This window comes from Rhipicephalus microplus, unplaced genomic scaffold (genome assembly GCF_043290135.1).
Source record: "Rhipicephalus microplus isolate Deutch F79 unplaced genomic scaffold, USDA_Rmic scaffold_15, whole genome shotgun sequence".
NCBI classification, from domain to species: Eukaryota; Metazoa; Arthropoda; class Arachnida; order Ixodida; family Ixodidae; genus Rhipicephalus; species Rhipicephalus microplus.
The window spans coordinates 15,544,287-15,616,375 of NW_027464588.1; the positions used below are offsets into that span (position 1 = coordinate 15,544,287).

Consider the following 72,089-nt stretch of genomic DNA (forward strand, 5'->3'; position numbering starts at 1 on the left):
ATAAACCGAAAGCAAGGAATCTTCAGCGAACAATGACATGACCCAAGAATGGGCAAGCTGGTGCTATGAAAAGTTCTCGGCATGTTTCCTGATTAGTTTATTAAGCATATATCGTACAAAAAATTCCAGAGATATACTGAAGTTAGCGCCCACAGATGTTTCATCATGAAGGTGCTTCAAATGCATCGGGCGAAATATATTGTTGCCGTAAGGAGATGTATATGCCGCTTCTGGCCGAATGAATGTTTCCCAAAAGAATCTCTTAGACAGCCACGATTGCAGCGTGTAGGTAAAATTCGACTGAAAATTTGTTTGAGTCCGGGTTTATAGCACGAACACAGCTGACACAAAGAAATGATCGTCATGTCCCTGTTCTTCCTGATGTGGTTGGCTGTCCCAGTGGGTCCGAATCACACGTCATTTCTGGTTATGAAATATAGTATTGACTTACTAAAAGGTATGGCTACAGTGAAACAAAACAACAATGGCAATGTACTATGACTGTATTGATCAGCACAGTTTTTGTGAAGGAAATGCCAAAATTATCAGTATGTCTTCAATAGACCAATAAATTGTGCGATTTGGTGGCTTCGCATAGTTCGTTTACATACTCTGTGCTTATAAACAAAAAAAGTTTTTCAAGGTGCAAGTATAGCGACAGCACGCAACTTTTGCGCATCATCCGCTGACATTGTGTGATTGACCAGCTTTCATTTCCTAGTGTGCACCTTTTTCACATCATGTCTTTTAACATCTTCCAGCATTTCACCTGCCACTTCTTTGGTGCACGATTGGAATTGGACTGTCTGGAACATTTTACACTGTAATGGTAAGAAAAACATACGTTGAGCTTACGCTGTGAGAATTCAAATATATTTTTAACAATTTCCAATATATGGCTCTGCCATACGAGTTTTACCTTATAAAATGTGCAGAATTCACGCAATCTGCCTGTTGTTGCAAATTTAGCGAAGCAAAAAAAATCACAGCATATCCACGGAGTGTATGATGATGAGTGGGGCGAAGCGTTAGTCCATCCATTCGTTCTTGCTTCCGCCCACCCGTGCGTCTGTCTGTGCGACCGTCAGTGAATCCGTTGGTCTGTCCGTGCGTCCCTTCATGCGTCCATCCGTACGTTCGTGCTTCCGTACGTGCATCCGTCTCTGCGTCCGTCCGTGCGTTTGTCCATTCACGTGTCCATCCATTCGTCCATCCAACCATGCGTCAGTCCATGCATCCGTCTGTCTGTCCGCCCGTGCATCCCTCTGTTCATCTAGTTAACATTCCAAGTACCGCCATCTGGCATATTTTCATCATATATTCAGATGGATTTATAGACTGATATGGCTGTACCCTTTAGATCTGGCAGTGGCTAACGCCACCAAGCTGCAATACTTAGTGAACCGAAAACTAGATTTTTTTTGTTAAATAGTGATGTTGAGGACTGGTACTTTGCAGTGAAGGGTTTAATTTTCACTCGTGCATTGACTTTAGCCACCAATCAGATAACCTCTTTCTAGTTGATTCTACCCACTTAAAGTCTACTTTGCTCTCCCTGTCCCTAAGCCCCAGTGCTTGAAAAACTCTGCGCCATGATCCTAAACTATAGGGTGAAGCCATTTACCGAACATTATGAAGTGTTAAGCAGTTTCCTCCTCCTCTTCACACGCACTGCATACCGTCTCTACCCCTTCGTGTTTGGCCCGATATGTCTTGGTTCGCAATACTCCCGTCCTGGCCTCAAACAGTAGAGAAATACCCTGAGTATTATCATAGGTTCTTTCCTTGGCAATTTCCTGCTTAAAAGTTCGATAGATCTCTAGTGCTGACTTTTTAATAATGCTAATTCTCCACATATTAGTCTCAGCTTCCTTAATGTTCTTCTTAACCGATAATTCTTTTTAGTTTGGCCCCCTGCTGCTTTCCCAGTATTTACCAGTCAATCTTCTGGTTCGCTTCCTCCATTTTGTATCGACATTCTTCATGTACAAGTACCTGAATACCTTTATAGCCCAACGCTCCTCCCACATTTCTCTCAACCGCTTCTGAAATCTTATCTTGCTGCTGGCTTCCCTGCCCTCAAATGATGTCAATCTCATATCACCTTGTACTCCCTGATTTGGTGTATTCCCGTGAGCTCCTAAGGCAAGCCTACCTATTCCAGGTTGCTTAATTTCAAATCTTGTTTGAACTTCTGATCTTATGCACAAGACCGCATTGCCAAACGTCAGACCAGGAACCATGACCCCTTTTCATAATCCTCTGACAACATCATACTTATTGTAATTCTACAGTGCCCTGTTTTTCATTACTGCTGCATTCCTGTTACTTTAGTCGTCGCGTATATTTCGTGTTCCCTCAGGTACTCGGTCCCCTCGCTTACCCAAACGCTCAGATATATGTATTTATCTGTTATCTCTAGTGTGACCTCCTGTATTCTAAACTTACTACCTTCATTATTATTAAAATATATGGCTGCTGATTTTTCCTTACTGAATCTGAAATCTAACCTATCTTCCTCATCACCGTAGATGTACATCAATCTCTGCAAATGTTGTTTGTTGTCGGCTATCATTACTATATCATCAGCGTACATCAATGCAGGTAGTGCCTGTTCAATGAGTTTTCCTCTTTTGACAAAAGAGGGGTTAAACCCCAGACCACTTCCCTCTAATTTGACCTCTAATCCTTGTAGGTACACCATAAAAAACAAAGGTGACAGAGGACACCCCTGCATAAGCCCCCGTTTTACTTCTGCTGGCTTGGATACCTGTTTTTCCCACTTTATAACTACTTTGTTACCTTTATAGATATCCTTTAAAAGATTACTGACTCCAACTTCTACACCTAGTGTGTACAGTATTCCCCACAAGTCCTCGTGAACCACGCTATCGTGTGCCCTCTTGATATCTAAAAATGCTAGCCATAGGGGCCTGTGTTCTTTTAGGGGAGAAGCTTCTTGTAGCGGCACCCGTTCGGCCCCCTCAATATAAAAGAAGTATAACATTTTGACCTCCAAGGTGGTGCCGGTGGGAGACTTCTTCTGTGCGTTGTTGAAGAATAAAAAATAGTGCTTAATGTACATGTCAATGGCTGCTAATAGGAAATGACAGACAGGAGCATTTGGCTTTTAGTTAACGCACAGGCTGCGATCACCATTAGCAGCCATTGGCATGTACATTGAGCACTATCTGACAAGAAAGGGTTGCTACGTTATACTCGCTGGGTGTAAGCTCCTTAGCTTTAGAAAGGTTTAGCGAGCGTTGAGTCGTAGTGCCATGAATACAATGAACTTGTATATACCATGAATGAACTCGAGGTGGTTAAAAATGGGAAGTAGATACGAAGCGCAAGCCGTAAAAAAGTAAAAGCCGAATTCTCCGCCTCTCATTTCCCATTAGCAGCCAATGGCATGTACAAAGAGCACTCTCTGACTGAAAAAGTTTGCTACGTCATACTCGCTGGGCGTAACCTCCTTGGTTTTCGAAAAGTTTAGCGAGCGTTCGGCCGCAGTGCCATGATTACAGTGAACTAGTATATACCATGAACTCGAGGTGATTAAAGGTGGGAAGTAGACCCGAAGCGCAAGCCGTAAGAAAGTGTGCGTGTGCCACCTGTCATTTAGTCCTTGGAATGTCTGCTAGATGGCGGTGCTTCTATATGGTGAATATATGATGAAAAGATGCGAGACGGTGGTACTTGGAGTAGTGAATAGATGGACGAACGAACACATAGACAGATGCATGGATGGACGCATGAACGGACGCAGGGGCGGCTGCATGGATGAACGCAGGGACGGACGCACGAACAGACGCACGCACGGACGGGCTGATGGGCGCATGGATGGTCACACTCACGGACGCATGGACGGATGGAAGCAAGAACGAATGGAGGGACGAATTCTTCGCCCCACTCTCCATCATTCACTCCGTGGATATGCTGCCATTTTTTTTCTGCTATTTCGATGCACTGCGTCAGTCAGAACACATCGTCTTCCAGCCTCCGTTGTTTCTGAAACCTATTTTGCAGTTCCCCCAGCACCCTCAAATTCTCTATCCATGCCTGAAGTTTTTACTTTATAATCTGCATCACAAGCCTGTAGACCACTGTTGTCACTGTTATAGGACGATAGTTGTTTATGTCAGCTTTGTCCCCCTTTTTTTATAGATCATACTCATCCTGCTAAGTTTCCATCCATCGGGGACTTCACCATCGATTATTATTTTGCTCACTGCCTCTCTCAAAGCCTGTCTTGACTTCGGACCCAATGTCTTCATCAGCATAACTGTAATGCTATCTGGGCCTGTTGATGTACTTCGTCCCCTTCTAGCCTTGCACCATGAGCTGTAGTTATAAACCTCTGCTAATGGCTCGTCTGATATCTTAGGGAGTTTAGATGGTTCCTAAATTTTGCAGCTGCATTTCTATCCTTTGTATGTACTTCTGCCAGCCACTGAGCCCCCTTTCTTCTCATCTTTTTATTGATCACAAGGGAGCTTCCCTTCGACAGCTTAGACAGATTTTTCATTTTCTTTCAACATCATCTGTCGGTTCACCCCGCTGCTTAGCATGTCTGTGTTCCCTAGAGGCTTCCTGACGTTTTGCTATGGCTCTCTTAACTTCCTCATCCCACCAATTCTTGGTGTTTGTCTTCTTTTCCGGGGCGACTTGTCATTTGCCTTAGCAAGCTCTAGCTCAAACAGTTTATTGGATTGGTGTATGTCCACACTACTTTATTATCCTCAGTGATTACTTTCTTAATTTGTTTAGTAGTTATTTCTATTTGCTTTTCTGGATAAAAATTTCCGGTAGTTGCTCATCGTGTCTTCTTCCCACTTTCACTGCTCTTCCAAAACTTAGCTTGATACGTTTGTGATCACTACACAGACTTCTGGAGCCACATTCATCTGTATGCATTCCCCTGACCCTATCATACATCCTACGTGACATCAGTGCGTAATCTATCGTCGACTGCAGCGTTCCTATCTCCCATCTTATTTGCCCTTCACACTTCTCAGTACTGTTGCAAATGATCAAATAATGCTTTCACACATATCCATGATCATTTTGCCTGTTGGGTCTTCTTAAAGAAGCATATAGAAGCATATATTCAGCATATAGAAGAACCGCCATTCAGCGGACATTCAAAGGACTAAACGAGAGGTGGCACTCGCGCACTTTCATACGGCCTGCACTTCGCGCCTACTTCCCACCTTTCACCACCTCTAGTTAATAGCTATATACTAGTACACTATATTCATGGCACTGCGCGCAATCCTCGATAACCTTGCTAAAAGCAAGAAGGTGACGCCCAGCGATTTTTAATGTGGCAACCCTTTCTGTTCATATAGTGCTCAAAGTGGGTCCTTCTGATACTAGTTTATTTGTAGTAAGCATCAAAATCGAGGGAAATGTTATTGAAGATTAAGTCACCAATACTCATCTCAGTAAGTTATTTCACCAGAAAGAACTATCTTTTAATTATGATTATTGTGTGCGGGTTTCCTCAGCAATTGGAAAGTGTGCGTGTGTGCCGCTTCTATAGTCTTGCCGTGGACGTGGCTACCTACTACTACGACGACGACTACTACTATAATACTCAGCGACAGCTTTTCTTTACATTGGAGCGAAGGCTACGGAGGCGGGGCCTCCGCACATTTGTGTTACTACGCAAGTAGTCTGGCAGCTTGCAGCCGATTTCGGTTCCAGTTTCAGTTTTCGCTTGCTCGCTGTGGTAGTGTGTTTATTACAGCAAAATGTATGCATGCAAAATGGGAACGTCAGAGTTAAACTTTGATGAGAGTGCATACATACAGCTAGTTACTGTGCTGTTTATATACTGGTACATATAAAATTTTCCGCTGTTCAGAACGTTTTCCCAGCATTATTCAGCCTTTATAACAGCGAAGTTTAGGTTCCGTGTTCTGCCCAGTTTATACGGGTACGCGCCACACGTGATCGAATGTTAACGTTTACGGTATTGAGCCCTGGTACAGGCAAAATGGAAGGCCGGTTGCGGCACGATCCGGCCACGGGCCTGTCTTGTTTCAGTTTTGCTGTATTCGGTTTACGCCCTCAAAGGCTGTCAGCAATGATCGGCGCAGGCTGCGCCTCAGTGTTCGAGAAGCCTCACAATTGTTGTAGATCGTTGTTAAGATCGCGCGCAAGACGCGAACAGTGAAGCTTATTTCAGAGCTTGCGCGGCCACCAGTGATAAGGCTGGAAAGTTCGATGCGTAATGTGTGAAAGACGGCGCGTCCCAACAATGAGCAGCTTTTCCACGGCCGATGCTGTGCTCGCCGCTACAAGAGCAAGCAGCAGACGCAGCCGGCGTGCGGAAAACGTGGTGCCGTCCAAGAAAAAAAAAAGAAAAAAAAACTAGGGTGCACGATAACTTCTTTTCCATGAACAGCGTCCCATACTTGTTCTATCCTTATAATGAAGAAAGTTTTATTTATTCGGGCCAAATAGCTATTAGAATCAGAAAATAAAATAGGTACTATTTCCTGGCGCGCGCGCATGCAGGTGGTTTGGCTCTATAGCTTCCACAGTGCTGTCAAGAAAAGCTGTCGCCGAGTATACTACTACATACATCGCAGACGCATGACCCACGGCTTAGGGAGCTTCGCTCCCCCAAAAATCCGCCTGCATCTTCTCACGCGGTGAGCTTGAAAATGCGTCGCATAGTGGTGGGCGGTATCGAGTAAATGTTGTGTGATTGAGTATGATATAGGAATGCTAATTGTTATTTCATCTTTATTATTCCTATTTAGTTTCATCTTTATTATTCCTATCTATATGTGGTGGGACGTTGATGTTGAATTGTGCTCCTCTACTGGTTGAATGTACTGTTGCTTTCATCACATCTACTTCAGTCGGGCAAAGTATTAAGTCAAGCGAGAGTCAAGTATACAGACGCCCTTGCTTGAATTCCGAACACGTGGGGTGGCCAGTGAACGATTGTGCAGCGCGAGCGGTCGGTGTTTTACTAGCAGACGCTGCCTGCGTCGGCCTTGCGAGGCGAGAGAGAGGCAGGGGAGTGTCAGTTGGCCCGAGACGCGAGTATGTATAGGGGGGGGGGGGGTGTGGATGGCGCCGCTGACACCGAATCCTCGACCTCGTGCGACTAAGAAACGCTCCGCATTTAAACGCCATTGTGTTTGTTATACCAGTTCTATGTGAATGGAAAACGAGTCATCATCAAGAACTTCTCGTCGAACTAATTAGGTCGGCTTGGAATAGGACACTCGCACTTCTAACTACTCATTGAGCGAAATGAACACCACTCTAAGTGGTAAACGGCATGGATTATTACTAGCTACTACAATAACAATTGCGGATTTTGGTTGCGAAAGACGGCCAAAGGCGCTTCAGCATTCTGCATAAACTACACAAACCGCTTCGCCCTATGTTACCTTCAGGAAATGGTTCATTGTTGTTTCTGACAGGCGTGGTCAGTTTTTCGTATGCGTAATATTTTTCAAATAGTATTGAAGTATTGCAAGGTGCTCTCCATTCATGAACCATAAGTTTACCTCCATTTGAAAGCAACGTCTGTGCCAGTACATAACTCGAAATTTAAGATTTATTACCTATAAAACAACTTGCTGTATTTATTGAAGTAAATTACATATGAAGTTAAAAAAATGTAGGCCAGTACAAGTAAGTGAAAGCACTTGAAAGAAGCCTAAGCTAGGGTCGTATGCTGATACCGGGTGCTATCATTCTGAGCCAATGTGCAGAGAAGCTTTGAGATTGCTTGGAACATTACAGAAGTCGCTAAAATCACTCTGGTTTGTTTCGAAAAATGATACTCCCACTTTCACATTATTGAATTATAATGAGCAGTTTTGAAGTTATTGAAGATACCCGCTAGTCTTTTATGTACATTGCGCCCACCTGTGAGAACCCATGTGCGAAACCAAATTTTGCCTCCTGGACTGTTTCTTCTCTTGTCTCTACTAGGGAGGACTACGTGGTGTTGTTTGGACAGACTGCATGCAATTCGTATTTATAATCGTGGCCCAGGTCACGGTTATTACTAATATTGTAATCGGCTCATCCTCCCGAAGTTCTACGATCAACTTGCTTCGTGACATAGATTTGAGGACATACATTGGCAAGTAAGTTGAGCTTAAATTCTTTTGCTATGTTTGAGCGTTCGCATTGATTTATGTACTTTATTCAGCAGCACAGATTTCGCTTTCTCCCCGTTGAATGAAATAAGAAAATTTTAAAGGCTCGTTTTTGTGTTTGATACAGCCGATAAAAAAGAACAGATAATGAAACTAAGGAAGGTAGAGGAGGAGTTGATTGTACGGTCTTTAAGTTTATATATTTTTGCAAATATGATAGCTGCGTGCAAAAAGTAAAGTGTATAAAAAGGAATTGAGCCAGCAACCTTGATATAAAGCGTCCGATGCTCATTCTATTGATCTGGTGTTGTGGCTGCCTTATTTCTATTTTTATCGAGTATATATATGCGCTCGGAAACCTGAGAGTTTTAACCAAAGCCCCTCGTACCGACAAGGACAAGTGTGGAACATTGCTTTTTTAGCCAGCTGGCGTCACATTGCTCGTGTTCTTCTTAGGGAGTGGACAGCTGACCATTAGGTAATCGCATGCTAGCGGAATGCCTCAAGCCTGCTGAAATAAAACCCTCGCCATAAATGAATGAGAGAAGAAAATTTCGAAAGCTGGTTTTACAATGACCCTGGTGGTAACTATATCGGCACCCATGGAGATATTGTGGAAAAGTGCTTTGTTGAATTGTGTGCCCTGTATACAGAAGAACGTCCCATTCGTTTGAAAACTAGATGCGGGGTTGACTCGCCCACAAACGTACCCTTCAGGAAAGACACATGGCCTCCGCCGTGTGTCAGCGTGCGTGAACACATTTTCTGACGACGTCCCCACGCCTAGAAAATTTATGAATTAGCGAGCGTCAAGGACATTGCATTTGAAACATTTGGAGTAATATATCTAAAACGGTACACTATTTTTCTCCTTTTGAATAATAATGTAATAAGGGTTATCTGAATATTCGTCATAATCCATGACTCAAACACACAGCTATTTTGTACATCCATGCATTAACCCAGCTGGAGCCTTGACATTAAGCAACATTTAAATTTACGGACGTTAGACATCTCATAGAATTCTCGTTATTGGCAGCAAGTTGATGTAAAAAGTTTTTTAACAATAAAATTCTCGTAAAATTTCTGGTTCTAGTTTTTGACAGCATGACCACAAACTTAGCTTAGAAGTGTAGAAAGCTGAGCTAGGTTGTTCGTATTCAAGGTAAAGAGACAAGGTGTTCCAAGTATCAGTTGTTAGCTGATTTTTGTGGTGTCCTGACCTCTTCATTCTGTCCGAATTTGCCCGCCCTTCCTCTTTACTGTGAATATTTGCACAACCTTTACTTTCAATACGAATATACCTATAGATTACAATAAGGTTGATAACTGGGCTAGTTGGTAATTCATCATTTTACAGTAAGGTACACTAGCGCATTTTTTTGCTGGACAAAAGAAACAAGAAGGACACAACACTCGCTAGCGTGTCCTTTTTATCCCTCTTGTCCATGTAAAAATTGCGCTACTGAACCTTACTCTAATATAGATTACAAGAATTGGTAATAAGGAGTACAGGAAGAAACGCGTGCATCGCACGTTATCCACATCGTAACGGTAAAGAAATACGTAAGTGTTTGTACTGCATCTTTCACTCACAGGTGCGATTGATGTTAACAGAAGTGACCTATGAAGCACATGAGGAAGCAGAGACCCCTCCCATCCTTCCCTGCTTAGCTTCCAGTGCTTTCGTCCGGACGTGAGAAGAGAGAAATGATAGCAACTTCGCTCATCCCAGGCTTGTTTTTCTAGAGTTGAGGTACTTTAATATTATGTACCATCTAGGAATCACACATCTAGCCTTTCTAAATGCCCCTGCGCTACCAAGTGCAATGTTACGGGTTCAATTTTTTGACGCCGCTGCTGCATAGAGGTGAAGGTAAAAAAATACAGGTTCAACAGTTACTTCTGGTCCAAATTAACCTAAAGTCTACCACAACAGCTTCTCCCGTGATAGTGTCATGACTATGGCGGCTTCTTTTTGTGTTTACGTGTTTATGCAGAAAAACTCATTCAGACAAACTGCACTTTGTTTCTTTCGTCAGCTTCAGTTTTGACTTCACAAGTGATGAAAACGTGTGGTCTTGCCTTGTGGGTTCCTCTGCAATAGTGATCTACAGATTGTGTCTCGATCAGGTTGTTACTCAACGACTGCTGGCATCGCGAACACTGAACGAGGCAAAAAGGTAACACAAATGTTTTGGTCGCTCAACTTCCATAAAACATCATGTTTCTTAGCAAATCGGAACGATCAGTGTCTCATACCCATTTCATAAAACAAAAAGTTCATGAAAATGTCTTCTCTCTCAAGGCCAGAGATAGGAATACAATATTTGCGCATGTGTGTGCATACGATAGTGGGAGTATTTTTCAGAATGCATGGTAGTTTACTTTCGGTAAGAACTTTATAATTTAAAGAAGCATCACAATAAATCCACAATATTACACTTTGAAAAACGTTACGAAAGACGTTAATAATGTCACACGGTCGTCATGACAAAGGCAGTAGTCGGCAAGTTTGAGACGAATCTCACTATTTTGGAAAAACCTGTGCAGCAGAAAATAAAAGTCAAACTAACGATAAGCACAGTACGTTGATAGCGGCGGACATTGCGGCGGCCGTCTATAATATTATCGGTGGTGAAGTGATTCAATATGTATACATGCGGCGTCAAACATTCTAGCCTTATCTCTGATGCACGCTTAATGTTTCGAATAAACATGAATATTTGTGTCTTTCGTTCAAGGCAAGCCACACGTAACGCTAGCACACGTTAAGGCACTTGGCCTATTTTTATTGATGGCCAGTGACAACACCATTTACCATGAGCTTGCTTCCGCCGAGCGTGCGCTGGGCTTGCACGCCTGCATCAAGGCAGTCCCACACTGCCATTGCAGGAAACTTCACGTTCGCCCTCTGCTGCAGTTCCCCTTTGTTTGGCAGCCATAGCGCTACTGGCAAGCGTACTTGACCGAACTTGTAGAGGTACCGTAACGATCTTTAATTGCTTGATTGTCACACTGTGCTTCATCTTGGGTCTAGTTTTGTTGACGAACTGCTGCGAGTGCATTTTTTGCACCATGTCGCAGAGTCGACGGACCCGGCGGTAGCGTCTTTGTGCGCTATATGTGGCAGGGGAGCACGTCGCGTCCTTCTTGGTTGTGCTCGTAAGGTAAGCCGCTGGCAGACCTATCTCCACACAAGTGGTTCCCAACTCAATTTCTCCATGGCTTCAAAGCAGACCCCCTCAAGGCACTCGTTGTGGTTCGATTGAGTGGCGGCGTACTTGAGCTCGTTCGATGGGGTCGAAGCTGGCCACCCGAGATACGGAACTTTTGGCGGCAAGTTGATTTTTGTCCTCGGGAAAGTTCTCTTCGCTTGGGCCACCTACGGTGATGCTAGAGACTACAGCCTAAGTCAAGGCAGTTGTGGGTTCACTTAGCTGTTCAAAATGCACGCGGAACAAGTACTTACGGGGCCTTCCGATGAGTCGTCTCCGCTCGCTGGCCTTTCCTTGTCAACAGGGTTGATTGTCCGAACCGCAGCACAAAAGCCTCATTTCCTAGTCGTGCATAGAGTAGCCCAAGCGCAGTTGCACCACGAAATTCGCTCGAATAGGCCAGTAAGACGTTCGCTTTAATGTCGTCAGGAGAGAGGATAATACCCAGGGCGTCGCGTGGCAAATCACCTCAATTCACGAGGGGGTCGCTATATCGAGCTGGTCAAAAGTTACCGTTGCAGCGCCTGTGCGCCGAGTTTACTTGCGAACAGCAAATGGAGACCGCGTCGCCATCTGTGCGGCTACAGCAAACATGAGCAAATCTTGTAAGCCAACCTTTTTAAATTGCTAATCGACAGTATATTTTTAAAATGGAGCTACTTTACCCGCGGTATATGGCTGAAGCATCATTGATCAGCTCTAAATGAAGTACAATCCAGAAGCACGAGAATATGTGCCACAAATACAAGTCTTGTTCGCAAATGAATTAGCGAAATAATGCTAGCAAACGACTTTAAAGATTCAAAGTGATCCATCCTCACTTCAACTGGCGCTGCCATCTTTTCCTACGTAAGATATACCTTGAGTACATTAACGTTGAATGCCATGTTCCGAAAATAGTGAAGGCACGTAAGAGCTCGGACTATATTTTAGTTCTGCGTAGGCACTGTTGGGAGATCGCAACGCTCACGCTCAAGCGTTGTATTTGGTGTTTTCTGCTATATATGGTAATTGTTCTTGCTAACGCGAGACGTGAGAAGACGGCAGCGTGATCCTTTATAATGAAATAGAGGTGCTGGACGTGAAAGAAATGTGTGCATAGATGCAATAACGTGAACCTGTCTTGAATCGCTCACACATGACACAATGCGATACCTCCTCTATACAATAGCATGCCTGCCTCGCTCCCAGGCTGCTGGCAAGCCGAGCAGATACTCTCAAACCCAGACCCACACTGACACCGGATTGCCACGGTTGACACCGGGAGTGCCATGTAAACAAGGCAAGCTGCATCTCCGAGGCTTCAAACTGCGAACAAGTGCCCGCTCACTCCGGTTTCGCGTATAAGAGCTCGTTAGAGTCTGCGTTGTCTTTGGCTGCCAGAACAAACAGCGGAGCAGGACTTAGGGCTGCCTGCGTAGATGACGGCGTTCCTCGGGAATTGTGGTGGTGCGGTGCTTTCGACGACATTGCGAGCGGATACTTGTAATTCAAAGGTAAAAAAACTCGGCAGATCCCACATATGGTGGCAATCCATAGTATGCGAAGCACGAATGAGAAAGGTTAATGTGTCATTTTAAAATCAGCACAACGTTACAAGGTGGAGGTAAATGATGCATACATGACTTCCGTGTCATAATTATCATCTTTGTATCTGTCGTTTACCTTCGTCATCTATTCTCTTCGTCAAATTTGGCATCATTATCTTCGTCGTCTATTCTATCGTCGTCAAATTTGGCATCACGTGACGTGATGCCAAATTTAGTGTATGGGGAGCTAGCAAAACGGCTGCGAGCACGCTATGAGCGTGGTATGTTGTCAAGTTCTTACAAGACCCGCGTGTCAGTATTATTGTGTTTGCACAAGTCATATATTTCGTTATTAATTTACGTCACGTAATGCCGTATTTGGTGTATGTGGAACCAGCGAAATGGCCAAGAGCGCATCATGAAGGCCCCAATATACTCCAATGTAGCGTTGACACGCTGGGCACAGCGACGCTACGTTAACAAAACGTGAGCACTCTTTAGTCTGACGCCAGGCGCGACCAGCGTCGGTCGACCCGGCCCGACGGCGACCTACGCGAACTGCGACATGCTGAATTTCGTGCCGATGCGTTACCCAGACAACACTGCGTCTCCCTCTTTTCGTGACGGAGGAACGCCGAACACGCTGAAACGCGCATGCGTCAAAGCAACGCAGCGCGGCACGTGCCTGTGAGTATGTGGCAGTATGTGGCCTGTGAGTATGTGCCCTGGCGTGGCAACACTGCCCTGACGTGAGGAAATAAATGAACGCCGGCGAGCACGCACACCGCATCACGTCGAAATGTATTGGCGCCTTGACTGTGGCATGTAGTCATGTTCCCACATGACACGCATCTCATCATTATCGTGTTTGCGCCAGTCATATACCTTCGTCATCCATTGGCGTCACGTAACACCAAATTTGTCATATGTGAAGCTAGCGAAACGGCCGCGAGCGCATCATCAGTGTGACCTGTGGTCATGTTGTTACATGACATGCATGTCGTGATTACTATGTCTGGATGTGTCATTTACCTATGTCGTCCATTCGCGTCTCGTAATACCTAGTTTGGTACATGTGAGGCTAGCAAAACGTCCGCCAGCGCATCTTGAGCGTGGCATGTAGTCATGTTGTTACATGACACGCATCTCATGATTATCATGTTTGCACCAGTCGCATACCTTATTATTCCATTAACGTACTGTAATACCAAATTTGGTATATGTGACGCTAGCCAAACGGCCACGAGCGTATCATGAGCTTGACATGTAGTCATGTTGCTACATGACACGCATGTCATGATTTTCATGTTAGGGTCTGTCGCTTGTGTTCACCTTGCAATCACGCTATACCATACCAGTTTTGCAACATTGCATGTCAACGAAACCACCGCAAGAGCTGCAGGAACATGAAAAGTAAATCATGACACTCATGACATACATGTCATGATTTTCATGGTATGACTAGTCAAATATGTTTTTCATACAGTCACGTTATGCCATACCAAGTTTGGTATTGATACCAGTGTCAAAACGGCCAGGAAAGCTAAATCAGGTAGGCGGATAGATAGATAGATAGATAGATAGATAGATAGATAGATAGATAGATAGATAGATAGATAGATAGATAGATAGACACGCTCGAATTCGCTGAAGTTCGCCAAGAAATGCTTCGCATTTAAAACAAAGGGGCAGTAAAACTACGCGCTTAAGCACACTAAGGCCGTGTATTCTAGCGTGATGCCTACCTATTTTATTTTGAAAGCCTCCTTGGCGTTACCCGCAGCTGTGTTAAAGGCAGATGGAAGCTTTGTGTGGGGCGCACTTGATACTTTTCAGCGTTGTTTTGTTTGACACTAACGTAGTGCAGTGTAATGTTTTCAAGCACATGCAGTACGATTGGCCACTTCAAATGCAGTATCAAGCTTGCATGCTTCTTCCGATGGCATCCACGCCTTCAAGAATACAAGCTTCCGTCTTTGATTAGTTGTAAATGACACGGCGCTCCTGAACAGCTGCAAAGGACGTCGTGCCTTCATTCCATTGTTCAATATCCCGAAATTCATTTGGCCACAAGAGATCAATTTTACAGAACACATGTTAATACGTAAGAATACAGAACTTGAGCCAATGTCTTTGACATCGCACACGCTGTCATATATCGCTGGCCCAAACAGAGAAATTTTATCATAATTACACAGCACTCATTCATGGAAGGATAGCCGCAATTTCGTTCATTTCTATGTGGGCTTCATTAATATTGGCACTGTTACGATTGCTAAGCATCATAGTTGCAGGATTCGAATCGTGCCGAAAATCCACAGAAGAGATCGGTGATTGATACTGCCTGTTATACCCTTGATAGGATGCTTTTGTGCACAAGATGCATTATTGTAACAGCACACGTGATGCAAAAGTTACGTTCCCTCAAACTACCTGAAAAGGCATAGTCGAACATTTATGCGATGCATGTTGAAATGACGAGTTTTCACAAAAGGCTGCGTGCAACTTGAAATATGTGGCAACAAATTTTCGTTGTACACTTTGGTGAGCTCCAGTGCAATCACAACTCACACGATTTACAGCGAGAACGTTTTTTTACAATTGCAACAGCGTATTTACTTCACACTGTTCCTACCACGGCGTCCTCAGTAAGCACTTTATACGTTGTGGACTTCAATGAGCAAGGTTCTCTTAACATTCCAATGAAAACAACGTAACTTTCCAAACACTGTCTCGGAGGAACTCAGTTTGGTCAGTTTAGCGTGTGGTCTGTGAAGCGTCTGCTGGCGTGCCGGTCCAAGTTGGTTGCTTTCACGCGTGAGTTTGCGATAGTTGGCGCGACACGCTTGCAAATATTATAGTTACTCGATATGCTACCTTTAGGTAGCATATACAGTAACTCTAGCAAATATGGGGTGATGCATGAAACTTTCTGTCCTTTGGTCTATAGTGCATCTGATTTAGCTGCCAATGCTCGCGTGCGGTTTCAAGGAAACGTTACTGATTTTATTCGCAGAACGGCAATCACAAGTACAATGCTTCTTGTGCTGCTTTACACGTTAGGTTTGTCAATGGGAGTATCACTGACTGTTTGGTTCCGGGGCTGTGATCCCGGGCTTCTTGGTGTCATCAAGAGCATTGATCAAGTAGGTGCAAAGTGATTGTGGGATTACAATGTTAGAAAAACTAAAAATTGTTGAGAGTTTTAGAGAGATACCGTAGTAAGAAGCACTGAATCAATAGTCACAAGTCTTTTTTTATTTTTTTGAGATGGGCAAGTAAATCTGCTTGGATCTTTTATGAGTGCCGCATTGAAATGTGCCAACGGCCACACGCATTTCAACCTGTAACCTCTTGCACAGCACATTTTCCCTGACTACTGAAGCTAGTTGATAAAATTTGTTATGACAACCATGCTTTGACCTAAACCATGAAAACAAATATGTATCTTTACTGTTAAATTTCATTGTATTTTTTTTAGAAATATCACTTGAATTCACGCTAATAACAAGCGTAATTTGAAGTATCATGACTGCAATTTTTGTTTTTACATGGAAGGATGATAGCATGAGGTGCATCTTAAAAATGTTGCTTCATTGTGATTGTATTTATACTGATCGTATGAAACTCAGGATGGGGATATATAAAAAGGTGTGCTTTGCTTCATATTGTTCCGCACATATAATTCTACAGTAGCCTCTCAAAAGAGTTCAATATTATTTACATCTGTAGGAAGCACAAGTCGTAGGCTATATTCGAATGCTACCCACGACCACCTTGTGTCTTCCGTGACACGTTCAAGTGCATCACCGCTGTGAAATCGTAGTTTTTCTACGTCCCAACTATGAATGATAGGGCTTGCAGACTGTTAAAATAATATTAATAATAAAACACTTTAGGTATGTGTGAACATTATGATGCAAACTAAATATTTATGACTATCTCCGTTTGCAACATAGGGAAGGCTAATTTGAAAAGACAATTTGGGAAACGGTGTACTTATTTGTATGTTTTAACTTAGTCTAATTAAGTGTAGTGATCAAAATTAGAAAAGAAAAATGTGGTAATGCTCCCAACTGTCTGCAATACCTTGCTCCCAAAGCATCCTGTCAGCATTATTTTTAGTAAACGCAACTTGTAGCCATTGACACGAACGTGACGCCATGCCGAGTGGCGCCTAACGTATTGACTGGTGATGTTATGACACGCTCCGCATGGTGCACCTAAGGACGTTGGCTCTGGAAGCAAACCAAGGAAACGGTGTACTCACTCTGCTATAAGAATGGGACCTAGGAAGATATTTGACAAAAAATTGATTTTTTAAAACAAAGATGTGTGCGCGTAAGAATTGCGAAGAATGTGCACGAACCCGTGCGCCTTGAACGTATTGTTTACTCAGCGAAATATTTTATTTTCGTGAGGACGGATGAAGACAACTTTTAAATAACAGCACCGGTGGTATCCGTAAATTTGCCGTAAGGAACCTTTTTTGGTCGCTCAGGCAGCGTTAAAAAGAAAGGAAAGGTTCGTAATTATTCCCTGTGTGTGTCTCAGCCTTCCTGCCAGAGGAGTTTGGCTGAGCTTTGTATATAGAGACCTATACAGTGACGGTGCTCGTCTCATCTTTTTTTTTTAGCTGTCCTGGTTTGCGTTGTATTTGTCACTTTGAAGGTTATATACCTAACAACTAGGCCCTGCCTGTGGCTATCCTAATAGGGTTCGATTATTGCAGATCCTCCCTTACTATATCAACACATACTTGGTGCACATGCCGGGTTTTCTAGGCCTATTTCTAGCTGGTGTCGTCTGTGCCGCAACAAGGTATGACGCATTTCATGCGGTAGTAAGGATCGAAACCTGCAAGACTGCTTGCTTACAGGCTCGTTATGAAGAAATGTAGAGATTGATATTTTTTTGTTGTGCATGTTACACAAGAAAGAAATGTGGTAGTGCTACAACGCCACACTTCACATGTCGGATACCTCAGGGCCGACATCATTGGTGAGAAAAACTTGCGGAGCTCAGTCAGGCTCACTCATGCAACATATTTTCTGCTTTGACCTCACTGGAATTCGGACTCGCCAAAATTTACCTCAGACGGACTCACTCGGAGTTACACTCACGAAACTTTTCTGCAGCAGACTCACTCACCCTCATCAAAGTATTACTGACCCGGACGCACGCTTACTCAGACTCACGGCTCCATCTGAGTATGACTGAGTTGACTCGTGAGTTTGTCAGCCTGAAATCAGCTTCTTCAAAAATGTAGTCATTGCCATTTAACACCAATATGCCACGGAATCTGTGCTGTTTTTGGCACCTTTTGATACAGTACCTTCAAATACCAGTTATAAGTTCTCGAAAATCAGTAAGGTTATCTTTTCTAGGAAAAGATGACAACATTACATATATTTATCAAGAACCTCTCTCGAAGAGCTAAGAGTGAGAAGGTCAAGGCAGCTCCCTTTGTAATTTGCACCCGAGAGCAATAAATATTGAAATGATGTATGAATGACACTGCTTTGAAATACGCGTAATAGGCAAGAGAATAAATGTGATTGTAGGTAATGCTAGTGGTCGTACTAAAGATGAATAGATAGGACCATAGTTCGATAAAACAAAATGGAACGTACTCAGACTCACTCAAAATTATATATTGTCCTTTGAATTCACTCAAACTTAGACTCACCAATATTCTCCTGGACCGAGCTGACTCGGACTCAGACTCGCCAATATATTACTTACCCTGGCTCACTCAGAGTCACGCCTTGATCTGAGTCTGAGTTAGTTCGAATGAGTCAACTTGAGTAAGTTCGTCGATTTATGGACAAAACATATATAAATACTCCTGGATGTCAGAAAAAAAGCTCTAAAAAGAGTGATACATCGCAAGTGTTAACTTAACACAGAGTTTTCGAATTTCATTTAATGAATAAAAGACAATGTAAGGGAATGAGTGGTTTTTACGCTCAGTGAGCACTCTTGCTAAACCAGTAAATTAATGAAGAGATGAGGCACTGTAATTGTGTATAATCACGACGGGAATTCACAGCTTACGTATGCACAACTGCTCTTTCATGCAATATTCACATAATACTGCTCGTTCGAATGTTGACCTTCGTGATTTGATGTAGAAATCTGATCGTTTTATAGCACAAAGAGTGCTCCGAATAAAGAATATACGCTTTCTTCGTTTGTGGTTCAGGTGTAATAATGGGTGCTGTTTTAAAGTCGTGTGAAACGTGATTCCTGCAGCGAAAGCAGTCAAAATTCGGCAGAAATTGTGCAATTAGGGTCACCTGCATTGTCACCTTGGATCGGTTATTTAGTATTATTCCTTGACAGAAATACATGCCTTCCGTAGATATAAAACATTGAAGTTTCCTTTTCCCACCCAGTAAGGTATTACTTTGTAAATGACATTGGCTTAAATTTATACGTGTGTAAAAAGAAAGTTGGTGTGCTAATTTCAAAATTTTTCTCTCGTTTTCACAGCACGATATCTTCTACGGTCAATTCTCAGGCAACCATTCTCTACGTTGATGTCATATCTCATCATTTCAAAAATTCTGAAAAACACGTCTTGTTGATTACGCGATGCACAGGTAAGCGACACACACAAACTGGAAATACGTGCTGCTATTTTAACACACAGAGCTAAATAAAGATATGTGAATGATTACTATTGTAATTGTTGCCTTTGATATACCTTATATACTAACATAGATTATTGCTCTGCGTAGCTTCGGCTTTTAGTCCTGATGATTCGATAGCTACTAATTCTAAAAACTTAAGTGAGAAGGAAGACGTTAACACTTGTGCGTTCAGATGGTGCATGGAATATTTTTGTTTTCCTAGGTAACGATAACAACTTAGTCAGTGTATCGATGAAAAATTTACCAAAATTTAGTGATTTGTAAACGTTCAATCTGTATTTAGTTGCGCCACTCTTTAATTTAAAAAATAGACGTCCAACGAAAAATTCAAATTACATTTGTGAAAACACTTCCGTAAATGGGAAAAATTCTGTAACAAAAGTGTGTTGAGTAAAAAAAGGCAGATACCACGTACAGTGGGAACCCATGATATGCGAAGCACGAATGAGAAAGGTTCATATGTCACTTTAAAATCAGCACAATGTTACGAGGCGGAGGTAAATTATGCTGTACCTGACTTCCATGTCACGTTTATCATAATTGGATGCGTTATTTACCTTTGTAATCTATTCACGTCACTTGATACTAAATTTAGTTTATGTGGAGCTAACGAAACGGCCACAAGTGCGCTATCATCGTAGCGTGTAGTCAAGTTTTACATGAAAAACATATCATGATTATCTTGTATGGCCCTGTCATTTCGATTCTTCGTTCATTCACGGCACATAATACCAAATTCGGTCTACGTGGAGCTAGTGAAACGGCCGTGAGCACGCTGTGAGCGTAGCATGTAGTCATGTTTTGCATGACACGCATATCATGATTATCATGTTTTGACCTGTCATTTACCTTCGACGTCTATTCACGTCACGTGATATCAGATTTTGTATATATGGAGCTAGTGAAACGGATGCGAGCGCATCATGAGCGTGGTATGTTGTCATATTGTTACATGGCACGCGTGTCATGATTATCATGCTTGCACCATTCATATTGCTACGGGATCAGTGACGTTTGTATAAACGCAATTACAGAAGAACAATCTCAGGCGAGAATCACAATGGCTGATTGGCACACTCGCGCTCCTGTCAGCTGATTCTGCTTTCGTCATTCATTGCTATGCTTTCGTCATTCATTGACTGTACGTAACACCAAGTTTGGTATATGTGGAGCTTGCGAAATGGCCGCGAGAACATCGTGAAGGGCCCAATATACTCCTACCTAACGTTCACGAGCACGCACCCTGGGCGCAGCGGCGTGGCGCTAGCAAAATGGACGCCCAGCTCTACCCAGAGAGCACTGCGTCTGCCTCTCTTCGTAATGGAAGAACGCCGGACGCGTTCAAATGCGCATGCATCAAAGCGACGCAGCGCGGCGTGCGTCTGCAAGTATGTGGCAGGCAGATCGGCGCCTGGCGTTGCATCGCCGTTGAGATGAGACGAAACTAAGGCGGCCGCGTCACGTTAGTTTCGTCACTTCGACGTTCACGTCGATGTGTATTGACATCCTGAGTGTAGCATGTAGCCATGTTGATACATGACACACATCTCAAGATTATCATGTTTGCACCAGTCACATACCTTCGTCATTCCTTCACGTCCCATAGTACGAAATTTGGTAGAAGCGAAGCTAGCAAAACGGCCACGAGTGCACCATGAGAGCGACGTGTAGTCATGACTAGTCGTAACATGGAAATTATTACACGCATGCTATTATTTCCACGTTGAGGTCTGTCACTTATGTCTCTTATGCTGTTATGTCATACCATGCCAGTTTTACAACATTTCATGTGAACAAGAACACCGCAAGAGCAGAAAGACCATGAAATGTAAATCATGACATTCATTACATACATGACATGATTTTCATGTTATGGCTAGTCAATAATGCTCGTCATATAGCCATGTTATGGCATACGAAGTTTGGTATCGATACCATTATCGAAACGGCCAGTAGAGCTAAATGTCAGAAGAGGCTAGATAGATAGATAGATAGATAGATAGATAGATAGATAGATAGATAGATAGATAGATAGATAGATAGATACGCTCAAAGTCACCGTCGTTCACTAAAAATGCTTCGCATGTAAAAGGGTTAAAACTTATGAGTACTTAGTACTTCACTGTGAAGTGTTTAAATAAAGTGGTTAACAATTTAGAGAACATGGTACTCTTCTACGGGATAGCATAAAGCTGTCCCGTGGGCCTCACACTACTATATTACATATGATTAGAGACGATCGAAAATTCTGTACAACCAGCGAAGGTCAAAACTTCAATACACTGAAAGCTCGGATCCCCGAGAAGCAGTAAATATAGTTAGCCGTATGCTGTTCACGAGTTTAGTACATTCTATCTAACACATGTAAATGTTTTAAATAAGGTTCTTTTCCTTACCAGATGAGGTAGCCACAGAACAACTACGAATGAGATTCAAGTTTTTATATAAAGATTCTTCAACTATTTCGACTATAAAATTTTCCTATTTATTTGTTGCGCATGGATGCTGTGCATTTTTGACTTGTGACATAGTGAGCAATGCTGTGAGTTATCACAATACTGCCTTCATTTCATCTCTTGTTCTTAACTTCTATCGTTGGGAAAAATAGAGAAAAAAGGCTACACATACATACCACTAAGAAAAGCGACAGCTTGTTAGGCGATGAAAGGTGTACTTGTCGAAACATTCGCTAGACCGACGCCACTTTTCCGAGACTTTTTTTTCATATTTCTGGTGATCCTTATTGCCCTAATGTTTTCCTAAAATAATGATAATTTTTACCCTCTTGTGCTTCAAACTACAACCATTCTCGTAATAAACTGAATAAACACTTCAAAACGAAGGTAACTATTCTGCTTCGACAGAAAAGCATGATTAGCCTCCCGCAGATATAGTCTAAACGGCTCGGATACGTTTTAGGCTTATTACGGTGCTCAATAAGCCAGCGAGCTGGAATAGGTCCTAATGTAATAAAATTAGATAGGGAATCTTCAGAAAAACACGGAAGTGGTACTTTTCGCCAAGGTGCTATTTTAACATACGAGTCTCACGGAATAGGCAACAGACTTCTTGGTGCTTAGTATACGCCTCTATAATTTATGTATGGACGTTAAACGGAAGCTATATTAAAAAAAACTTCGTGGAGTCATGCAGATGCCATACTATACTGCTTAACCTTTCTTCTGATAAATGAAGGCAGAATAATAAGAGAAAATGAAAATCGTGTAACACTTTGTTATGAATACATATAATTATTCTTATGAATTGCTGCCTCACAGTTTTGTACTACCATTAACTCGGAAAGGAAGTTAAATATGTCGAAACGGGCAAGCAGTGAAGTTTTTTAGGAAATACAGTGACTATGTTAGAGATACATAGTTTTTAGCTTAGTTTAGCCCTTAATTTTGCTGGAATATTCAGGCGACATTTCACAAGGGCATAATGTGCCTAAATATTATCAGTCATATATAACTGTGTCCACATCTACGAGCCTCGACACTCCTTGCCCAAGTTTCAATGAAGATTGATCTGTCATTACGCCTAACGAATATTGAAAATTATGAGAGCAATGTATGTGGCATATCATCATTTCTTTCTCTCGTAGCAATCAATAAATTATGTTTAATGCATTTCTTGAGCGTTTACAAGCCCCGATACATTACGCATGCGATGCGTTAAAATAAATCAAGCATGTATGAGAGCTGTGTTCTCATGCGCTTGCACTCTCAAACAAACTGATTTGTGTTCCACTGGAAATATTGTTTTACAGCCCTTTTATTAGGTGTCATCATGACCATCTACGGAACCCTGTGCGTTCACATGGGGTCGTTGACAAGGGTGAGTGGGAAAAGCTCAATATTTTGTATGTCTTCTTCTTACTAAATCGAAATGAGTAAGTTTATTGGTACTGCCCTTTAGCATAAATAAAAGATTGCAGCAGTAAATAAGTATAAGAAAGTCACTCACTACCTTTTATTGATTATAAACTGTTCAGAAGGCAGTGCGATAATGTAAGTTTGATGAGATACCAATGCAGGGAAAGAGAGCAAGATTAAATGCATAAGAAAGAGTGAGTAGGATTTTTTACGGCACAATTTCCAAAGAAAGGAGAGAATGAAGAAAGAGAGCTGAAAGACAGGGAGGTCAGAGAGTTAAAAATTACCAGTGTACTACTATGCGTCAGGGAAATAAATGAACTATGCTTCAAATAACCTCAGATAAAAAACAATCGGCCCCTTATCTGCCTGTTACACTGCAAAGGTTGTCAAAAGTCGATAGTCTTGCGTCTAGACAGAATGAAAAAAAAAACTTTTAATTGATGTTCTGCGCAAGAAAATCGGTGAACGCTGTTTTGGAGGTGGTGCGTTAGAGTGCCTCGAGCGTGCAGCGGAGGCGAACGAGCACATCAAGTCACGTCACACGTGAGACATGAGCGCTATCTGGCAGTTATCCTAGAAAACAAAGCGCGCAGCTTGCGCGCCCGTCTCTGAGGTGATAAGGTGTAGAGCGCAAGGTGACGGGTAGGTGGCACCACCGTGTCGTCTTAACAAAGCGTTGGAAACACTCGCCTTTTTGTGCAAGCGTTGCATGGTCAGCGCAGCGTGATAAGCGCTACAGTACTACAGATTACTTATGTATGCATTTTTCTAGTAAAAAATACATATGCATATTATTGACATTTTGTTATAGTGTCGTAGATATGCGCAATATTTGCTTTTTAATCGACAATCGCAGAAGTATGAACACTGAAGCTTGAGCTCTAATGGTGGGGGCTGCGGATGGGCTCAGCCGTTTGTAGTATCATTTGGTCACTTTGGTGCTGTTTAGGGTTCCGTTAAGGGCGGACAAACAGAAAAACGTATAGACAGACAGATAGACAGACAGACAGACAGACCAAAGTTTTTGCGTCGAAGGTCCCAAACAAAGACGATCGTCTTTGAAGCGCATAAGGGGTGTTAGTACCCACCATTGACACCCTGCGTTGTTTCATTTACTGTGAGGACTATTTTTTGTGTCAGAACTCGGGAAGTTTTCGACATAGCTATTGGTGTCGACTTAACTTAGCGCATGCATCTGACCTACACGAAAGAGCTCCTCTTAGCAACCTCTTACCTGTTAAAGGTACTGTGCGAAAAAATAAAATAAAATAAGGCCGCGTATCTGCGTGCTGTCCTGTTAAGAATGTCCAAAGAGCCCCACCGCGGTGGTATAATGGCTAAGGTACTCTGCTGCTGACCCGCAGGTCACGGGATCGAATCCCGGCTGCGGCGGCTCCATTTTAGATGTAAGCGGTAATGTTGTAGGCCCGTGTGCTCAGATTTTGGTGCCCCAGGTGGTCGAAATTTCTGGAGCCCCCCACTACGGCGTCTTTCATAATCATATGGTGGTTTTGGGACGTTAAACCCCACAAATAAATTATCATTAAGGATGTCCAAAAAATGGTAGTTTTCGGTCTGCAGGTGCTGCGCGAGATATAGACGCAATCTTTCAGTAATGTCAAGAAAGGAGAGTGTTTTAGAACGCAGAGCAACAGGTAGGCGGCAGCACCATGTCGTTTTAGCTAAGGTTTCTAGATGAAACAAGGTCCCTAGATGAAACAAGTTTCCAAGGTAGCGACACCCTCCCTTTTCCTCCTCGCTTATTTGCCTGAAGCGCCCCCTAGAAGGTTTAAAACTTTCATCCAAAAGCGAATGTTTGGGTTCTGTTGCTACGGTGAATAGATGTAAATGAAACAAAATGGAACGAAATAAGACGTAGAATAAACAGTTACCTTTATGAACATAAACGGCACAACACAAGAACAAGCGGGATGTGCGTTATTCAACCGGCAACGTTGTGCAGTTCTATACTTTACACCACTAGCCATGGCGTCTCGCGTAGTACATTTTAGTTCCACGGCCGCGGTATTTTGTCCAGTTCTAACTAGTCCACTTCTCCGCTTGTGTTTTGTTCGTGCTGTGACACAGTGAACGTGCTTTTTGCTGGATCCTGTAAGTGGCCACAGGGCGGGACGTTGTGATGACGATTGATTACAACCGGCTTGTGCACACGCAAGAAAAAAAACTACGACCAGATTGGTACGAACACTCGTCCAGCAGCACTGCGATGACGTTTTTTTTTAAATGTGCCCATTTGGACAATCGTGATGCCAAGGGATTCTGATGCGGTGCTGGGACCTTCTTGAAAAGTGAGAGTTCTACTAGTGAGGTGTCTCGAAGCAGCGCGTTTCGGCTCAAGCGGGAACTGGTCAAGAGTGAAATGTTTCTAAAGGTGCGTTGATTACAACCTACAGCTGCTCTGTATACGTGCATACCCACATGTATTTGTACCAACTGGCATGCACTAGACACGCATTAGACGCGTGCCTGGCGTTTCAATAAAAACCGACAAGTGAACTCGCTTCGCAGATTCGCGTCGACATACGTTGACGGAGTTGCACGAAAGCAATCGCGTGAAATGGTTAATAGTTGCACTTAATGGTGCGCTTCATCTCGGAAAGCACGAGGTAAGTTGAAGAGAGCGAAACCATTTTCTGTTGTTTACAGCAAGGCAGCATTGCTGAAAAACGCAGATGTTGCATTGAACGAGCATGGCGAAACAATCTTGGTCGACTTAGTGCACACCGAAACGCTCCTCCTCTTCAGTTTATGTTCTGGCTACGATTTTGTCTTTGGTCACGGCGAGAATCCGGCTGGAGCCATATGCGCATGCGTACTCATTTTGAACCTTTTGCATAATAATAAATAGCACCACCAGCCATTTGCAAGATCACGTGCAAGTAATGCACCAATTACAGACGCGGATGGCAGAGAAAAAGAGGAGTAATCGAGAGAGTGAGGAGGACGGCTCGAGAACAATGAGTGACGCTACCTTGTTTCAACTAGGGACCTTAGTTTTAGCGAAAAGTAGGGTACACCCACTTTTTCTTCCATAGTGTCGCACTGTCTGCGCACCGTAATTAGCTCTACGATCTTTCAAATTACGTATCTATGCATTTCCTAAATGAAGGAACACAGCGTGTAGTACTCGCGTATTTATGTTGTGCCTCAAATACACGTAATACTTGCTTTTTGATTGACAATGTTCACGAAGATGAACGCAGGTACGAGATCAAGAGGCATGGTCGTTAAGCAAGGGGTTAAATTTTTACCGTGTGGCTGAATCAATTGACAGGCACACAAACTGAAATACAGACGAATATTTATGTTTTGAAGTATCCCAAGACAGGCTATCGTCTTTTGAAAAACAAACAAACGAGCTGGCGCAATGTTTGCAGTGATATTGTCGGAACTGTACTGTGTGTTTTTAAAAGGTATTGAAGATGTAGTCTGCCCGTAGAGACCAACATTCGCGATATAAACATTCGCGTCCAGCAGACTAGATATGCTCAGGTGCTCAGACTTTGACTTAGTGTGACAAACCATGCATCGAGAGGCCCCTGTTGCGATCGTCTGAGTCCAAGTGATACGAACGCATTCTAGTGCATGTCTTAAGAGCTCATATCAGACATTTATAAGAGCCCTTTGTCGGCATCTAGCAACAGTGTCTTCAGAAGGGCCACACGCATCCCATCGTGCGACAATCTGTAGCTATACTGTGAATTTTTCGTAACCCCTCAGCGGCGCGTCGAAGTCATTCAGGCCTTTGGCATTTCATTCTTGAATCCCGCCCCTCGCCTTATTAGGAATCATGAAAATATATCGCTTGTCCCAAAGCATTTGTGTGCTGTTTCTGCGCTTGGTGAAGGGCGAAAATGTACAGAATAATACTGACTGCTCAACTGTCCATGGTTTGCCAACAGACATCAACAGTGAGGGAACCGGTTTTTACTTGTGACAGTTCGATTCACCGGACGTCGGATTCAAGCTCGTCATGAGTTGAACTGGAAAAAGAATATCATGGTGGAGTCTTATGTTGGAGGCGCTTGTGGACGACATCGTCTGCAAGCGCCTCTACCATAGGAATGCAACACATCACTGGCAGCATACCATAATCTTTGGCCCGAAAGCCCTAAGTCCAACTTGTGAATCCACTACTTCTAGAGCGAAATTTAGCGTAATGACATCAAAGAATTGGTAAGAGTGAACGTTGCATGCACAATTCGCACAAGCAGTAACGGCACTGTTAGCGCCATTTGGGATGCCAGCCTTTCCATTCCAACTGATGACTTGTCAATGTTAGTAGGCAAGTTACAGAAAGCACTCTTATTACGTGCAACACAACCCTCTGTAACACGCGTTACTCGACGCTTGTGTCTGAACGGCGCGGTCTTCCCTCACACTTCAAAGCTGGCAACGTTCGCCACACAAACGGCCAATCAATATCAAATCCACTGTAACATGTGCTACTAAATATCTCGTACACAATATGCCTGTGGAAAAAAACGTAGTGAACGCGTGCGTGTTGTTGAGGAATACTCATTTCTGACTCCTTCCATCGTCTGTGATAATCACAGAACCACTGAAGGTGACACCATAATAAATTTCTGGCACATCACCTACACTGCAGAGAGGTTGGAGATGCGTAATACTTGTGCAGAGGGATGTCCTGCATATTGAATTTCACGGGAACAAGCAAGGACACACTCCACCATTTATTGCTTTCTCGGTACCCCCAAATAAACTATACGATTTTTATGGATGTGCTAGGAGCTGCGTCAATGTTCTTCAGTGCCAGCGCCTTACCGCACAACTTTCACCTCTGTTTGACACTTTGCAGGCAACGCTCGTACGGTACTTTCTCCTATAAAATGACTCCTGACAGAGCTGTGCACATACGCAGGTATGCAAGCAAATTCGCCTGCTTCAACTTTTATTGATGCCTGCGAATTGTGCTGGCATGCTGCGTGGGAGAACAATAAGGTGAATGCTTATAACACGCCTGGAAAGGTTCTGGGAGTATTACGAAGCTATATAAATACCATGGCCAGATTTAGGCATAGACATTGGTTAGCAGGCGAGGTTGTTGATTTTGGGGTATATGTTGAACAGCGGAAGGCCTGTAGGGCACTCCGTGGAGCTTGCTTTCTGGAACATGAGGGTACTTATATGTATTCTAACATAGGAAGCTATCCTTCGCCCCGTAAAAACAGGGCGTTTCGGTGGCAAGATATATATGCGGGAGTTGAGCGGCTTGCAGGTGTGATCATTCTACGGGCCTGACACGCAAGCATAACAGTATCCAAGGAGTCTCTGAAGGGCGAGTTTCGAGCACGAGTACTTTCAATCCGACCTGCATTCATTTAGTCTAAAACCAAACATGCACCGTACAGGGCATGTCATCTGTATGCACCGACGGAATCTTCGTATGGTCTATAGGCGATACAAGCCTTCAGCTTCGCAGCCGCCTTCGAAAAATAGCTGCAACGATATCATACTATTCAAGGTTCTTCGAGGTATGCAGTAAAAAGTGTGCAGTGATAGCTTTAACCCGGGAGCCAACGTATGCTTCGAACACAATATTTACTGTAAAGTGATATCTCACAACCGAAGCCACATATTTTAGGGGTCATAATTGACAGAAATGTGTCTGGGGCTCCATAAGTGATTGAAAGAAGCGGCAGACTGCTATTCTTCATTTGTGCATGTTCTTTGCCGGATATAAATGACGAGTGCCCTTATCCTCATTCTACACCTCTACAAGGTGCTTTAATTGGATTGGATATCTGTAGTTCAACTAACCAGCAATAATCAACTCCGGCAAGTTTAACCTGTGCATGATTCAGAATATTCCAGCCGAAGCAGTTGAATTATACTGGGCTTAGCCCTCTGCGCGCCAACTGATGAAAGCATGGCGATCACTCAAGATTTCTCAGCCCCGACACGTTCTATCCTCAGTACACTGCAGCGTACAAAATATCTCAAGTGCTCCTTTTCACCACCTTGCAAACCTCGCAGCACAAAGACACCGCACGATCCTTATCGACATTCCCTGCACACAACGCTGACAATTTACATGTGAGTGAGCACCCGCGGCAAAGCCAGCATTTATTCCGTGGTGTGTTACTTAACACTTACTTAACCCAAAGCCGTCTAAACACTTACCAAAAAATTTCAGGTGGTGTGCGGTGGAAGTCATGTGTATGAGCTCATGCACTGAAACAATTGTATTTACTCCTAATATTTGAAAACTCCAGTAATCACGCACACATCTCCACCAATGGCTCAGCATTGTCGTCCTGTTTTTATGTGGAGATGGTTTCACTATAGCAAGAAGTCGCACTACGGTTGAATACATGGGTGAAGATATCTACGACAGCAGAACTCGCAGCTCTTTCTAATGTAACTGAACTTGTTGATTCTAATAGACACAGTAAACGGGCGTTGCTTTCTGAATGTCAAGAACAGTTGACGTACGAAACCTAGTACTTGTAAGAAACCATAGAACTAGTACTTGTGATAAACCCTAGAACTTCACCACCACCTAGATAGACCAGACGCGTCTCGCATGGGCTCCTGCTTTTCGTGCTTTTTAACCCGAAACAAGGCCAGTGACGAACCCAACAGTTTCACAGCCTCAGCCACCAAGACACGAGGAATCGGCGGACACCAGCTTCTTTTGGGTGAGTGCATCCTGTCTCAAGATATAAGACTTCATTCCCGACAAGCGCGCGTCCAGTTTATTAGGCCTAACGCCAAGTTCGTTCCTGAGCAAAGCCGCGCAACGCCTGCATAACGCGCTCAGGCGTTCTTGACGGCACGGCGCGAGCGCTCGCGCTCACCGTGGCGAAAAGCTTAGAATAAGCAGAGACGCAGCCGCAGCAAGCGAAATGCAAAGAAATCAGCAAGACGAAGGAAATACAATGCAAACTGACCCAGTGGGCGCAAACAAAACAACAGAAAATTCGTGGACCTATGACGCTGGCAGTGGCAGAACAATTGCAACGGAAAGCGCTTGGATCACAAGAAATAAGAAAGACAAGAAGGCTGTCGCCAAACCAAAGTCACCGGCCAACCAACCCACAGAGCAGCCACCTATCAATGAGCAGACGCTAAAGTCATCACCAACGCAGCAACAACGCAGGCCCAAGATGCCACCTCTGCCGCTCCATGACTTCAAGATTGTCTACCGCCCGCAAGCAGGTCTTGACCTCGCCAAATGGAACACCGTCGCTGTCACGCATGCCATCGGCAGAGTGAGTGGAATATCACAGCAAGACTTTAACGACAAGGTACGCGTACAAGTCCAGAGAATGGAAAACCTAATCATCGCAAGCACCGCCACCAAAGAAGACGCCAAGAAGCTGGTAAGTATCCAGAAAATACAGCTTGGAGAAACTTTTTACACTGTGAACGGCAACATCAGAACACCGGAAGATGTCCCCAGAGGCGTCATCAGTGGCTTGATACCCGCTACGAGCACCGCAGAACTCATGACTGGAATTCACGCACTGGCAAGATACACAGTTCTTCACGCCCGAATGCTAGGTCAATCGACCGCGGCAGTCGTCTTCTTTGAAGGACCGCACGTTCCCTACTACATAATTTTCCAGAGCGTAGACTTCCGCTGCAGACCATATCGTAAGTCAGTGCAGTATTGCCGAGCTTGTGGCAATACGGGTCACCGCCAGGACGTCTGTCCGAAACCTATCCCGGATTTCTGCTATAAATGTGGCAAGGCCGGACAAACGCAGGGACATGAATGCGCACCCATCTGCAAGATCTGTGGGGAAGGACACGAAACAGCAGGTAAAGAATGCAAAAGGAGACTAAAGACAAGTCCACCCCCTTCAACGTAAGACAACAGCGCCTCAACAGGCTTCAGGAAATAGACAACAACTGGAACGCCAGCGGAGAAGAGTTCCCTGAGGTTAGCATATCGGCCACTACCTCTAACAGTAACAATGAGGGCCGCGTCTCCACGCGCAGCAGTTCCAAGTCAATATTGCGTTCGAGTTCGCGCTCCCACTCTCGCACGCGTTCCGTCTCTGCGCGCAGTAGAGCCAAATCAATACTGCGTTCCAGTTCGCGTTCCCACTCTCGCACGCGCTCGCGTTCCGTTAAACGTGCGAGCTACGCTGCCATGGCAAGTGGATCTAATGACAGCAGCAGCTTAACCTCCTCGAAGTCGGACACCTCATCCATACGAATCTCGAAGATAGACTGAAAAACCAGAAAAAAGCTCCAGAATCAGCACAGCCAACTGCAAAGCCAACAAAGCCTCATAAACTGCTTCAGAGTCAAAACGACAACAAGAGCTCATTGACAAACTACTTGAAAAGTGCACGCATGAGCAAGGACATTCGGACAATGCAGAACAACAATATCAAGAACAAGCAAACTCAAGCACAGAGCCGGACAGACGCTGACCAAGGTAGGCGTCCAAGCCCTAGTGAACGCAAGGTGCACAATATTCGAAGAATCTTTTATGAATAGCATGCACGCCACGATGAAAAAGATTGTCCAGTCTGCAATAGAAAAAACAGCCTCACTGTTTGAACACAAGATCACTACGCTTAATGCCAAAATTGATGGGATTGCTGCGCAAGTCAACAATTTCATCGCGCACGTGAAAAAAACTTACGTAACCATGGCACCGATCGACAGCTTGAACAACCCACGCCAAATGACTCGGAAGAAGGCACGAGCGAACAGTCACAATGCCTCTCGCTCAGTCTCGCTGAGTCGCGATGGCAGGCGTGACATCGAATCGATTGAAGATGGCAGTCCCTAACCATAAGTATAAGAACCAGGATTCAACTTTACGCATATGGCAATGAAACTGTTGGTCATACCGCCCTCGACACGCAAGCCTACAAGAATTCATCAAGCTTAACCAACCAGACATCATTGCACTTCAGGAAACCAACACGCAGAACGTACGACGGCAAGGATACGCGACCTGCGCACAAACCCAACGCACTGCCATACTTGTCAAGAAAGCACTTTCAACGCAAAAACATGAAATTGAGGACACTCAGACAGAGCATACCCTAATAGATATTCTGCCGGAACGAAAGACGCAGCAAAGTCTTTTCATAACCAATATATACAGCCCCCCACGAGACCAACTACCAGACTTCGATCACTTCATACGAGAAATCAGGAAGCGCACGATGGCCACCAGATCATAATAATGGGAGACTTTAACGCCTCTCACATGGCATGGGACCATCATATAACCACGGGGAAAGGTTCTCGGGTGCACGCTACTGCTCAACATCACAGACTAACCCTGTGGAACGACCCTCTTCAGAAGACGAGAATCGGGAACAGCGTCTCCAGGGGTACGAGTCCAGATCTTACTTTTAAGGCGAACAACACTAGGGCAGAGTGGAGTGTGCTACCGGAAACTTTAGGTAGTGATCATCACACCATCCAACTCTCCGTAGCGCACACTCGTAAACAGACCAAGACTGGAATAGCGCGGTTAACGGAATGGCAATCCTTTAGAAATGACCTCGACGTTGAAACCACCATAATCGACATTGAAGACTGCTTTAAGAATGTGCTCAAAATAGCCGAGCGCTACACTAAGGACATACAGCTTGACGTCGATACATCCGCCATCGACGCACATCTCCTCCACCTTTGGGAGGCTAGAATAGGACTTCTAAAACGGTGGAAGCGGCAAAAACTCAACAGAAAGTTACGGAAACGCATTTCTGTCCTCACCGAGCAAGCTCAAGATTATGCGAACCGATGGGCCAGGGAGAACTGGCATGCTTTCTGTGACAAGCTTCAGGGAACTCTGAGCACCAAGAAGACCTGGCATCTGCTACGCACACTACTAGCCACAGAACCCTTCAAAGCAGCGCAGAAGCAGCACCTTCAGAGGCTTATACAAAACTACGCCGGTACAGAAGAACACCTCCTAGAAGAATTACAAAAGAAGCTCTGTGGCGATGCACCCACTGGGGCTTCAATTCACACCAAAGAATACGCTGGCGCACCATACACTGAACTCGACGGGTCCTTCAGCCTGGCTGAGCTGCACAGCCCTAACGAAGTTGACAAGAAAAACCAGCCCCGGAATAGACAGGATTGTCAACAAGCACTTACGCAACCTACCGCACCAGGCAACCACGGCTCTTCTCCGATATTACAACGACTGCTGGGATAAAGGAGAGCTACCTGCGGTATGGAGCACTCGGAAATCAACATGATCCCTAAGTCTAACAAACCAGTCGGCATCGAGAACCTACGCCCGATTGCTCTCACCTCGTGCGTGGGAAAGCTGTTCGAACACATGGTGCACGACCGCTTAACCCAGTACCTGGAATATAGTGGACACCTACCGGACACCATGTTTGGCTTCAGGCAGCATCTTTCGACGCACGACGTGCTCTTACTACTCATAGAAGACCTCCTTGATCACCTCACCCATCGAAGAAAGTACTCCATACTCGGAGTTGACGTCAAGGCGGCCTTCGATTACGTCAGCCACGACGCGATCCTCAACAACCTCGAAGGCGTTGGCTGCGGCATTAGAGCCTACACGTATGTCAGAAACTTTCTGACAGACCGTACAGGAACCATGGGCATATGCAACATCCCCAGAAAAAGCTTCCAACTACCGAAAAAAGGAACGCCGCAGGGTTCGGTCATCTCACCGTTACTTTTTAATGTGGCTATGATCAATCTGCCAAAAATTCTCGACGAAATACCTGATTTACGGCACGTGATCTACGCTGATGACATCACGCTCTGGACCAGGGCTTCGAACACTGGAAGACAAGAGACCTGCCTACAAACCGCCGTAGATGCCATCGAAAGGTATCTCAGAAACTGCGGTCTCTGCTGTGCCCCCGAGAAATCAGAGCACCTCGTCCTCAAAGCGAGAACAAGAGGCAGACCCCCTCTATACGACGAGCCTGACCCTAGCGTAACGCTGAAAGGGACCTTAATTCCAAAAGTCGAGACCCTGCGAGTGCTTGGAGTTCACTTCTACAAGGATGGATCGGGAGCTGCCACCATACCGAGACTCTAACGGATACTATCACAACTCATGCACCTCGTCAAGAGCATCGCAAATCAACGAAACGCACTCAAAGAGCACGACACGCTACGTATAATGCAAGCTCTGTTCACCATTTGCATTGCGTACGGCTCGCCGTACCTGAATTTGAAAACCGCTCAAATTGAAAAACCTAATATCATGATAAGAAAGGCCACTAAAGTAGCCCTGGGATTTCCGCCAATGGCCTCTACCACACGTCTCCTAAAGATGGGCGTCCACAACACGTGGCAAGAGCTCATCAAACCGCATAAGAACAGTCAGCTGGAGAGGCTCAAGCTGACGCCCACGGGGAGGTTGGTCCTCCGGTACCTCGACTACAGCGAGACGTTCATCACCGATGCAGACCGGAAAAAGCACATCCCGCTGTACATTAGAGAGTAGCTGTCCATCGCACCTATTCCACGCAACATGCATCCTACTTTCCACAAAAGTAGACGCAAGGCTAGAGCTAACGCTATTCGACGAAAGTTCAAGCAAGACCCGGACGCTCGCTACACTGACGCGGCCAAGTATCCGCATAGAAACGCGTACGCTGTCAGCGTCGTCGATTTTCAAGGCCGAGAATTAGCGTCGGCCACGGTCAACGCAGTCAATTCAGACACCGCAAAAGAATCGGCAATCGCTCTAGCAACCACAACATGTACAGATGCCGCGGTAATTTTCACCGACTCACAAGCCGCCTGCAGGAATTTCGCTAAGGACCGTATCTCCGCCAATGCCATCAATATTTTGAACGGCGAAGCACTCCACTCCCACACACTTGTGTATTATGGGTGCCAGGACACGAGGGTCTGCAGGGAAGTGAAGCGGCCCACGCCGCTGCCCGCGAGCACGTCAGCTGGGCTGCCCCCTGCCCACACGACATTCGACCCGTCGTTGAAGGGACGGAAGTTGTTCAAAACACCTACTCATCGTTACTCCAGCATTAAAGGCTGGAGCGACGAGTATACCCTCCACCACACCCAAAACTGACAAAAGAGGAAATCATAATACTGAGACGCCTGCAAAGCAGCACATACACACATGGGGCCCTAATGCACCGTCTCTACCCAACGAGATATAGCTCTATGTGCCCGCTTTGCAACGTACCGGACACCCTTGCGCACTTGCTTCTTGCATGCCAATGTATTGCCAGACGTAATCTGCAACAACACACGACTGATAACGAAGCAGAACGGACGAACGAAGACCTAACCGAAACGTGGGAGGCGATGCTCGCCCTCGAGGACCCGGGAGAGCAACAACAACTCGTCGCCAGGGCCAAGAGTGCAGTAGAAGCCAGAGGGTTCCTGGACTAAGGAGCCCTCCCACCTCAGGGTGACACCGGGCATTGCTCAGGGCACTGTTTCAAATGAAACGTTTACTTCTTTCTCTCTATCTCACCGCCACCTAACAAATTAAGAAACACCGGGCCCTTGCGGAACACATAGGACATTCACCGTGAAAGCGGGAAAAACAGCTCTCTACAGCTGGTTGTAAAATTATGAAGCGACTACTGCAAGTACAGTGGCGAGTTAGCCATGACGCTATGAATCATCACAATTTTTTGAAGAAATGATGTATGCTCCATGTCATTATTAGATAATATGCACAGAAACAATGTACGCCCTGTACAGCTGTGATTTTATTTGCACTTTGGGAACGGTGTGGCTGATGACAATAAACGATTACAGCTGAGCCCTTTGTGACAATCCGAAAACGTGAAAGTGCTCGCCCTAGCCTAATTCGCATTGTATAGTGCCTGGTTGCCAATTAACACTGCTACCTTGCTATATCAAAAGCCTGCAATAATTTAAGAGTTCAGTAATATATGTTCCAGTACGCCGTTCCTTTATTGAGATTCACACGTGTTGCGCAAGTACTGTCGCTCATATCACGTCTCGTTCTTTTTCAGGTATTTTTGATGGTATATTCGTCAATCACAGCGCCTTTTGTGGGTCTATGCCTTTTAGCGGCACTGTTTCCTTTCGTTCATTCCAAGGTAAGCAAACGCTTCCTGTGTTCAGAGCTGCAAGATCCCTTAACTACAAATAAAAAAGAGCAACGTCGGATTAATAGAAGTCTACATGTTCAGTTACATATCTTACGTTTAAGCCTTATTTGCAAATAATGGCGTAGCTATTGCTCGGTAATATAAAAAGGTAATTAACCTTCATCTGCATTTTGCAGCTTACAGGGGAATGAGGACTAAGAAGTAAAGAATGTGCACAACAGGGGTGCTGTTATGTACGTTCTTTTTTTCTTAGTCCTCGTCTCTTACTGCACTGCAAAAACCAAGATGAATACGTACCGACTTGCTCAAGTTTCACTTCTCATGCATAAACTACCCTGCTGTGTTCTTTAAATGTTCTGTAAAAAGTATTTGCAAGTCCTTGTGTGTTCACAAAATACAAGTGTGAAATAAAATGTCCTATTTTACCATACACGGTTGCTGAGCATCCACATACTAACGAACAGAACATGCGGAGGACAATGACTATTGTATAGAAACCAACAAACAGGTACGCTAATAAAAAGAATAAATCACACTCCGCGAGGAGCGCCGGTTCTGCAAAGTTTAGTTTTAACACAAATAACCACATAATGCTCAGAAATACAAATAAATTATAAGTGCACAATCAGATGAGGACAAAGAAAAAACGTAAGACTTAGAGGCGCTAATTTTTAGCCACTTTGAAACACCAACGTCTTTTGTTTTGGTTTTTACGTTTGTCTCACTGGGCACTTCGTATTGATTGGTCAAGCCACGAAAACATGCCCGACCCACCACAATCGTTAGCACAAAGTTGCTACACCAAATGCGTTTGCAAATGTTCCAGGGTGCTGGAGTAGCAACGGTCATCACAGTCGCATTTCAACTGTGGCACATGACGCACGTGATTCGTAGCAAAAAAACGCCTCCGAGGATGCCTGTGTCATTGGACTACTGTCCTGGGAACTACACTCCAGGGAATACACCTGCAAATACCAGCAACGTTTTTCACAGAAGGTAAATCCGTAGTTTGCTTCAAGGCTTCTTTTAAAAGCTCGAAAAAAATACCCAGCCAAAAGTTCTTACCAGCTGCTATATATCAGTCAGTTGCAATTATTTTTTGTCATATTTAAAACGTGAACGTGACGTCTACTTTTACGTAGTGGAATATTTACTATTGTGGCAATATTTGTTTAGATGAAAGATACGTTCAGTCTCTCTTAAAGGGATAAATCGAAGCACAGCATCACATGCTATAAAACGCTTGCTATTTTCTAAGCCGATAAGTGGTAGCGCAACAGACAAAGACAGTTGTATGGAGCGACGATTAGGTATATCATCGAAATAGCGTTTGTTTTTCTGAACAAGCCAATGTTTCGCCGCAAGGGTAAAACGATGAATGCGATATGAACAAACGGAAACATAGAAAGAAAGACAAACAGTTAAACTCTTTAGCAGACAAGGCTACTGTCGCGAGTGAAAGAAGTGACTTTCTCATGATGTATGGGTTCAACGCAAATTCGGCGATTAAAAAACAACACCGGGAAAACTATAAGACATGCGTTGAAATACCAACTGATAAGCATGCGAGAAGAGGCGACCACGCCCTGCATGCAAAAGTATGGATGCACGCAGTCTCACTCCGGCTGAAGTGGGTGTGCACCGACGTCCTAAGCGTGCACTTTTGCCAATTGTGTATATAGCGGAATAAGTTATTGAACAAATAACTGCAACGCTGAAGCTCACAGTTATTATGATGCGGCATCTATGGTTAATTGGTCGAGTGCCCTAACGCGTCATGAAGTGAAGCGAAAAATCGCAGGTTAGAGTCACCAGTCCCGTTCTCCCTGAAGTTTTTTGCGATTATTCATTTTTGTAGGTTTACCTTATTATATAAAAGCGCATGGTGGCCTTGACGGCAACGGCAACAGGCCACTGGGAGTTTCCATATAATTGCTATAACAATAAAGGGAGGAAAACTTGTACAAAGCGCTAACACGAAAGGTTTACCTTCTAAACGTTTGTTGTTTTCAGCTTACCAACTACCTCGCTGAAAGCATTTGATGTAATTACAATGTGGATGCCAGACTGAGACCAGAGTAATACTTCGCCGTATTTTAAATGTATACTGTAGCATGGGCTGTGGGTTAAATCACAGATTGTGAAGGTTGTATCACAACAATTATTTATATTGCCGCGTGCATAGCTGCATTTAGCGCCGAGATAGCGACGACAACGAAGAACGCGGATTTGCTCGAGAGGCGCAGCGCAGCAGAGTGAAGAAGACGACAGTCTTAGCGGCCTTCTGTGAGAGCGTCTCTACAAGTTCCACTGTCCGTGTTTTTAAATAAACCCCCTGTATTTATAACCTGTGACCCTGGTGGAGGTGCTGGGTACTACCACCTCATGATCAGCACCCCTGTAAGAAGCCTCGAGTTCAGCCCTACGAGACAGCCACGCGTGGAGATATCTGTGCACCGCTCAAGACGCCACCTTCAAGGTCTTGAACCAGAATTTGGCCTTTTAGAGGGAGCAATACTTCCGACAGCCACCCCTACTCAAGAAATGGCAAGGAGTCCTGCACAGGTGACGGTCCAGAATATGCGCATTCCTGAACCATTTCATGGCCGGCCGAACGAAGATGCGGAAGAATGGCTTGAGCAGGTTGAATGGGTAGCTGGATTGAACTACTGGAGTCTCGATGGAAAGCTCTTCCACGTATACTTTGCCCTTGAAGACGGCGCGAAGACGTGGTTTATAAACCGGGAGGCAACATTGACGACAAGGGAGGAGTTTTGACGTCGGTTTCTTGACATCTTCGGTAACGCGGACCAACGCGAAAACGCACAACGCCTTCTTGAAGGACGCACCCAACAGCTGCATGAAAGCGTCACCATGTTTGCTGAGGATATGGTGCGTCTGTGCCACCGCGCGGACCCCAACATGCACAAGGCTCAAGAGCTAAGCCATCTCATGAGAGGCGTCAAATAGCAGCTATTTTTTTGGTCTTGTGCGCAATCCGCCAACAGTGGACGAGTTCACCAGGGAGGCCACCGCAATGGAGCGCGCGGTGCAGCAACGGTACCGACAGTCTCATCGCCCGGCCACCGGCGCAGCTGCAGGCACCACCGCAAACCGCAAACAACGTCTATTCTCTACGCCACCTGATTAGACAGATCGTGCGTGAGGAGATCGCGAAGGAGAACGCAAAATACACATTGCAGTCACAGGCGCCCCCGCAGCAGGCTTCCACGGTAGCCTCCGTCGCTGAAGTCGTTCGCCATGAACTTCGACAAGCGTTTGCCTCTCCTCAGCAATATTCCGCTCCACCGCACCGTCAAAACTCGTGTACCTACGCAGACGCTGTGCGTCGTCTATTGGCTCCAGAATTATCCTACCAGCCGAACGGATACAGCTATGCAGACGCTGTTCGTCGACCCCCGCCCATGCCAGTGCCGCTGTACCTCGAACCGTATCCTGTGGCAGCCTGGGCTCAGCAGGATTCGGTAAGGTGACCCTATATGCGGAAGACCGATATATGGCGCACTGCGAATCGTCGACCACTCTGCTTCAACTGTGGAGAGCCAGGGCACATTTACCGTTTTTGACCACATCGCCGAGCTGAATACCATGATCGTGCACCTACAGCTACGCGCCGACAGTTCGACGAAAGCCGTGCCCCCATCAACGACAACCAGGCTGGCAGGCGGGAAGGCTCTTCTACCTTCCGGACGCGCTCACCATCCCCGGCTCGCTTTGGTTCACCAAGCCGCTGTAGTTTTTCTGACGCCGTCAGAGGTTGGTCTCCCAGCCCATGGCGGATGGATGGATGGATAGATATGGCTGTACCCTTTAGATCGGGCGTTGGCTAGCGCTACCAAGCCGTAATACTTAATGAACCAAAAACTAGATTTATTTTTTCCCTTAAATAGTGAGGTTGAGGATTTGTACTTTCCAGTGAAGGGTTTAGTTTTCACTCGTGCCTTGACTTTATCCACCAATCAGATAACCTCCTTCTAGTTAATTCTACCTGCTTAAAGTCTATTTTGCCCTCACTGTCCCTAAACCCCAGTGCTTTGAAAAACTCTGCGCCATCATCCTGAACTATAAGGTGAAGCCCTTTACAGAACATTATCAAGTGTTCGGCAGTTTCTTCTTCCTCTCCACATGCACTGCATACCGTGTCTACCCCTTCGTATTTGACCCGATATGTCTTGGTTTGCAATGCTCCCGCCCTGGCCTCAAACAGTAGAGAATTACCCGGAGTATTATCATAGGTCCTTTCCTTGGCAATTTCCTGCTTAAAATTTTGATAGATCTCTAGTTCAGACTTCATAATCATGCCAATTCTCTACATATCGATCTCAGCTTCCTTCACCTTCTTCTTAACCAATAATTCTTTTTGGTTTGGCGCCCTGCTGTTTTCCGAGTATTTACCAGTCAATTTTCTGGTTCGATTCCGCCATTTTGTATTGACATTCTTCATGTATGAGTAGCTGAATACCTTCCTAGCCCAACGCTCCTCCCCATTTCTCTCAACCGCTTCTCAAATTTTATCTTGCTGCTAGGTTCCCTGTTCCTAAATGATGTCCATCCCATATCACCCTGTACTCCTTGATTTGGTGTATTCCCGTGAGCTCCTAAGGCAAGCCTACCTATTCCACGTTGCTTAATTTCTAATCTTGCTTGAACTTCTGATCTCATGCACAAGACCGCATTGCTAAACGTCAGCCCAGGAACCATGACCCCTTTCCATATTCCTCTCACAACATTTATTTATTTATTTATTCACAATACTGCCAGTCTCCAAAGAGACCATAGCAGGTGGGCACTACAGTATACAGTTACAAAGAGCACTTAACACTTTCAGGATCGTAAATTGGTAAATAATGTGTAAAAGGAATATATATTAGCAACCTTGAAGCATACAATCAGCACTTATGCACACCATACACACCAAATACAATTGAATGCCGGTTTGCATGTCACAGAAAAGCAGACATATCAAGGACGCTAAACGACGTTATTTTCAATTCTTGATAAGAAATCGCACAATTACTGGGAATTGGTGGTGAAAGGGGTTAACCGATTCCATTCGTGGATGGCAACTGGAAAAAAAGAGTATTTAAACACATCATTCTTACATTTATATTCTAATAGAGTATCTGTATGTTGGTGCCGGGTAGCTCGTGTTTGCGAATATTCAACGTAGTTTGAGACATCTATTTTGAAATAATTATGTAGGAGTTGATAAAGAAATTTAAAACGTGCCTGCTTCGTCCGTGGTTCTAGCGTGGGAAGCCCAGAAACAGCTAGAAGGGTAGTGGGTGAATCAGCCAGTTTAAATTTGTTATGTATGAATCTTATGGCCTTCCTTTGTACCTTTTCTATTTTTTCATGTTAGTCACGGTATGAGGAAACCATACAGTATTTCCATATTCAAGGATTGGCCTAATGAATGTTTTGTAGGCTAGTAGTTTCGTCGAGGTGGGTGCCAGATGGAGCGATCTGCGATTAAAAAATAGTTTTTGCATAGCAGAAGAAGTAACATCAATGTGAGCGTCCCACCTTAGATCTGATGTTATTGTTAAGCCTAGATATTTATGTCTCTGTACATTCGTGAGGGCAGCACCATTTAGGTTATAGCAAAAGTTAGAGGGTTTTTCCGTGTTATCGTCATGCATGCAGATTTTTTTACGTTGATTGTCATCTGCCAAGGAGAGCACCATTCTGCAACGGTATTGACTTGTTGAGAGAGAGGTGATCTTGTTGATTGTTAATTTCTCGATAAATAATACAGTCGTCTGCGAATAACTTTATTTTACTATCTATATTAGTAGTTATATTATTTATATAAACGAGAAATAACAAGGGTCCAAGCACGGAGCCCTGGGGCACTCCTGACGTAACTGGTGCTGTGTCTGATGCAAAATGTTCAAAAATAAAATAACAAACTGGGTTCTATTAAACAAGAAATCTTGAACCCAAGCAATATTTTCTCCATCTCCGATAAGGATTCTTAATTTAGCTATTAGCTTTGTATGACAAACGCAATCAAAGGCCTTGAATAGGTCGAGTAGGATTATGTCGGTTTGGCAGTGATTGTTAATGCCTAGCGCGAGGTCGTGTATTACTTCGGTTAACTGTGTTATGGTGGATAAACCTTGGCAAAAACCGTGCTGGTTATTGGACAGAATGCCTTCTTGTTCAAGAAAAACGGTTAAATGTTTTAGAATGATATGCTCGAGTAGTTTACATGCCGTGCTGGTTAGCGATATTGGTCTAAAATTTGTTTCAATTGATTTATCTCCTGATTTGTGTATCGGAATAATTTTTCCTATTTTCCAATCTTCTGGTAGTTTGGATGTTGAGAGGTATTTCCGAAAAATGCGCAATCCGCCATTCATCATACCTCACATCATACCTATTGTAATTCCACAGTGCCCTGTTTTTCATTACCGCTGCACTCCTGTTACCTTTAGTCGACACGTGTATTTCGTGTTCCCTTAGGTACTCGGCTCCATGGCTTATCCATACGCCCAGATATTTCTATTTATCTGTTATCTCTAGCGTGACCTCCCGTATTCTAAGCTCACTACCTTCATGATCAATAAAAATCATGACTGCTGATTTTCCCTCACTGAATCTAAAATCTATCTTATCTGCCTCATTACCGCGGATGTCCACCAATCTCTGCAAATATTCCTTGTTGTCGGCCATTGGCACTATATCATCTGCGTACATCAATGCTGGTAGTGCCTGTTCATTGAGTTTTCCTTGTTTGACGAAAAAGAGGTTGAAGCCCAGTCCACTTCCCTCTAATTTGGCCTCTAATCCTTGTAGGTACATCATGAATAATAAGGGTTACAGGGGACACCCCTGCCTAAGCTTCCGTTTTACCTCTGCATGCTTGGATAGTTGTTTTTCCCACTTTATTGTTACCTTGTTACTTTTATAGATATCCTTTGACATATTAGTGACTACTTCTTCCACGCCTAGTGTGTACAGTATTCCCCACAATTCCTCTTGAACCGCGCTATCGTACGCTCCCTTGATATTCAAAAATGCTCGCCACCGGAACCTGTGTTCCTTTTCTGCTATTTCGATGCACTGCGTCAGTGAGAACAGATTGTCTTCCAACCTCCTCTGTTTCCGAAACCCATTCTGCAGTTGCCCCAGCACAACCTCATCCTCTATCCATGTCTGCAGTCTTTCCTTTATAATCTGCATCGCCAGCCTGTAGACCACTGATGTCACTGTTATATAACGGTAGTTGTTTATGTCAGCTTTGTCCACCTTTCTTTAATAGACCATGCTCATCCTGCTAAGTTTTCATCCATCGAAAACCTGTCCATCGATTATTATTTTGCTCACTGCCTCTCTCAAAGCCTGCTTAGACTTCGGACCCAATGTCTTTAGCAGCATAATAGGATTGCCATCTGGGCCTGTTGATGTACTACTAGGAACCATTTCTTCGCCTTTTCCCACTGTTTTTGTAAAAATGGAGCCATGGCGCCACTTGATTCATCCTTGTCTATTGTGGTGCATAAAGCACTTCTTTGTTGAATTTTTTCTGTCACCCTTGTTCTTATATATTCAATAGCTTCGTCCCCTTCTAGCCTAGCACCTTAAGGTGTAGACCCCTGCTCCAGGCTCGTCTCATTTCTTAGGGAGTTTAGATGATTCCGGAATTTCGCAGCTGCCAGCTGCCTTTCATCTTTTTTATGAACTTCTGCCTGCCACTGGGCTCCCTTTCTTCTAATCTTTTCATTGATCGGAAGGAATGCATCCCTTCTACAGCTTAGAAAAATTCCCCAATTTCTTTCAACATCATCTGTCGGTTCGCGCCGCTGCTTATCATGTCTGTGTTTCCTAGAGGATTCTTGACGTTTTGCTTTGGCTCTCTTAACTTTTTCATTCCACCAACTTTTGGGTTTGTGTCTTCTTTTCCGGGGTGGCTAGTCCCGTGCCTTAGCAAGCTCTAGCTCCTTTAGATTCGTGTATGTCCACACTTTTTTAATATCCTCAGTGATTACTTTCTCCATTTGTTTAGTTGCTATTTCGATTTGCCTTTCTGAATAAAAATTTTCCTGTAACTGCTCATCTTGTCTCTGTCCCACTTTCACTGCTCTTCCAAAATTTAGCTTGATACGTTAGTGATCACTACCCAGACTTCTAGAGCCACCTTCATCTATGTGCATTTACCTGAGCTTATCATACATCCTATGTGACATTAGTGCGTAATCTATCATCGACTGCAGCCTTCCTACCTCCAATGTTATTTGCCCTTCGCACTTCTCGGTACTGTTGCAAATGATCAAATCAAGCCTTTGACACATATCTATGATCATTCTGCCCGTCGGGTGGGTATACCTATCTACATCTTCTAGCTGCATTTAGCGGCGAGATAGCGACGACACCAAAGAACGCGGATTCGCTCGAGAGGCACAGCGCAGGCGAGTGACGAAGACGACAATCTTAGTGGCCTTCTCTGAGAGCGTCTCTACAAGTTCCACTGTCCGTGTTTTTAAATAAACCCCCTGTAATTTATAACCCGCGACAATATGCTCGAGTGGGACCAGCGAAAACAACATCAATAAGACACCGGTAATATACCAGAACATACGGATATTAACTGCGGCCTCCTGACCTTTTCTACTGTGTGTAAGAATGTAACTACACACGATCGAAATGTGTTCTCTGCTTTATATGTTTATTAAATCAACCATGGTAATGAAAGCTATCACAGATAGAAAATATTATGTGAATCAATTTCGCATATAGTCAACGTACTGAACCGCTTAGGGTCATATATTCTGGAAAGATTACTTTTGAATCATATTACGCTCTTTGTTATCACAGCCACATATAATTCATAGGTCCACACTAAACAGCTTTTCAACTGTGGCGGGGTCGCCATGTGGAGCCGCCTAGAATTACATTTTGGGAATAAGTTCTCGCTTATGCATTAGCGCCTGCTCCTGCGTATGTGAGTAACTCTCACTATAGTTACCGGGTCCCCACGCAACGTGTTTGAAGTACTCCAGGCAGAGTAAGCTTCACCACTTGGACGACGCGTCACAGCCCCTGGAAGCCCACCTGTACCCTGTTTAGCTACCGGTGGGTGGCCGGCTGGCACTGAGGATCGAACCCCGAACGTCCCGTAGCTTAAAGGGACGCTTACGTTTTTTTTCAGCGTCTCTTTTCTCTCATCTTTGATCCCCCTTACCCCTTCTCCAGTACGGGGTAGCCAGTCGGTCTGAAAACTGGCTAACCTCCCTGTCCTTCCTCTTTCAATGCCCCTCCTCCTCCTCCTCACCATACTTTGTCAAAAAACGGTACAAAATGCTTGCTGTCAACATTACTCATACCTCAGCCTCTCAGCAAAGAGGGGGTGTGTGTATAGCCATGACGGACAGTATAACGTAGTGGTCTGGAGTATCTAACCGATATGTTCTCAGGCTTCGTGATCTTTGGGAATCCAAATGGCTTTTACAAAGTGTCGTGGAACGCTTCACATTTTCCAGAGCAAAAATACAACGGAAAGTGGTGCGGGGGGGGGATGATGTAATGGGTAAGGTCTTTCGGTGCTGACAATCCCCCTTTTAACGCTGCCTGCGTTGGCTTGTCTTTTTGTTCATTATTCGTGAGGTGAACACCATCGGCCCTAAGATATATAGAACTTCCTAATATATATATGTACTAACGATTTCCCGCCGTGCCGCTCTAAGAGTCAAATAAAGCCTCTGTTTACCATACACTGCAGGCTTCAGCCACGACGCAGCGTAAGTAACGCAAACTATAGGCCGAACGCTCAGAGGCCTTCTTCATTTTCTGCTGTACTAAAACGGCCGTCTACCAGTACATCGGTATTAAAGTTAAGCCCAGCAACTTGTCTAACGCGCAGCCAGCATGAAGCGACGCTTTCCAGTCGTAGCAAAGTGCTCGTTGTGTGTTTTGGTTAAAAAAAAACGACCCAGAGCAGTGGCAAATCCCAGTGCATGAAAACTGTGCCACGTCATCGCAGCCGTGCCATGAGCCACTGATAAAACACTGAGGTTATGTTTAATGTTCTTTAAAATGGGATTTACTGCTCGCAAATGTGAATTACCAGTGCTCCGCGCGTTCAGTCAACACGCGTGTGCAAATCAGGCATGTTCCACGGCGTGCTTTATAGACGGTTTGAAGAATGCAAGCGTTGTGCCCCAAAAGAACTTCCGGTCACCTCATTTATCAATTCGGAATGTCGAGACTGAAAGTACGTTTTCACGTTTTTTCAAGGGTAAGGAAATTATCTTATTAGTTTTTCAGATAATAATAAAGTGCGTAATATTTAAGGCGATTTCGTGCAGTTTCATGTAGCTCGAAAGAACATTTATTTGAATACATTTTGCCAAATAAGGTAAGAGAAGTGTAGAAAATAAGCAAGCTGTTTTCTAACGTTCTTCTTGCACAGCGATGCTATTCAGGCACATCGGCGGACGATACTGGATGTCATCAAGGGTCTATAGACGACGAGTCTGAAGTTGCTCCCACATGAAGCTCTCGCTACCATGAAGTGGCATCGCTAAATGCTACAAGCAATGCTTATTTGCCCGTCTAATTCAATAAATGTTTTGCTAAAAAAGATGAAATGGTAGTGAGTTACATTCATTCTAGCCGCTCGAGGATCTCAAAGGCGTCTTTCGCGGAAGACCTGGGCTGCGCGGGGCAGAGTTATACAATCAATGTACTAGGTATGTACGTTATTGTTTAAAATTAAAAAATTGAAATAAAAGGCAGGACATATCAATATCGTAGTAAGGATTCAAAAATGTTAACAGTAAGAGTGTTGGGAAAATAGGACTTTTACCGTCGTCTCACGTCAGCTAAAATTGGCAATAGCACCACATTTTTTATAGGTTTACACTTATAGGCACGCGTTTGCTTTTTGAGTTCAACCTTGGAAAGGTACATAACTTTACTAAGGTGTCACGTCGACCGAATGTATATGCATAGCCCACAATTTTGTCTTGTAGTTGTGGAATTAATAACCCAATCATTATTACAGGTCAAAAGAAACATTCTCTTTGCTTGATATATCACCGTTATGGAGCAGCTTTTTTGCAATTCTCGCAACAATATTCATCGGCGTGCTTGTCAGCGCTATCACAGGTAAGTACTTCGTCTGTCTGAGGAGTGTTGGCCCGCACACAGTCACGTGCCAGGATGAAGCAGTTTTAAATATGCGTTCGTGAAGGTGCAAAATTTGGTGTCGACATGCCATGCCTATGTGTGGCGTCAGCGGAGTATACATGCATGTGTATTTTCCACTTAAACTTCTTGACAAATGCCAAGCCAAACTCACCCAATGATGCTACAAGTTGACATAACAAGGGATAGTTTGTATCTCTTCCTTGTGTGACTGTTGCTTTGTTGTCAAGTGTCCTAAATTCAGTTATCACCCACAGTACCGAATTTCGGAATTCAGTATTTGTGAAGCATTCCGCTATCACATCCTCGCATATTATTTATTTATTTATTTATTTATTTAAAATTTCTTACAGGCCCTTTAGAGGGTATGATTAAGGAGGGTAATTGGTGAAGTTTTACAGATCACACGAAATTAATTCACGCGTTACAAAGCGTATCAGCACAATGAAAATATGACGCGGATTGCAATATAAGTTGAAGTTAACAGGCGATAACAAGAAAAAAGAAAAGGCGATTTCATAGTGCACACACGACAGTGGGAACCGAATACAGTCATTATAGCATATGAAGGCGACATTGTATCATTCATTGTATTGAACAGCAAAGCCTATAAATAAAGCTGTTCACAAGCCAGTCATTTAGGGCGTACGGGGGCATAAACGATAGCCTTGTTTATATTTACAGCAAAAGCCGCATATGGCTATGCGAAACGAAAAACCGTTCGCAATGAGAAACGCTAAACGTTTTCATTCGCTGCTCTGTCAGCTACGTTGTTCTCTACGTCACACCCAAGCGTGAGCGCACCACTGGGAGCACTGTAGACAGATGGAGAGCGGGACAGAAAGAAATGTAGGAGATGAGAGAAATGATGGAAAAGAGGTTATTCAGCCCGGCCCTGTTTATGTGCTCGCGTTTCATCTTTCGGCTAAGGCAGGCCGTCAAGCAGTTTTGATAGTGAAAGCAGAAACATCAGCTGACGGGCCCACGGCGCGGGAAAAGTTTGTCGTCGCAGGAAGGTTCAACTTACAACTTTCTTGTGTGGTGGGCACGGATCGTGACAGGAGCAGGCCTGTTTGGCGAAGTGCTTGCAGAAACTGCGCACTGAAGACCCGGCAGCATTCGAAGCCGAATTCAAGCGACAACAGCGAGTCGAGGAAGAGGCCTTGAAGGCAGAGTAGCGTCCACGTGGCAATGGCAGAAACGCGTTCTCCGGGAGCGACACCCGGTTTTAGCAAGAGTTTCTCGAGTGGCACTTTGGTTTCGACTACAATGCACGCAACCGCCTGTGGCCGCGAATTTCAGCTTCCCTGGTTAAGGGTAACTGTACGGAGTGCTTTTATTAAACGGTTTCTCACTTTTTGTAAGTCTTGGTGCGATCCTGTACTAGTACGGGTGTCCCATGTGAGACTTTCTTACGCTCATTGATCGCATTTATATATACGTCGTCAACTGGGTATTATCCTTATATACAAGCCATCAATTTCTTCTAATCTTCTTCATTATTTATATTCATAAGATATCTGAAGGTGTTCGCGCAACAACAATTCTCCGGCTACTCTTTACCACTTGAATGGGCCTGCAGGCTTTAAAATTTTGCCAATCAGTGATGCTGTAGTAACCTAATATTTTAATGAGATTACGTACTTACCACAATGAACAAAACGAACAACACAATGAAATTTTAAAAACAGGGAAAAATAGAAATATTAACGTAGCCTGACGAGGTCTCTAATCAGCGGTTGCTACGTATATTATGCCCCATTATCGCATAAAAGCAGCAACATGACGGTAATATAAAAAAACACCAACAAGTTTACAAAATGATGTTATAGCAAAATGAATATAATTGGTCTAATAATGGTCAAAGTATTATTGTATATTTTAAAGAAAAATTCTTAATTGGGCAACGACACCTAAGTTTTTGTCAAAATTTGTTTTCTGGTTTCACCGCTGTGCGTTCAGCAAGCTGGCCAAATTTTAGCCAATTCCGTCGGGAATGTAATTTAGAATATTTGATTATTACACTACTATTGTCCCGAGGAGGGGCAACATTGGCACCTTCGCGGGTCGCGACAAAAAAGGTGCTCTCCGTGTGGTCATTTGCATTTCGGCGAAATACTTCATTTCGTGCTCAGCTGCAAGTGCCATGTAGCTATTTCAGATTTATTAAGCTTTTGACATGAAAAGTTAACAATTCACAATGCCTGAGACATTCATAAAAGACGATCAGACCACTGTATTGAGCACCTGAATATAAACAAGCCTTGGCAAAGTGGTGATCACCGGCGTGAAGGAGGAGGGGGAGGAGAGCATAGACGGTGCCTTTTAGGGCTTATTTTTCGCTGAACGATAACTCTAAGTCTATTTATTTCACAAATGCATAGGCATAACAGACCCTTCAGTACCTTTTTCGCGGAAAGTAGCAATTTCTTACACGAGTTTGTCATGAACCATTTCATACTTCTAATACTTCTATCAGAGATTTTAGGTCCTAAAACTACGCTATGATTTTAGAAGATGTCGAGGAAGGCTCCCGAAATTTTGACCACCTGGTGTATTTCAACGTGCAATTACATCACATAGTACGCAATTCTATCATTTCGCCTCCTTCAAAGTTCTGCCAGCGCGGCTGGGATTGTACCCGCTACCTTTGGGTCAGCAACCGAAGACCATAAACACTGTTCCACCAAGGCATACCACCAAAGCATATGTGGTGTCAAGGCATGCTAATGAATACTTTTGATGTGCAATTCTGTACGGCTGGTGGCTTATGGCCCCTGTTCTCTGAGGCATAGTCAGGGGTAAAGCACAAAGATCTTCGCTCGACATCGCTACACTTGTGAAATAAGTAGCATCTCACGTTAACTTACAGACATGGCTTCTCGTTTAGTAGCCTTTCTTCTTTTTTTGCAGGTGAAATTAAGCAGAAGAAAACACAGCCTACTCTTTGCAGCGACGTCTTGAGTCAGTTGTGGCAAAGGCTGTCAATGTCACCCGAAGAAGACAAACACCAGGTGCGCACAAGGAGCAATGATTGTTTGCTTAAAAGCACTGTAACATATTTCTGTCGAATAGGCAATGCAGCGTTCACCAACGGAATGTTTGCCATTGCAAAACTAATCTTTTGCGACTAAGCACGGTTCAATACACGGGTGATGTACTTTTCTTCTTTCATGTGCTATTTTTCAGAACTGACTTCTTGAGGCTTCTTTGACTTTTGACTTAGTACTATTGGTTCAATTTTATGAGCACTGTACCAATCATCGTTTTGCTTATTACTGGTTCAGTAGAATTTCTACTCCATGGTATACAATACCATATACACCTATGCTCGGCTTTGCACCCTTGCATTCCATTTTCGTAATCTTCCCATCTCTTCCTTACCATCACCTCTCTTGTCTACTCCTTGCTGTGCTAACGTTTACACGGACGTGCTGTGCTTCAACCTCGCACTCCTATTTTTATACTTGTCACCCTCACATCTCTCCTGACTCCGATTTTCTTTTCGCTTTTGCTTTACTGTGTCACATATCACGGCAAATTTTTTCTCTCCCTTCGCACCTCGCTTCTCGCCCTCACATCCCTCCTCACCCTCGTTTCGAATTCCCAACCCTTGATATGCTGTACTACATATGTTTATACTTTGCTTTATCTTCTCTTTAGCTCCTCCTCTTCTCGCATCTCTACTCCCCTTAAGTTTTCTTTTCACCATCTCCCTATACCGTGTTATAACCAGCTGTGTGGTGTTATAAACCTTCACTCTCACGTCATTACTCACGTTTGCTTCCCTAACCCAGTTTCATGCTTTCTGTACTGTTACTCTGCATGCTGTAATTACCATGACATGGCAGGTATTCTCCCTTTCCTCACTCACACCCTCACATTACCTCTTCCCAACCCCCTTTTCTTTTCTCAAGCTTTGCTATATTGACACCAACGATAACACATGGTCATGCTATCCACGCGTTATGCGTGGATATGTTGCACATGGATATGGATAGCTCCCCATCATTTCCTACTTCCTACTCACCATCAGATTATTTACCCATCTCGTTGCTATACTGTGCTTAACACGTTTATGTGGTGTTCTGGCAGCCTCCTAGTCTTTTTGCTTCTAACACTCGCCTTTCTATTTCCTACTTCCTACTCACCATCAGATTATTTACCCATCTCGTTGCTATACTGTGCTTAACACGTTTATGTGGTGTTCTGGCAGCCTCCTAGTCTTTTTGCTTCTAACACTCGCCTTTCTCTACCCATGCTTTTCTATATTACACATAACCATGCTATAATATGGTGGTTATTTTGTGCTTCATCTCGTCTGCTCCTCATTTATATCCTCTTCACCCCGACACCACTTTTTCTCTCCACACATCCTTTTTCCTCTTTCTTGTATGTACTATGCCTCAAGAGTGAAGCTTCCTGCTGCTTTTTTTCGCATAGTGAAGTACGAATAGTACAATAATCTACACGGGAACCCAGAAGAGAACACGCACACAAGCTCTGACTCGCAAATTAATTTTTATTGCACACAGAAGAAAAACACATACGAAAAAAATGGCAGATCCCACGTACATTGGGAATCGATAATATGTGAAGCGCGAATAATAAAGGTGGATATCTCACTTTGAAATCAGCACTACGTTACAAGGCGGAGGTAAATGATACCGAACATGACTTCCGTGTCTTGATTATAATGTTTGGATGTGTCGTTTACTTTCGTCACCTATTTACGTTATGCGATACAAAATCTAGTATATGGGGAGCTAACAAGACGGCCAGGAATATTCTATTAGCGTGGTATGTTGTCATGTTCTTATATGACACGCGAGTCAGGATTATCATGTTTGCACCAGTCATATATTTCGTCATCATTTGACGTCACGTAACACCAATTTGGTATACGTGAAGCTAGCAAAACGGCCGCGAGCGCATAATGAAGAGCCCAATATACTCCAATTTAGCGTTGTGCGCACGCACGCTGGGCACAGCAACGCTACGTTAGCAAAACGCGAGCACTCTGTAGTCGGACGCCAGGCGTGACCAGTGCGACTAGCGTCCATCGGCGCGGCCCGACGGCAGCCAGCGCGCAATTCGTGCCGATGCGTTACCCAGACAACACTGCGTCTCCCTCTTTCCGTGACGCAGGGAGGCCGGACGCGCTGGAACGCGCATGCGTGAAAGCAGCGCAGAGTGGTGCATGCCTGCGAGTATTTGGCGAAACCGGCAACTGGCGTCGCAACGCCTGCGTGACGCGACGAAATGAACGCCGGTGAGCACGCGCACCGCGTCGCGTCGAAATGTATTGGGGCCTTGACTGTGGCATGCAGTCATGTTCTCACATGACACGCCTCTCATTATTTCATGTTTGCACCAGTCGCATACCTTCGTGATCCCTTGATGTCACGTAATACCAAATTCGGCATATGTGAAGCTATCGAAACGGCAGCGAGCGCATCATGAGTGCGGCATGTAGTAGTGTTGTTACATGACACGCATGTCGTGATTATCACGTTTGGATGTGCAATTTACCTATGTCGTTAATTTGCGTCGCATAATACCGAGTTTGTACATGTGAAGTTAACAAAATGGCCACGAGTGCATGATGAGCGCAGCATGTAGTCATGTTTTTACGTGACACGCATCTCATGTTTATGTTTGCACAAGTATCATACCTTCGTCATCCATTCACGTCCCATTATACCAAATTTTCTATAAGTGAAGCTAGCAAAATGGTCACCAGTGCATCATGAGTGTGGTATGTAGTCATGTTGTCACATGACACGCACCTACTGATTATAATGTTTACACCAGTCACGTACCTTCTTCATGCATTGACGTACCGTAATACCAAATTTTATATATGTGACGCTAGCGAAACGGTCGCGAGCGCATCATAAGCGTGGCATGTAGTCATGTTGTTACATCTCACGCATGTCATGATTTTCATGATAGGGTCTGTCATTTGTGTTCGCCATGCGATCATGTCATACCATACCAGTTTTGCAACATGCCAAGTGTACGAACCCACCACAAAAGCTGCAGGACCTTGAAAGGTAAATCATGATATTCATGACATTTATGTCATGATTTTCAAGTCATGACTGGCTAAATATGTTCTTCATACAGTCATGTTGTGCCACACCAAGTTTGGTATCGATTCCATTATCCTAACGGCCAGAAGGTTTAAAAGTCATAGGCGGCTAGATAGATAGATATATAGATAGATATTGATTGATTGATTTGTGGGGTTTAACATCCCAAAACCACCATATGAATATGTGAGACGCCAGAGTGGAGGGCTCCAGAAATTTCAACCACCTGGGTTCTTTAACGTGCAACCAAATCTGATCACACGGGCCTACAACATTTCCACCTCCATCGGAATTGCAGCCGCCGCAGCCGGGATTCGATCCCGCGACCTGCGGGTCAGCAGCCGAGTACCTTAGCTACTATACCAACGTGGCGGGGCTAGATAGATAGATAGATAGATAGATAGATAGATAGATAGATAGATACGCTCAAAGTCGCCGAAGTTCGCCAAAAAATGCTTCGCATTTAAAAACGCATTGAAAAAACTAAAAAAAGTATTTATAAAGTTTTACAAGGTTGCTTTTAACAGAATATTACAGGCGCTCTTCCGAAAGAGAGAATTCCTTCGTCAATACATAGACAGATGCCGTGCTGATGCATGATGCCTGGCTATGATAATGTACCATGGTATAGTAAATGGCTATAATATATATGGCTGTGCTATATAATTTGAAATGGGCAGCGCAAAAAAACAACAACGACGACACAAGATATACGACACATCACACAACACTTTGTGTCCTCGTTTGTTGCGCTGCTCATTTCAAAGAAGTATAACCAATTCCACCTTGCCCACATATCGATTCGTCTGCTATACACGGTCATGCTAAGCTTTATGCTCTCTCGATCTCCTCCCAACCTTTACTTACCTCTGTCTTGAACAAATATTAGCGTAACACAAACAGCTGTTGTCGTACACCTACAATACTATAAGGGGCTATGCTACACAAAGTTTTCCGGCGTGATGCCTTACAAGACTATGCTTTGCTTTGCCTTGTCGTCTCCTGCTTTCCATCTTACTAATACTTACGTCCCTCTCCCTGACCATCTTTTCTCTTTCCGGCATCCTTGCTATACTTACTGTAAATAGGGTTTTACCAGCGGGACAGGGTACAGGGTTGTGTCTGCGTGACGACATGAGATGACAGCATACGAGAGGATGGTCCCCTTAAACGATTCGCACTTAACAAACTTTCGCAAAATGGCACTTCTGATTTTCTCGTGAGGACTTCAGCACATGGTTAGGTGGCGTGTGCAGCAATCCATCATGACCCCTGACTACGAAATCATGCCACTTCATTCGTTCTTCAACAGCAAGGTTTAGACCACGAAAGCAATCGCTATACTCTGAGATCTAAAAGTATGGCTTGGGATTTGCTCTAGCTACCATGGTGAACGTATCAAATGTATCGCGCAGTAGCGTGGTGCAGTCGCACGGTCTGGTTTATCCAGTCTAAACATGTATCAAATGCGTTGGGCGCTCACTTTACTTCAAATAGATTACAATGTGAAAAAAAAACATTTGTAAGATACACAGCGTTGTCTGATGTTATAAGGAAGATAATAATGGGTGTTCAGGAAAGTAAAATATTAAACTCCAAAATAAGCCTGCCATAAAAAGTGTTGCTTGTGCCTTAGTCAATGTTAGTTTTATCTTTCTTTGTTTTCTTTCACGGTGCACAAATTTCTCAACACTGTTAATCAAAGTTCTGTTGTGACTGGGGCAGCAAGTGCCCAATGAATTGCGTCACTATAGCTAAGACAACTTTCTAATAAGAAAAATTGTGCTTCCCTTCTAGGTTACATTGAGAACTTGTGAAGGATCACGAAAGTGCATGTCACAGGATGAGAAGCTCCTCACAACAAATGCTGAAGCTGAAGTTTAGTCAACTCCTTGGTTGAATTTGTCGTGGAAGCATGATGACGTTAGAAAGCACCCATCTATACGTCTTGTACTCCTGCGCACGACTTCAGGATGACTATCGGCATTGTGAAATAAAACATTATCTGCTCATTTGCAAAGGTTTCGGCTGATTGTGAAGGCTGTAAATATTCGGGACAACGGTCCCTTTTACCTTGGCAAAGCGGATGGAGCATTATGAAACTTCACGTCCTTGCTATCCAGAGTATAGAAATTTGTTCGTAGAGATTCTATTAAAAAAAAGCCAGTTTTGCATTATGGAGGTCGAATTCGCTCATCTTAAGTGTCGTAATAAAATATATTAGACTGGTTGGTTCACGCTAAGGTTAGCGTAATGACGCAACTCTTGGTGAAGAAAAAAAAAACACGATAAAAACAGTTGTTTGAGTTTAACGTCCCTAAATCACTAATATTCGACTACCTGGAGTTCTTTAACACGGAACTAGATCAAAGCACGCAGGCCTTAAGCCGTTCAGCTTTCATCGAAAATGCGGCCGCCATAGCCGGGATTCGATCCTACGACCTGCTGGTTAGCAGCCGGGTGCCTTAGCCACTCGTCATTATTGACGTTTCGAAAAAAAACATAAGGCAGGAGAGCAAGCATTCTGCATCGAGCGAAAACGCAATTTATTGAAAACGTGGATTTACGTTAATTCAAGTGCATGAATAAAAAATACAAATACGAAGTGCTGCAGGCTATCAAGAAAGCACGCATTGGGACGGCTACTGTTGAAGTTTTCAAAAAGTAGAAAGCTCGCTTGCAACTGGTGAAGAGTGAGGCTCGTGTTGGCGTGTGCGTGGGGTGGAGCTTGGCACCGTACGTGGCGTCGCAGTGACGCGTACGGAGCTGAGCTGTGGGATCGCGTCACGGCGTCACCGTGACTCGTCCCTATTAATTGCCCGCATAGAGCAATGAACTGTGACAGACTACGCGAAAACATCGCGTCACTTACAGAGCCAGCGCTATCGCCAACATTGTGATCACGAGGAATGCAAGATACCGTCCCACAAATCTGTACACAGCTGAACGAAAAATCACGCTATATCATTCCCGTCGTGAGAGACTGCATGAGGGGGCTCTCTTCTCAATGACCGCAAAGCATACGTGAATGCTACACGATGGGTGAGAGCAGGAAAGGGTTCATTGAGAGGGCGGTGAATGGCTGAATCAGGCGAATCTGGCTGACATTGATAACATTGATGAGGCGCTGCGCTTGGAAGCGCATGACCACAGATTGATGCCCTTCGCTTGCTGTCTATGGACTTATACAGAGGGGTTAAGTGCCTGCATGTTGATGCATACGAAAACGGCAGAATTTGAGCATCCCATGCTTCATTGCATAATAATTCACATCGCAATATACAAAAAAAACAAAAAAATATTGACTCCACTGCCCAAAGTGATGGCGCCCACATGTCTAAGATAGTCTATAAGCAAGTATATCACCCACAGCCTGCGTGCAGTGAACTTAAGTCTGGTGATGGCTTACTTCAGCATACGAGTGCGTTCGAGTTGCGAGCATAATCATGTCTGCAATACGCATAGAGCTTCTTAGTATACACTAGAGGGAACTCTATATACACTACAGGGAACTCTAGTGTATACACTCTTAAAAAAATGGAGTGACGTTATCTCCATTTAGGGAGGAACGGCGATGTCCCCAATGTTCGTCTTTAAATTGTGGGAATCGAGAGCGCCCTCGTACCTGGCGCCTCGTTCCCCATCTGCCGCGCGCGCGCCGACGGCGTAGCCCGGGCGCGCATAAGCACCGGCATCCGCCAAGATGGCTGCCAGGGCGCCTCTTGGTCTGGGCCAGTCAACCGTCGGCTCTTTCCCGCGCTGGTATGTCCGGGCACGCTACGCTGGCGCGCTGCGCGGGCATACGTCACAACGCAGCGCCTTTTTCCTTTGGGCCGCGCGTGACATCCTCCTCTCCTACGAGCTATGTTGTGCTCAACGATTCGCTCGTCGCGGCAGATGCTCTCAGGCTTCCACGAGAGGTTGACGCACTGCTCAGCAGGCGGATTCTCGTTCGTGCGTCGAACCCGGCCGCAGCGTCATCGCCCGCAGCGGCAGTGGAGGACGTCGCATCTTTACACGGTTGTGCTTAGTAGGTAAGCCTAGTGCAAACCTATCTGCACATAACTGGCGCCCAACTTGGTTTCGGCATGGCTTCAGAGCAGACCCCTTCGAGGCGCTCGTTCCTGTTCGATCCTGTGGCGACGGACTTGGTCTCGTTCGAGGCGGACGGCTGCAACAACACGGGGTACGGCCCTCTCGGCGACCCTCTGCTTTCGTTCACCGGGAGAGATCCCTTTTTCGGGGCCCCCTACGGTGATGCGAGTCGCTTGAACGAGGACCACAGTCCTAGCCAAGCCAGTAACGGGCTGTATCAGCTGTTCGAGACTCACGCGCTTACGGGCCCGTCCCCGGCGCTGTCTCCACGCGCTGGCCTTTCCCCGTCAGCAGCACGGTTGACAGCTCAAATCGCCGCACCCAGTCCTTCCTACCGGGGGCACTCAGGTGTTGGCGGGAACGCGCTTACAGACCCGTCATGGTCGCGAGCGCAAAGGGTTAACGATGTCGTTCTCGAGCCTGCTCGCTTAACCGACAACGTCGCCGCGTTCACCGACGCTCGCTGGCCTGAGACTCGCGTGGGCGACGCTTTCGACGTACGTGGGCCACCGTGCTCCACTGTCGACCCATTTGCCAGTCGCGTGATGCCTCAAGCACCAGTCGGAGCGCAACCCTACCCTCCTCCATGCCGTGTACTGGCCCTTTTCGGTCGGGCGCGCATGTTGGGGAACAGACGCGTGCACCTGTTACGGCCGCGCCCGCGTCAAAAGCAGTTACCGCTGCACGCAACTGCGGCGCAGCTCCTAAACGTTCTGTTGGAAGCGGTGCGCTCGCAGCCTTGTGCTTTAAAGGGAGACCTCGAGTCCCCTCAGCCAAGCGTTCCGAGTAGCTTAAGGGTACCTCTGCCTGAGTACAGCGGTTATTCGGACCGCATCAGTGCCACAGAGTACCTCGAGGCGCTGCACCGCTATCAGCAGGCTACGCGGCTGAGCGACCACGTTATGCTAGGCTCTGTTTTGCCCGTGTCGCTGACAGCCCAAGCGGCGAGGTGGTACCGGCTCGTCGGTCACCAAGCTCGCTCGATGGAGGAGTTTAGGGCGCTCTTCCGTAGCGAATTCCTTTCTCCTGAATACGAGCGCTGCATGCGTCGCGAGTTAGAGCTTCGCACACAGCATCCCGACGAATCTCTTCTCGAGTACGTTCGGGCTTTGCAGGAGCTCCACCTCCTTGCCGATCCTACGGCATCAGACGCCGAGAAGGTGAAGCGAGCCATACGCCAGGCTCATCCAACCTTCGCCGCTTACCTTCGGAGCGCCCGTTATCGTGACCTAAACGAGCTGGCATCCGATGCGAAGCGTATTCAGGGCGACATACTGGCGGCGCGAGCCTATTGCCCACCGCCACCGACGTCCGCGTTTCTTAAGCCTTGTTGGGCATGGGCTGGTCATGACTTGTCACACTGGGGTTCCCCGAACAATGAGGCTGCCACTGCCACGAGAGACCAAGACGCGCTCGATGTGTCGGACTGCGCTCTGGACCCGTACTCGTACGCCCGGGCGGCCGCCGTTGCCCGGCAGCGTGAACAAGAACGGAAACCCGTGCTCCAGTGCACGAGGGAATATCCGATCGCGGAGCCCCCCAGCGGCTACCGAACGGCCACCTCGTAGCTCTAAAGGTTCGCCTAAATCCCCACTCCCTGTTGGAGGAAAAGGCGTGGTCTGCTTTCGTTGCCGTGAGCGTGGTCACACCGCGCGAGAGTGCAACGTGCCCAACCGATACAAGGGCCTGCTCGCCCGTCGGGCAACGGGGTAAGCCATCGGTGAGCTCCCCCTTGCCGGCAGCTGCAGCAGTAAAAAAGCACGGGAGTGTAACACAACCTCTGGCACCGATGGCGTGTCGCACTGGACATGACATTCCAGTCACGCCGGCGCCGTTCATCGCCCTTACGATCGCTGCTCGAGAGTTGGCGGCGTTGCTGGATAGCGGGGCTTCTATCTCGCTGTTCGGCGAAGAGGTTAGGGCTCATTTGCGCGACCGCTCTGTCCGCATTCGAGCTTGCGACACTGCCTTCCACCTCGCCAGCTGTACCGCCACCTCGTGCGGCGCTGCGCGGTTGGTTGTGCGTTGGGAGAATCGCGCACGCCGACAGCGCTTTGTGCATCTCCCTGGTCTTTCCGTGCCTGTGATTCTCGGTTGCGACTTTCTCGCGCGCACAGGTATCGTGATTGACGTCGCAAGCGGAGGCTACAGGGACGGCCCTTCCGGCGCCCTACGGCCTTTCGCTGCACCTCCTGTGGCCTCAACTGCCAGTAAGCCGCCGGACTCCACGACCCAAGTAACCACGGATATCCCTCGGCTGTCCGCTATGAATCCAAAGGTCGAAAAATTCGGATATCCAGAGCGGACACAAAACGGACATTCGCAGGACGTACTAGGAAGGTCCATTGACGGAATGTACTGAATGGCTGTCTAGTAGATATCCGAACAGGATTTCAGTGGGACAGCCAGTTGCGAATGTCCACTGGCTATCCATCAAAGGGCCCCAAAAACACATATATATGGAAATTGAAAATAGTTTTGGAGTACTGCAGTGCATAAGTATATCCTACGCTCGCAGTCATCAGAAATTTTCAAAATCTTGTGATAATAGTGGGGCTTTAATTGCGTATGGTGATTCATAAGTGATCTGCTTTCAGATCTAGAGCTCATCTTTCCTTTTATAGCGGCCGGCGTAGTGGCGAATGTGTGTATCTGCGAGCAGAGAGTTTCCGTGGATGGCATCAGCTGACTTGCATGCCGATGTCCAGGCCAACACACACACAGCCCCGCCGCGGTGGTCTAGTGGCTAAGGTACTCGGCTGCTGACCCGCAGGTCGCGGGTTCGATTCCCGGCTGCGGCGGCTGCATTTCCGATGGAGGCGGAAATGTTGTAGGCCCGTGTACTCAGATTTGGGTGCACGTTAAAGAACCCCAGGTGGTCAAAATTTCCGGAGCCCTCCACTACGGCGTCTCTCATAATCAGAAGTGGTTTTGGGACGTTAAACCCCACAAATCAAATCAACACACACACACTAGGGAAACCAGAAAGCCCTTCAAGGATGATGTATTGTTTTTTAATTTTCTTGGCATTCTGAACTGAATGCGACGGTTATTTGAAACGTAAAGGTCACGGTATCAAATCCCGGCGGTGGCGACTGCATTTCCGATGGAGGCGGAAATGTAGGCCCGTGTGCTCAGATTTGGGTCACGTTAAAGAACCCCAGGTGGTAGAACTTTCCGGAAACCACCACTACGTAGGCGTCTCTCATAATCATATGGTGGTTTTGGGACGTTAAATCCCACATACCAAGCCTATTATGAAACGTAAAAAATTATAGCATCTAGTTCAGGGTTTTTTTAAGGCATGTGCACTTTTTGTCAGGGCTAAAATATATGTGCTCATATAATTATGTTGTATACTGTGCATTGCTTGTAGTATATCGTGCACTTATCTTACTAGTTTTTGTCAGTCGAAAGTGACCAACAGTTTTAAAAATAATTGTTCCATGAAATCAATTTATTTTTTTATCCCGTTGACTACTATAGCAAAAGATATAAAATGAAACCATACACTAAATCTATCACTGAATAGACTAACTTTTCACTGCTGAACGTTTATTACAAATCACGGTGTAAGAATACTTTAGGTAAATAAATGCCACCGAGCGAGCGCTTGCATGTGGGGATGGACTAAACCTCAAGTGGAAGGAACCGATTATGTTCTTGTTTGCGGCATGCATGGCTCGCCGGACTGAATTACATGGCGGGCAAATCCCGCAAAGCACATCCGGCATGCGGGCGACGGTTTCCAAATGTGAGAAAACCGGGTTATTGCGCGATATCAACCACGCGACACTCACTCACAGAGCGGCACCGCGAGAGGTGATAAAGGAAGAGATCGACAGCGTGGCGAGGGTGTTGTGGCGACGATAAATGAGCGTCACTACTTCCCTACGTCTTGGGTCCGGGATTTCTTAAGCAAAGGGGCGGGGGTAGCCGGGGTGAACGATGTTCTTATCATTATCGCTCGAGCTCATTGCTAAGCAGAGCATTATCGGACAGCGGATAGTCCCGGAGTTCGCTCACCTTAAGTATTCTTGCACAGTGGCCCAAATGTATTATTTTATCGAATATAGCAACGTTCCATAAATTTTTTGTATGAAATCCACCAATTACCTTCTATAAACAATGCATATTAATTAAGCATAACAATGCTAATTTCAAGCTTCGAGTGTATGAACTTAAAACCAGCAGTGCAAAACGTCCTGCAATAAGGTATACATGAAGAAAACATTGGAGTGAATCAGATTTTATTTGCAATTGTTCATATCAGCACAATGTGCCCATTCTGGTTTCAGAAAAAAAACTCATTGGTCCTGCATTTCAGCCTTGGAGCTCTTCTCACTGGCCGCACATCTTTCTTTGGCCCTGCGCAGCCACTCCTTTATATGGTGGACAACGTCGTCGAGTGTGCACTCCTTGTGGTGGCGCGTCCGCTGAACAGCCGCTGAAGAAAAAAAACCATTAAAACACACAGAACGGATGTGAATATGCATACTTACAGAGCACAATTTTGGTGAACTTAAGTTCTCTGAATTTCAGCTTGCCTTTACGGCCATCCATGCTGAACTCACACGCAGCTTGATTGCTCATTATATAGGCCATCATGCCCTTCACAGTCAAATTTAATGTCCTTGAGTCGTAGGACATAAGGGCATGGACCTGGAAGAAGTGTACAAGACCCATGTAACTTTTCGCATGCAGATGTGTCAGTGAACTATAACAGCTATGCATCTTTGAAAGCTAGCGAAATAGAAACGTACTCAACAAAATTCAAGCTTTTTAGAGTGGAAACTGCGTAAACTCTGCTGCATACATTTTGCACTAGCATCTGAATGAAACATTTTGTTGAACTGTACCAGAGCTTCTGTTGTAGCTTCAGTGAGAGACTCATTGAAGTCTAAAACCTCCTGAACATTCCTTAAGAGCTTTGCAGGGATTGCTCGGGCTGTCGCAACATTTCCATTTCTGTATCGCAACGCTTCTGTTGGTAAGCTGCTAGCATCTCCAGCATTTCAGCCTGGTTGTGCCTAAGGATGCTCAAGTGCGTCATAACACGATGCTGGAATTCTAAAAGAAAGAAGGAGCAATGAATGAGTGAAGAACAAGCGACTTCCACTAGAAAACGTACCAGCACAGCTCAACACTGTTTGTGATTTTAGTCGAACAGCTGAAACATTATTTACAGAAATTAGTAACCCAACTCTAGTAACTCAAGTTTTCATGAGTGCAAAAATAAGATGAGTGAGTGGAGTACAAAGGACAATGGGGCTGGCTTCGGAACTCTGCTGACAGCTGCTTGAATTCTGGACCCTCAAGAAAACATTGTCCCTGTGCACCACTGAACTTGACGAGTCTGATAATAAACAAAACAATTGATTAATACATAATGTGATCTTGAATTTATATGCATTAAGCAAGAAAAGTACCTTTACTATGAAAAGTGTTTTTACCATGACATTCTTCCGCCGGTTCTTCCTCCTCAACTGACCTTGTTGGATCTGATAATCAATGAAATAACAATGTGATGTGAGTTTGATCATATGTGCATTAAGCACGAAAATTACCTTTATGAAAATTAGTTTACCTGGACAATCTTTTGCACTATCTGTTGCACAATCAGCCATCTGTTCATGGTCCCTTCCAGACTCTGGTTGGGCTTGGGCACATGGCTCCTGACTAGAAGCTGCCAAACTAAGTAAGGTGAATGCCTAAAATCGGTTGTGAGGGATATCAGCTCTGAATTTTCCATAATTGTGTGCACCCTGGAAGCTCAAATGAAACAGGATAGCTTGCAGTAAAAACTAAGAAATGTCATGAAAATTTTTAATACGCACTCTGAGAGGCACTTTCGCTTTATTTTGCTTGTTTATTTTTAATTTGCACCTAGTTCACGCGATAGCGAAGGAAGATTTCGAAGGTTCAGGAGATGGTATTGTTCTGCACCACAATGAAAAACCCCGACCAATAACCAGTGCACAATATCGGGAATCAGCTTTTCACCCATTCTATACTAGATAGTATACACTAGATAGTATTCAGAGTTCCAGTGAAAACAAGAAGCTTACCTATATATTGTCACGACGTCAAAACAGAGGTCTTGCCGTAGAGACTGAGACGCCAGAAGCAGGTCGATCTGATGCTGATGCTGATGACCTCTGATGGATGGCGCTTACCCACAAAGGGGGATGGGCCAAGAACCGGGCGGCAGGATACTTAAATGAAACTAAACTGAAAATGAAGCTAATCTATAAAAGAAGCTTAAAATAATACTACCAAAAAAACAAAAATGTGTGCTGAGCAAGCGGTCAAACCATCTTTTGTTTTTGAAAGACATAACTACGAATTATAAACTAAAGATCTGAAAAGGTAGTGGTTCACTAGCATGGTAATCTTTTAGTTGCATTGATGTAATCAAACACAGCGGAGCATACATCCCTGTGGCAGTAACCAAATGAAGTTCCGCCAAATGATAAAATTACTGGTAAATTTACTTGTATTCCTAGCTTTTGTAATGGGGCTACTAAAAATCTTTTTCTCTGATAAGAATAACGATGACAGAATAAAAATAAATGTTCAATTGTTTCAATTTCGTTGCACCAAATGCATAGCGGTGACGCCTTAGGCTGAGCTTTATTAAGGTAATAATTTAGTTGTGGAACTGCACAGCGCAATCTGGTATAAGTGACCTCTAACTGGCGAGATACACACCACTGTTTATTCCAGCAATAGCTTAAATGCTCGAAATCTTTGAAATTATCCAAATTACCTTTTCCCCATTGCAGGCAAGCATTTCGGAACCTTAGCGCGGTTACATAAGCCGTATCTGGCAAAACTGGGATGGTGGGCCCACCCAGGGATACTGCTGCTAAAGAGTCCGCCATTTCGTTCAAATATAATCCGCAGTGGCCTTGTACCCATAGCAAATGCAATTTCTTTACGTTTTTCGGTACTAAATGCCGAAACGTATTCATGAGCTCTGAATTTACTGCCGCAGAAAGTGCATTACAAACTGATAATGAATCTGTAATGATAACTGCTAATGATTCGCTTGAGGGTAATTTGCGTAGGGCAAGAAAAATGGCCAATAATTCTGCCATGAATACCGGGGTATAATCTGGGAGTCGAATCGAAAAGGACCAGTCCAAAGAAGGAGAAAAGATGCCAACCCCAGCCTTTTCTTTTGACACAGATGCATCAGTCGCTATGATATTGCTTATCTCTAGGTGGGCTAGATAATCTGCTAACTGGTCATTTAAATACCTATATGCCAATTGTTTCGCGTTATGAGGAAATATATCATCGAATTGTATGCTAAGCATTGACTTTAGGTTGTGTATTGGACCAATATGTCCAATTTTTACATTCAGTTGGTTTAGTAGCGCTTGTGCAAATACTATTTGCGGGGTGTGTAGTCGCGACCAATGGGTTTCGAAAAATAAAGTCGGTTCTTGAATGAAAGCGTAAAATGAGAGTCTTTGGTGTGAACTGTATATCTTTAAGAATGCTTGCACAGTAAGAATTTTAAACCTATTTAGCAGAGAAGGTAGGCGAGCTTCCATATACAACACGTTATTTGCAACAAACTTTGGTAGACCCAGACACAAACGCAACGCTTCTCTTTCCAGCAGTATTAGGGGTCTAATTTTATAGGCTGCGCTGCCAGAAAATAATACACAACCGAATTCCATGATGGGCCGCACATAAAGTTTATATATCATTATTAGCACATCTCTTCTTAAACCCGCTTTACGGTTTGCAAGCTTCCGTAGCCACCCCATGGCCCGTGTTGCCTTGGAGTACACATCATCAATGTGACTTCTCCAATTTAATGTGTCATTATATATGATGCCCAAATATTTAAGGGAATTCGCCTGCGGAATGAGCTCATTACTGTACATTAACGAGATGTTGATAGGCTGCAGAAAAGAGAATGCAAGGAGCACACTTTTCTTTACGTTCAAGGTCATATGAATATTTTTAAGCCATCTTTCTATCATATTGAGATAATTTTGTAGACTCTGGTATAATGATTGAAGGTCGGTATTACTTGCGAAGAAAGCAATATCGTCCGCGTACACATATAACTGAATATCCTTAGTTGATGGAATGGAGCTTAAGAAAATGTTAAATAAAACTGGCGACAGGACAGCCCCCTGTGGTACGCCACGTGTCTGCTTATATCTATTCGATGAGTACCCATCTTTAAAGCAGTAATATTCTCTCCCTCTTAAAAACTCCGACACCCACGCAGTGATGTAGTTGGGAAAGTGGTGAAATTCCATCTGTCTTAATAAAATTGAATGCTCAACCCTATCGTACGCTTTAGCCAAATCTAAAGTAACTAAAGCACAGTATTGGCGCCGACGCCGAGCCAGTCGTATTCGGCTCTCTAAATCAACATGCGCACACCATATTGAGCAACCGGATCTAAGCCCCGCCGCGGTGGTCTAGTGGCTAAGGTACTCGGCTGCTGACCCGCAGGGCGCGGGTTCAAATCCCGGCTGCGGCGGCTGCATTTCCGATGGAGGCGGAAATGTTGTAGGCCCGTGTGCTCAGATTTGGGTGCACGTTAAAGAACCCCAGGTGGTCTAACTTTCCGGAGCCCTCCACTACGGCGTCTCTCATAATCATGTAGTGGTTTTGGGACGTTAAACCCCACATATCAATCATCAACCGGATCTAAAACCAATTTGACTGGGGTTTAATATTGCGTTCTTATTATTATATTTCATTACCCGGGCATTCAAAACTCTTTCAATTAGCTTAACCAGATTTGACGTGATTGATATCGGCCTTACATTGTCCAAGGCGAATCCTTTTTCTTGCTTTTTAAGAAGTGGAATCACTTTAGACAGCTTCCATTCCGCAGGTATCCAAGCTTTTGTCAAAGAAAAGTTCACCAGATTAAGTACTTCAGTTGGACAAATCTCGAATATTACTTTTATCATTGCATTTGTTACCCCGTCTGGTCCAGGTGCCGAAGGAGATAAGTGCCTTATTATCTCTGCCAGCTCATCTAAAGTAACCTCCTCGAAATCCTCGCCTGCCATTGGGTTCACAATGTGCAGTGGTATAGTTGACATAAATCTATCTTGGAGCCCTTTCGCAATATTTTCTACTAAATCAGAGAGCTCACGGGGGGAAAGAACAGAAGAGTCAATATTTTCAGCGGGTGGTAACATCTTTTGAGATCTTAAAAATCTGAAGAGCGATTTTTTGTTTTTAGCCCTAGAAAGATACTCATGTCGTTTCATATTATAACCTTCTTTTGCTGTACTTACTGTGCGTTTGAAGTCTGCTGCTGCGAATTTATAATCAGTCCAATTTTTTGGACATTGGTTGACCAGCAGTTGTTTCCATGCAGCTTTCCGTTTTCTATAGCTCCTCGTGCACTCTTCAGTCCACCATGGACTAAAAGAACCTCTTGTGGCCGAGTCTAATTTAAACGTTGCGTCTTTTACTGATCTTTTTAACACTGCACACAGACTCATAGCCCTAATGTCACCTTGTATGTCCTTGCGGTGGTCAAAAGTAGCCCTCAAGTCTTTTTCTAATTTTTTATAGTTGAGGAATGAGCGGGCCTTTTCGGCGACATGTATTCTTGGAAAGTTCAGTACAAAAGTAATAGGCAAGTGGTCACTGTTAGTAGCACAGTCTAAAGTTTGCCACGAACATATATTTAGAGATGAGCTTGAAAATGTCAAGTCAATTACAGATTTAGAGAGACCTCGGACAAAAGTAGCAGATTGCGAATTTAAACAAGATAAATTCTTGTCAATAGCCCATTCCCACAATCGTTTTCCGCTTAAATCTGTTTTAAAACCCCAGGCCACATGATGTGAATTGAAGTCTCCAGTGATTAATATATCCTTTCTGCAGGCAGAGAACATATCGTCTAGACTTCGTGTGTCTTGCACCCCGGCTGGGAAATACGCATTTACAAACGACAAGGGAGAAGCGTCTGGTAATGTTATGTCTACTATCAAAATTTCACAATCTGGAGTCACACAACGATAAGAGATCGTAGCTTTGTGACTAAACTTAGTTGCTATCAAGACAGCAAGCCCACCACCTCTGCTAGGTCGGTCCAATCGAAATAGCCGATAATTTTTTAGGTGAAACTTCTGGCTTGTTGAAAGCCAGGTTTCTTGCAGTGATATAATATCCGGGGAAAGCAGTGAAGAAATGTATGATAGGTCTGTGGCTGCGGAAAATATAGATCTGCAATTCCACTGTAATATGGTTAGTGAACCTATTTTGACGACAGAACCGTCGCAAAAACTGCTTGGTCCAAAATGTCCTTTCGCAAAAAGTCTTTCTTAGACATGTTCTCAATGAATTCTTTTTTGGATAGATACTTTTTAGATTTCGAATTATGCGAAGAGTTTTTTGATTGGGGAGATCGGGTTCGCTTCAGAACCTTATGAGGGTCCATATCCATATCTGCATATGCTTCTGAATCCTCCGTAAGATCACCGTCTTCCGTTGTTTTGGAAGTCCCTGCCTCAGGGGAAACCGCTCGTTGACATGTTGTCGCACTTTCTATTTCCGTACGCTGCGATACTAATGATGTCTGAGGAGCCCAATCGTTCGTAGATGCTACACCTAGAATTTGAGATAGTTGATTGGAAACCAATTGTGCCAAGCTTTCAAAAAGGTTGTTTGCGAGGCGTTCCATTGCCTTTTCCATAGCCTTCTCTACGGCCTCTGCGATAGATGTTGCGAGAGATGCATCCATGGCGGTGGTATTACGTGCTGCAACACTGGCATATCCTTTGGATCTCTCCTGCATTTCTGCAACGGCTTCTCTCCGAGAGCACCTCTTGCGTTCTACAATATCTAATATGGCAAGCTCCCTTTCTTTTGCTGCACAGTCTGCGGAGTCTGCAGGGTGCGCGCCATTACATAAGCAGCACCTCTCTTTCTCAGAGCTGCACTCGCGGCTGTCATGATTTTCACCACACAGACGGCATCTAAGAACTGATCGGCACCCTCTGACGCTATGTCCATATCGCCAACATTTCAAACACTGCAGGGGTTTGGGGGAAAGTGGCTCTACCTTATAGATCAGTGGCCATGCCTTAATTTCGGAAGGTCGGACTGTTCCTAAAAAGGTCACTATCACCAATTCCGTTGGTGATTTTATGTTGTCAATTGTACGGGTGCACCTGTACACTGAAATTACACCCGCCACCGAAAACAAATCGAGCACATCTGCAGGTGTCAGACTTGTGTCTACACCGCGGACTAATCCTTTCGAGCATGCGAGGTGTGCCGGAATAAATGGGCTTACCGGATGCGCTGCGAATTCGGAACATTGCAGGAGCTCACGAATGCATTCCTGATCTGCGGAACAGCACAGGATGCCTCTGCGACCAAACTGGCGGACCTCAGTGATCTCCTGGGGATGCAAAGTGGCTTTTCGAAGCTCCACTTGAATCGCCTTTGGGTTCTTCATCGGAATACTGCCCCCGTCTGTAGGTACCAGTGCCACAGGGACACTTCTCGCTCCACTGCGTAACAAATAGTCTATCGGCCAATCCTTGGCGGGAGTGGAAGCTAAGCAAGGGGAGTGCCCTTGGCCGGGGGAAGAAAATGACATCAAAATGGAATGACTCGCTTCAGCTGAGAAAGACCAATACAGTTACCGGAAAATAAAGAACTCTCAAAGAACAATAAGGATACTGCCGCCCAATCCTGAGCCCGGGCAGCTTCTTCACAGTCGAGCCTCACAGTCGAAAAGCGACGTGGCGTTCCAGCGAAGCCGCTACGAAGCGTGTTCTTCTTCTTGTTCTCGTTGACCTTCCTTTATTTCTCAATTATGCCCATTCGAAGCATCTCCTATACCTCTTTTTCGTCGTTCTCACGCAGCGCTAGCGGAATTGGGTACTGAGGCACGTGAACCGGTTTTTCGATGACGAGGTCAAGAGAGCATTCGACAAGTTGTGTCTTGCCGGGAAGGTCCGAAAATATGTCTGCAAACTCTTCGCACAATTGTCGAACTTGTTGAAGTTGGTCTGTCTGCAGTTTGGGCGATATCTTGACGTCTGATGCCGTTTGTGTTTGGCATAGACTGAGAGAGGGGATGGTATCCTCAGAGTCGTTGCTCTCACTGTTCGCCTCTTCCCCAGGTGTTGCACTTGTAGTATTCACTGCAGCCACCTGATGAGGAGACGTTATTTCTCTTTCCTCATACTTCTTCAGCATAATCACGTGAAAGACCTTGATGCTCTGTCCTAAGTCAATTGCATAATCAACATCATTCTTGGCTTCAGCAACTTTAAACGGGCCCTTCCACTGCATGAGAAGCTTATTGGTGTCTGCAGGAAGGAGAATTAAAACCTTGTCACCAGGCCATAGCCTTCTGTGGCGGGTCTTACGGTCGTCATAAAGCTTTTGCTTTTCACGTGCTTTACCAAGCTCTTCATGAGCGAGGTTACAGGTGTGTTCGAGTCGGTTTCGAAGGTCCACAAGGTAAGTGTACGTTGTTCGCACTTCATCCTCAATGTTCTCGTTCGTCAACAGCTCTCTTAAAACACTCAAAAGTCCACGCACATGTCTGTCGTAGATTAACTCAAATGGTGAAAAGCCCAAGCTGGCTTGCGGTACTTCGCGATAAGCGAAGAGAAGAGGAGCAATGTAGCGATCCCATGACCGCGGCTACTCCTGACACACCCTTTTGAGCATGGCCTTCAGCGTACCGTTGAATTTTTCGACCAATCCATTGGCTATGGCTTGATATGGGGTGGTACGAAAAAACTTTACAGTTAGTAGTCGGCCCACTTCTTTCATGAGTTCCGACGTGAAACTTCTACCTTGATCGGTAACCACTTCTCGAGGCAGGCCCACTCGGGAAAATATTTCAAGGAGGCCTTCTGCAATACTGACAGCGTCGATGCTGGGTAGTGCTACTGCGTCAGGATAGCGAGTAGCGAAGTCAATGAGGGTAAGCACATAGCGTTTTCTCTTATCTGATCGAGGAGATAACGGTCCAATCAGGTCAATGGCGACTCTTCGGAATGGTGTCCGTATGAGAGGCATGTTGCCCAACGGAGCGACTCCAACTTTCCCTTTTGGCGTTGTCCTCTGGCAGACGTCGCACGACTTGACAAACCGTCTGATTTATTCATGCATACCTGGCCAGTAAAAATCCCCAAGGATATGGTCTGTGGTACGTCGCACGCCTTGGTGACCAGCCATAATGCCCTCGTGTGCAACCTTCAAAATGTGTTGTCGAAGTGTCCTTGGCAGGACTACTTGCTTAAAGGTCCTCCCCGTAGAAAGGCGGTAATGTCGATACTGTATACCAGCCTCTTCAGAAAAGTCGTACGTCCTGTTTTTATTAGAGTGAAACTCCTTCCCAATCTTGCTGAAGCAACTCTTCAGACTTGGGTCGTCTTTTTGGCTCTCAGTTAGCTGCACTCGGGTCACTTCTAGCGAACCAACTAGCGGAATCTTCATCATACTCTCCGTCTTCCCCTGCGTCCGGACGACGGCAGAAAGCAAGGTTGACTTTTCCCAGCATGCCGGGATTTCGCTCGAACCATTCGATTCAGGGAACAGGGCGTCAGAGTACTCCCAGGTAGTATCTGGCTCCTGTGGTCCTTTTACTCCTGGAATATTGCCGAGCACGAGGTCGTACAAAGGGTTAGTCATGCATAAAGCGTTTACATCACCAACGAAGTAGGGCGTGTGTATCTGTATGTTTGCTTCCGGTAGTTCCTTGGCCTTTCCATCCGAAAGCATAACTCTTGCCGTCTTCCCGGTCAGGCATCGATCCGGCACGAACTCGCGTCGGACGATGGTCGTGTTGCTCCCTGTGTCTCGTAAGACACGTGCGCGTTGTCCAAGCACCCGTCCTTCGACCACTGGCATGTTGTCGACTAAGAACATAGGTTGGTTCTCGTACTTCTTGGGGCATTCAGCAGCGCATGTCTCATCCTTGGACTTGGCCATAGGGAAGTAATCCTGTTTTTTGTGTTCTATCATGGCACAAGACACCGACTTGTCTTTGCTCTGATCCTTGTAATCGGTGGCTTTGTGGCCAAGCCGCCCACATGTTTTGCATTTCACAGACTCTTTCGGAACCGCACGACAATCCAGAGCGATACGTCCTTTGCGGTGACACAGAAAGCAACTCGGCTGTTTGTACTGTGACATAGCACCGGGTTTATTTGCCTCCTTTGTATCATCTGCAATTTTACCAATGTTATTGACTCCCTGTGCTTCGAGAAA

General features: G+C 44.9%; 1 protein-coding gene across 1 annotated transcript; it reads left to right on the forward strand.

Moving 5' to 3' along the window:
* Positions 1-7,986: 7,986 nt before the first annotated feature.
* Positions 7,987-55,776, forward strand: LOC142784639 (sodium-coupled monocarboxylate transporter 1-like). Its single transcript, XM_075883067.1, has 9 exons — positions 7,987-8,123; positions 10,178-10,318; positions 19,378-19,487; positions 23,308-23,375; positions 36,391-36,477; positions 37,316-37,485; positions 47,519-47,622; positions 50,575-50,675; positions 55,554-55,776. Exons 1-9 carry the CDS (start codon positions 7,999-8,001, stop codon positions 55,638-55,640), a joined length of 993 nt encoding a protein of 330 aa, XP_075739182.1. The 5' UTR covers positions 7,987-7,998; the 3' UTR covers positions 55,641-55,776.
* Positions 55,777-72,089: the final 16,313 nt, after the last annotated feature.

Bases quoted from the DNA above. Each gene is read 5' to 3' on its own strand.
- LOC142784639 (XM_075883067.1), top strand. From the start codon at position 7,999: ATGCAATTCGTATTTATAATCGTGGCCCAGGTCACGGTTATTACTAAT. The intron at 36,478-37,315 runs GTAAGCAAACGC...CAAATGTTCCAG, and splicing joins TTCCTTTCGTTCATTCCAAG to GGTGCTGGAGTAGCAACGGT. The intron at 50,676-55,553 runs GTGCGCACAAGG...CTTCCCTTCTAG, and splicing joins CCGAAGAAGACAAACACCAG to GTTACATTGAGAACTTGTGA.